We start from the raw sequence: 72,089 nt of genomic DNA on the forward strand, positions 1-72,089 counted from the left end.
CTCACGCAGCCTATAGAACAGAAACATTTTATTCTTGGGTCACCTTTCCAGCAGTGGATGGGAACACAAATACATTTCATAGTTACACACCAGCTAACGCACCACAATTATATAGAGCTTATGCAGCTTTAGGAATATCCTTATTTTATCAAGACCATAATAATTGGCTTGATGGCGCCCTACCCCACACAATTTTACCAGTAAGGTTAGGTCCATTGAGTAACGTTGGCCACATATACACCACATCCTGATGTAGGAGCAATGGCGGTAGCTGAGGTCCGCCGCTTATATACAGAAATTACAACAACATACAGATTGTTAGTACAATTTTTCATGCAAGTATTAAATGCAAACCCAGCACAGGCGCATGAAGCGTTGCAAGGGATTTAACCCTGTCACTTTACATTCGATCATGGGTAAAGTACCCACCAAACGGGAGAATACTCCATTTTGGTTAGCTCAAAAAATAAATGCCTTGGAAGCAGTATTTCCCCAGATGGGACCTCAGGATAAAAATAGAATATTGACAATGTGCTTGCCTTTCGGCATGGTTCCCTCGGTTGACAACTGTAATACATGGGGTATGGTATTTGCCATGCTCTATACAACTGCACACAGTACACCGACACTTGCCAATTTACAGGAAGTGTTGAAACAAATTCAAGATGAATTAGGGGCAGCCCCTGCCCTAGATTTGGGGATGTAATTAATAGGTAATTTTGCCACAGTGCCCTCAATAATATTAAGTAAGATTAAAGGGGAAGCAGTTGCACTAACAGTACGCATGCGGCTCTATGACGTTCCAGCACAAGATCAGGAACAGGAAATGCCAAAAATTATCGCAGAAACTTATTCTAGTATAGGTCGAGATCATTTTTGGGCCAGACCGACTAAACCACAAGTACAAGGTAGATCCAATAAGGATGCTGCCAAAAACACCTGAGGGTTCTAAAAAACACTGGGATAAAAATACAACAGACACCTAGGAAAGAAGGGGGAGAATCTCCTCATCAGGAGACTCCACAAAATAGATATAACTTTAGAAATAGGGATAATATGAAACAGCCTGACAGATATCAGTATACTGATACACACCAATCTCTTTCCTTTCAGGATTCACCGGAAAAACGAAGTGAGAGAGATGGGCGGTCAGATCAACGAACAGAGTACGTGAAACCAAGAAAGGACTCACAACGCTCATCCGAGGTTTCGGTTAAAAAAGAAGAAAAACTTCCACAACAAAAAACACAATTCAAAAAGAAAAAAGTGGCACCAGTGGTTGTTCAACATGCCACTCAGGAAGAGGGTTTTGCTAAAGAACAAGAAGTGGGAGTTAGCTCTGTTAGACAGTGCAGCAGAAGTCACAAAAGTTCACCAGGATCTTCTAGAGCATCTGGAGGTGAAAGCAACTGATGACTATCTACAAGTTAAGACTGCAGGTAGGAGTGTCTTCACACCAGACAGGGTGTATAAAGGCCCTCATTATGACCCTGGTGGTTGGTGAAGAAGTGGCGGTAATACCGCCAACAGGCTGGTGGAAAAAAAATGGAATTATGACCATGGCGGTTACCGCCATGGTCAACCACCACTTCTCCATTCCGACCGCCAGGGTGGTGATGACCGCTGGGCTGGAGACTTCGGTCTCCAGCCCGGTGGCCGTCACCAGACCGCCGACGGTATCAGGACCCTGCATACCGCCATGGATTTCGTGGGGTTTGGAACCGCCATAAAATCCATGGCGGTAGGCACTATCAGTGCCAGGGAATTCCTTCCCAGGCACTGATAGGGTCTCCCCCTCCCTCCTCCCCCTCCCCAGAGTCCTCCCCCCACACCCATGACCACCCTGCCACCCCCAAAGGTGGCAGGAGCCCCCTCCTCAACCCCCCAACTTGACACACACACCCCCAGCCCCTACACGCACACTCACACATCAACTACACATACACGCACACATACACACAGACATACACACAGACATATCCACACACATTCCCCATACACACAACACCCCCCGCATGCATACACACACTCACACACCCCTTCTACACATGCACACGCACACCCCCATGCACGCACACAACAAGCAACACCCTCCCACCCCCCCCAACGGACAATCACCTTACCTGGTCCGGTGACCCTCCGGGAGGCAACGGGATCCATGGGGGCTGCTCCGCCGCCAGCTCCCCGTCACCAGAACACTGCCACACCGAATCCTTGGACGTGATTCAGTGGGCAGTGTTCTGATGATGTGGCGGTGGAGGTGGAGCAGCCTCCACTTCACCTCCGACCGCCGGTATTGCTGCTGGCGGCTTTCCGTCCGGAAAAGGGCGGAGGGCTGCCAGCAGTCATAATACGCTGTGCGGAAAACCGCCTGCACTGGCGGTCTTCAGCACGGCGGTACCTCAGCGGTCTTTTAAAAAGACCGCCGAGGTCAAAATGAGGGCCAAAGTATCTATTCAGTTAGAAGGAGACATTGAACGCATCGTAGACGCCATCTTTTGGGATCGTGTCGTCTCTATTTATGATATATTGCTGGCTGAAAAAGATATTGGGCACCAGTATTTGTCTGAGAACTCCCAGATGGAGTGGACATAATTGAGAAATCCTTCTCGCCCCTTGTTCCGAAAGAGCTCACTGAAAAATATGCCATTGACTGGGCGGTGATGCAGGCACCTACGTTATATCGCAATCACGTAGGATGGGACAGGGATTCCCCCTACCACATAATACTGATAAAGGTACAACTCAGCCCCAACCTCAATATCCAATTAAATGCGAGGCGAAAGCCCCGGTGAAAGAGATTCTCACACAATTAGAGTACAAGGGTGTCATTGAACCCTCAGACTCATCAATGAATAATCCATTGTTTCCAGTCACTAAACCCGACCACTCATATAGAATAGTCTTAGACTACAGACATTTAAACAGTCACACAAAAACATATGCAACACAAAATGCACATAGTACAGCACTAATGAACAACATTGTGCGGAAAAAATACAAAACAACTCTAGATATATCAAACGGGTTTTTCCGCCAAAATATAGCGCCTGAAAGTGGGGACTTAATTAGTTTTAGCACCCTCGGCTCTCAGAAAAATTCTGCTGACTCCCACAAGGCTACAAGAACAGTCCTGGACTGTTCTCGGCTCGTGTGACATCAATATTACACGGCATAGACCCTGAGGCATTTTCCTATGTGGATGATATCTACCTTATGGATGATGACCTCATACAACATTTAAGACGGGTAGCCCACGTTGTTGTAGGATTTGCCGAAATCGGCTACAAGTTCAACTTTAAGAAAACAAAAATAGCCTTTCTCAGTGTCCTGTTTTTGGGATACGAGTTGTCGGATGAAGGCAAGAGCCTGGCGCCCCAATTTTTTGAAAAATGTGTGCAATTACAACCACCAAGCACAATAAAGAAGCTCCAATCAGTATTCGGCTTCCTGAATTTTGGCAGAACACACATTGCAGATTATGCACAACGCATTAAACCATTATATGACCTAATACGTCCTGATTTTACCAGTAGATTCTGGACTGTCGAACACTCACGCATTCTCAAGGCATGACAAAACGACATGCTTGAAGCAGAACATTTACACACAAGGGACAACAAAACACATTTGGTCATCAGAGTAATTGCCTACGTGACATTCAATGAGGGTGAGGCAGTCCCAATTCCATATAAGTCACATCTATATACAACAGCTGAACAACGCTTTACTCCTACTGAAAAAATTCTCACTGCTGTTCAGATGGCCGTCATTAGAGAAAGACCTCTAGCCCAGGGTAAACGCATTGTTGTTGTCTCCCCGGTCCCAGCCCTTGATGCTGTTTCCAAAGCAAGCATTCCCAATGCTAAGGCTTTACATCCACGATAGATCCAATGAGCAACGTCTCTGATGGCCAATGATGTTGATTATGTTTTTGACTCCAAATTACAGACTCAAGAATGTATCCAATCCGAACTTGAATATCCAGTTCCAGCTAACACGCTACTTCTTGAGCAATACAAAAGAATTTTGTATACCGATGGCTCAGCACAACCTGCTATAGGCACCAATACTCGGCTGAGTGTACGGTCGTGAGTGGATACATGAAGGATGGCAAGTTACATCCAGAAAAAACATACACACAGACACTAGGGGACTGCACGGCACAACTCACATAGCTAAAGTCTCTGGTGATGGCACTAGAATATACGGATCCTTAGCAGATGACATTGGTTGTCTGTGATTCGTACTACTGTGTTCAGTCCTTTAACGAATACTTACATTACTGGCAACAGAATGGGTTCAGAGATTCAAAAGGAAATACCATAAAACACAGACTTCTGTGGGGAAAGGTATCAAATCTGAAGGAAAAACTACCAAATGTCCATATTGTACATACACTAGGACATCAGCGTATTGGAATACACGTTGAAGGCAATTCTTTGGCTGATAAAGCAGCAAAGTCGGCAGTAGTTATGGTCTCTGTCGCAGCAGTAACACGCTCTAGATCAAGAGTGGATGATGAAACCCTAGCAGCTATAGGAGCAACGGGCAAGGGCACACCAATGCCCAAAGTCTATCCTACTAAATATTCCTACCGGATGGGAGGCATGTTGGAAGCAGAAGTAAAAATTCCAGGTGTAGGGGTCCCAGTGATTCCCAACTCAAATGTAAGACCAGAGTTAGTGAAAGCAGAGCATGAGGGTGTTGCATCTGCACACGCTGGGGTGATGGATACAATTTTAATATTGCAATCACACTATTGGTGGCCAGGTCTTTACAAACAGGCCAAGCAGTATGTCCTTTGTTGTGACATCTGCCAACAAATAAAAGGCTCTAGTGTTAAACGCCCACCTCAGACACCCCTCTTAATTTCCAACAAACCATTACAATGTGTGTACTTGGACCATTGTGGTACCCTGACACCAGAAAGTCATGCAAATATATCCTAGTCACTGCGGACTCATGCTCCAGATTTCTATGGGTGTGGCCACAACGCTCGGCTGACGCTCAGACTGTTATTAAAGATTTGCAAGTCTTTATCAGTACATATGCTGTTGCGGCTTTCCATTCGGACCGGGGCGCTGCTTTTGCCTCTAGGGCATACAGGGATACCATGGCTTTGTTAGGGGTCCAACTCCATTACTCGTCTCCATTTCATCCTGAGGGAAATAGTGTTGTGGAGTGACAAAACCGCGATCTAAAACAATCCTTAACAGGCAGAGTATTAGGCATGGGTCGTAACTGGCTAACGCACCTGTATGGAGTTCGAAGAGCAGTTAATAACCTGCCTAGAAGGTCCCTGGGGGGGGCGCACTTCATATGAGTGCTTGTTCAGAACACAAATGTATGTTCCAGATCTTATTGGTCCTGGCATGGAGGCGGCAGAAACGCCTTTTGACATAAATGAATGTGTCACTGTCTTGCAGTGGTTAGAGCAATTCCGTGACGACAACGGGACTGACAGTGCTGCCTCCAATGGAATCAGGGATGTACCATTAACATCTACATGCTGGATTCCCAAATGAGGGGATCTAGTACGTGAAAAGATTGGTGTGATAAAATAATTTGGCCCTTCCTATCGAGCACAGGTCCCAGTCTTGGGAGTGCAAGGCCCCAGAACTGTCATACTACCACTGCTGCCTGGTTATAAGGAAAATAGTTTTGTCTCCATTGACAATGTCAAGTTACAACATGTGGCCGATCCTACACAGCAGCCCTAAAGGACTCCTGAGCAGTGCTCGGATCCCTCCCACTACTGATCAGGATGTTCCACTTCAAGTGTTCTACAGTAACGCCGATACCTCTCCGAGCTTGGGGAGGGTGGAAAATGAATTATCATTGGTTCCACTGAGGACTACTACTACAGCTGTTTCTGCTACTATGGAGCGGCCATCTTCAACACAAACAGATGTCGTAACATATTACACACCTCCAAGTGAATCTTCACCAGTTTCTCCTCCTCTGACTACACCTCCAGCATTCATTTGAAGAGATGATGGTTATTTTGTCGATATTGACGACTTTTCTTCAGACTCATCCGCCTCAACTGTGACTGAACTGTCAAAAGCACGTAAGCTGATACATTGGGTAAAAATTAACTATCTTACTTGTCCTTGGAACTATTTTTGGTTATCACTAACAATGGTTGCTTTTATTCTTTGGACTGGGGTTGTCATTATATATTTTTTTTTTATTCATGGCCATTACCTACCTGAAAGCTCTATGGTTAAGTTGGTGGATGAAGTCTTGAAACCACACTTTTCTTCACATAAAATAAGTAGAGACTTGTCCCTGGTGAACATTACTGCAGTGCCAATTCCAGATGGGATTGTATGGGATAAAGTCTTATTCGACATATATGGTCCTACGGAGATCAATCAAATACCTTATGTGTTCAAACTTTCATTAACTGATGTAATTACACCTGGTGTGATTTCTGATGATTGGGATGTCAAAACTGTTGATGCTATGATGTCTGATCTACAGTATTATGCGTTTTTTTAAAATGTTGATGTGTACCAATTTAAAGGAAATTATGGTGATATGTTCTGTTATAATAATTATGGTCATTACTTTCTACATAGAGCAAGTACCCCAAAAACTATTTTTAAATGTGAACAATGGGAACACTGCCCAATCCCACCAATAGGCAGCTCACAAACGTATGCTGAAAAGTTTGCATATTTTTCAGGACATAATGTAAAAAATGCAGAATCATATCATTTCAAATTGCCAGTGATGAAACAGATGCATGTATTATTGACGGATACTAAATTGATATATTCTGATTCCTTTGTTTCCCGATTGGCCATAGAAGGTTATGAATATTGGCTAGGTACAATTGATACAAAAAGTGTGTGGGGATCGAGAAAATGGCAAATTAGAGGTATTGAAACTTTATTTAGAGCTTGCATGATTCCAGTTCAAATGATATTCTTAAATGAAACAGTACAACAAATGAACTGTTTAGGGTTGGCAAGCATTAAAGAATTTAAATGTGCCCAGTATTCCCACCCCCTGCGAAACTTAAAACATGGCAAAAATATACAAATGCATCTATAAATCAGCTCAATGAATGGGTACAGAACAGAACATAGAGCACATCATTATCGCATCCTGGAGGGTGGTTATTGTGGCCTATAGACATCAGTGGGTGCCATACACTTTTTGTGAACTCCTCAGAAGTTTTTAGAACTAATAGGCCGGACCCTTGCTATACATCGACAGAACACTCCAGTATAGTGACAACATATAGTATAGGGAAACTATGCCAGCAATGGATGAAGGTCTCCTCACTAGATGCTGTCAAGGAACATCTTAGTCTCCTGTCCACTAACACTGACTTACAGGATTTCCTGTTAGGCCCCAGAAGACAGCACAGAAACGCTTCATATATGAAACATATAATGAAATTTGGAAACTTTCACAACAAGAAGCGGCTGCCCGGTTAAGGCAAATAGATCAGGACAATTTACAGAAAGCATTAGCCATCGTAGATAATGGAATGAATACTTTGTCCGACCGCATTTACACCCTAAATAACATTGTGTTCCTCTAATTGAAATAGTACAGAGTGATGTTTCGTTTCTGCAACAATGCCAAAATCAGCTACGGTCCATTATGCAGTTGGGTTGAACATTACAAACACTAAAGGCGGGACGCGTCCCCTGGCAACATGTGAGCGCTAGGGAAATTTATTCAATGTTTAATTTAACGCGACAACAATGGATGATGGCTAAAAAGGAAGCAACATATATTATGTTGAGAATAGAGAAGTAATAAAGATTGCCTTTTACTGTGGCTGTTAATACACTGGGTTATTAATCTGCCTAGTTCAACACTGCAATTTACATCGTGCTTGAAACACATTCCAGTAGGCAAGTACGAATGGCTGGGAGATAGTTACATACACGAGGTGTGGGAGCTACCCTTTTCGTATAAATGTTTCAGTGGCATGAAAGAGGTCTTTCTTAGCGAAAGCAAATGCAAGACTTCTGTCGGCCATTCAATGGTTTGTAAACAGCTGTCCTTGCAAGGGGCATGCAATGCCTCTGCGGCAAATTTAGCTTGTTATCTAAAGGAAGTCCCAGTATCCTTGCTTAGACCTGCTTTCCAGGTGCTCTCCAATGGCAGCTTTGTGCTCCTTAACAGTGAAAGCTGTTGTGGGATGCGAGCGGGAATACCTTACATCGTTTCCGTCTCTGAAGCTGTTACTTGTTGCGGGAACATTCTTTTTCTCCCGCACAATTCAAAGAAGTGGTGGATATCTGGCCCCATATTGCTACTTCTGATGTTAATTTTGACAAGTGGAGCAGATTAAAGGCCTTATTGTTCCAAAAACATGTGGCGCTTACATCAGCCCGCCAGACTCACTTTTTTTTTGTGTTTTCGGGGGATTCCCGATCACTTTGGCATTAATTGGTGGCATTCTGCTGTTGCTACTTTTTCTGCGCAATGGCTGCCCCTCTACAGCAAGAAGGACTGAATGCGCTACCACCAGCGCACCTGTGTCATGAACGCATGATGCAGTATTTTGGAGATCCACTCCTGCAACAGCTGGAGAGAGACTGGTCTTTGCCATTCTGACCGGTTTTGGATTGTGTGCAGCCCATGTTTTGATGCCTCTGGTGCCTTTAGGAATGTGCACTGGATCTGTGCCTCTCCACGTGGCGTTTACTTTCAGTGGATGCTGATCTGTTGATGTTCTCGATGAGGGCTCATTGTCAGACATGCGCATTGAGGGTGCGTTTGCTAAGGAAATCGATGTATGAACTGTCCGGGAGGGATTCGGCGAGTCTTGTCTCAACAATGGGCACTACACGGTATGCTGCTGCCTCGACTGAGGCTCCGTCTCAGGAACATATGTGCTCTATGGTCTTCCCTGGACCGGATTTGGATATTTTGTCACCTGCCAAAGTTGACCATCTCCTGGCTTCAATTGTCCTGGATACGATTGCCGATGTCCAAAATAACTTTGACTTTGAGATTGGATTTTTTTAAATTTGTCCTATTTCCTGGCTTGTGGTTCTCCTGAACTTGTCAACTTTGATGCCTAATTTTGATTTTAAAACCACCTTTGACCGGCAAGGGGAGGGTGTTGTGTAGGTATTTTAGCTCTGCTCTGGGCACGTAGTTTAGCTCACTAGGCCCGCGGCGGTGAACTTTCACGCGTCCATATGTTATTCAGCATGGCTTTATTTTTATAGAAAGCGCTTCATTTGTGGTGCTGTTTATTTCTCTCTATCTTGTTATTCCTTCGCCTAGGAAAGCATTGCATTCTTTGCGGAACACACAGCTTGTTCTGTAACTTTCCAAGGCACAGTTAGAAAGGCTTGACAAGTAGGTCCTGTACAGGAACAGAGAGTTGCGGCAAGTCCTTGACATTCACCGGATGTGCCACAATTCAGTGCTTTTGGTGAGAAACCCGTGTACCCCTAGGGCGCCATAATCTCTATTTGGGATGGGTGAAATTTTTTTAAATAGACTGACCAGATGTGCAGTGGACAAGTATATAAGTTACCAGAATACGGCTACTTACCTGTACCCTACTTGGGTCCATAGAATATTTAGAGAAGTGATATTTACTTTATGGTCCTGATGAAGCGTTACTGGATCCTTTTGTGACCATCTAGACGTGAAACATGTTGACCCATGTATAGAGGGGTTAGGATAGTGTCCTCTTCCCCCCAACCACATTCAAGTGAGAGTGCATAGGAGCATTATCCCTTCAAGCACTCCGGTTATTTTTAATCTTAGCCTAAACTTGTTTCAGACACATTAAATTATGATGGTTTGGGTTTAGAGCTATTTTTATTCTCTGTCTTTTTTCTCTCCTCAATACAGTCACTATTTGTGTTTATCTCCGGCACCACTTAACTTGAAGAACTCCGGTTAAGAGCACCCCTTCTTTTGAAGGGGCGCCCGTCAGACATTGCAGCACCGGTCTGACGAGGAGCGAGCCCAGTGATGATGCTTTAGATCCATATGGATGTGTGAGGGCTCTCTTTGCTCCTGATGATAAAGCTCCCCTGTATCTCACTTTTTCTCATTTGTGTCATTTTGGGAACAGTGTACCTTACATTTTCTATAGGTTATGTCGGGAGGCTGAACACTGGACTGCTAATCACCCTGCCCCCTTTTTTTGAATTGGCCCAAATCCAGTAGCCTCATTCACCAAATGAGAACCTACATGACACGTGCATGTGGTGTGAGTGGGTCTGTAAGTGGGTGCATGAGCGTCTGAGCAGGTCTGTGAGTGAATACATAAGAGTTTGTGTAGGTCTGTGAGTGAGTGTAGGAAAGTACCATCTTCCCTGGCATGTTACCCCCATATTTCACTGTATATATGTTGTTTTAGTTGTATGTGTCACTGGGACCCTGCCAGCCAGGGCCCCAGTGCTCATAAGTGTGCCCTGTATGTGTTACCTGTGTGATGACTAACTGTCTCACTGAGGCTCTGCTAACCAGAACCTCAGTGGTTATGCTCTCTCATTTCTTTCCAAATTGTCACTAACAAGCTAGTGACCAATTTCACCAATTTACATTGGCATACTGGAACACCCTTTATATTCCCTAGTATATGGTACTGAGGTACCCAGGGTATTGGGGTTCCAGGAGATCCCTATGGGCTGCAGCATTTCTTTTGCCACCCATAGGGAGCTCTGACAATTCTTACACAGGCCTGCCACTGCAGCCTGAGTGAAATAACGTCCACGTTATTTCACAGCCATTTACCACTGCACTTAAGTAACTTATAAGTCACCTATATGTCTAACCTTTACCTGGTAAAGTTTGGGTGCTAAGTTACTTAGTGTGTGGGCACCCTGGCACTAGCCAAGGTGCTCCCACATTGTTCAGGGCAAATTCCCCGGACTTTGTGAGTGCGGGGACACCATTACACGCGTGCACTATACATATGTCACGACATATGTATAGTGTCACAATGGTAACTCCGAACATGGCAATGTAACATGTCTAAGATCATGGAATTGTCACCCCAATGCCATTCTGGCATTGGGGAGACAATTCCATGATCCCCGAGTCTCTAGCACAGACCCGGGTACTGCCAAACTACCTTTCCCAGGGTTTCAATGCAGCTGCTGATGCTGCCAACCCCTCAGACAGGTTTCTGCCCTCCTGGGGTCCAGCCAGGCCTGGCCCAGGAAGGCAGAACAAAGGACTTCCTCAGAGAGAGGGTGTTACACCCTCTCCCTTTGGAAAAAGGTGTCAGGGCTGGGGAGGAGTATCCTCCCCCAGCCTCTGGAAATGCTTTGATGGGCACAGATGCTGCCCATCTCTGCATAAGCCAGTCTACACCGGTTCAGGATCCCCCAGCCCTGCTCTGGCGCGAAACTGGACAAAGGAAAGGGGAGTGACAACTCCCCTGACCTGCACCTCCCCTGGGAGGTGCCCAGAGCTCCTCCAGTGTGCTCCAGACTTCTGCCATCTTGGAAACAGAGGTGCTGCTGGCACACTGGACTGCTCTGAGTGGCCAGGGCCAGCAGGTGACGTCAGAGACTCCTTCTGATAGGCTCTTACCTGTGTTGCTAGCCTATCCTCCTTCCTAAGTAGCCAAACCTCCTTTACTGGCTATTTAGGGTCTCTGCTTTGGGGAATTTAGATAACGATTGCAAGAGCTCATCAGAGTTCCTCTGCATCTCTCTCTTCACCTTCTGCCAAGGAATCGACCACTGACTGCTCTGGACGCCTGCAAAACTGCAACAAAGTAGCAAAGATGACTACTGCGACCTTGTAACGCTGATCCGGCCGCTTTCTCGACTGGTTTCCTGGTCGTGCATGCTGTGGGGGTAGTCTGCCTCCTCTCTTCACTAGAAGCTCTGAAGAAATCTCCTGTGGGTTGACAGAATCTTCCCCCTGCAACCGCAGGCACCAAAAGACTGCATCACCGGTCCTCTGGGTCCCCTCTCAGCATGACGAGCGTGGTCCCTGAAACTCAGCAACTCTGTCCAAGTGAATCCCACAGTCCAGTGACTCTTCAGTCCAAGTTTGGTGGAGGTAAGTCCTTGCATCCCCACGCTAGACTGCATTGCTGGGTACCGCGTGATTTGCAGCTGCTCCGGCTCCTGTGCACTCTTCCAGGATTTCCTATGTGCACAGCCTGGGTCCCCGACACTCTAACCTGCAGTGCACGACCTCCTGAGTTGTCCTCCGGCGTCGTGGGACCTTCTTTTGTGACTTCGGGTGAGCTCCTGTTCAGTCTTCTTTGTAGTGCCTGCTCTGGCACTTCTGTGGGTGTTGCTTGCTTCTGAGTGGGCTCTTTGTCTTGCTGGATGCCCCCTCTGTCTCCTCACGCAATTGGCGACATCCTGGTCCCTCCTGGGCCACAGCAGCATCCAAAAACCCTAACCACGACCCTTGCAGCTAACAAGGCTTGTTTGCAGTCTTTCTGCACGGAAGCACCTCTGCATGACTCTTCACGACGTGGGACAACCATCCTCCAAAGGGGAAGTTTCTAGCCCTTGTCCTTCTTGCAGAGTCGACAGCTTCTACCATCCAGTGGCAGCTTCTTTGCACCCACAGCTGGCATTTCCTGGGCATCTGCCCACTCCCGACTTGATCGTGACTCTTGGACTTGGTCCCCTTGTTCCACAGGTACTCTCGTCAGGAAATCCATTGTTGTTGCATTGCTGGTGTTGGTCTTCCTTGCAGGATTCCCCTTCATGACTTCTGTGCTCTTTAGGGAACTTAGGTGCACTTTGCACCCACTTTGCAGGGTCTTGGGGTAGGCTATTTTTCTAACCCTCACTGTTTCCTTACAGTCCCAGCGACCCTCTATGAGGTCACATAGGTTTGGGGTCCATTCGTGGTTCGCATTCCACTTCTAGAGTATATGGTTTGTGTTGGCCCATCCCTATGTGCCCCCATTGCATTCTATTGTGACTATACATTGTTTGCACTGTTTTCTATTGCTATTACTGCATGTTTTGGTATTGTGTTCATATATCTTGTGTATATTTGCTATCCTCATACTGAGGGTACTCACTGAGATACTTTGGCATATTGTCATAAAAATAAATTACCTTTATTTTTAGTATATCTGTGTATTGTGTTTTCTTATGATATTGTGCATATGACACCAGTGGTATAGTAGGAGCTTCACACGTCTCCTAGTTCAGCCTAAGCTGCTCTGCTAAGCTACCTTTTCTATTAGCCTAAGCTGCTAGACACCTCTTCTACCCTAATAAGGGATAACTGGACCTGTTGCAGAGTGTAAGTACCCCTTGGTACCACTACAAACCAGCCCAGCCTCCTACAATGGTTGTGCAGCGGTGGGATAAGTACTTGCAACTACTTACCACTTTGTCATTTTGTACTTTTCATAAGAGAAAAATATACAAAACAAGTTCAGTGTATGTACACCTAACGAAAAAGTTTTTTCTCTTACTCCTTTGCTAAGTGCTGAAAAGTACCTCTAAAACTTTCAAAAAGTTCTTAAAAAGTTTAAAAAGTTTATTTTCTGTTCCTTAAAAAATGTTCTGAAACGTTTTCTTTCTTTTTCTGTCCCTTAAATCTTTTCTAACCTGCCCATTAACAGGCCTCCTAGCAGGGCTGGTACTGATGTGAGTTCTCATATTAGTATAGAGGTTACTCCTTTAGGCCAGGTTGTTAGAGTGCCATCTGTTAGGGACAGGTCTCCCTCTGTTCATTCACACCATTCTTCTGTGTCAAGGCATGCCCAACCCACCCACCCTGAAGACAGATTGTTAGAAAGGGAACTCAATAGATTGAGAGTGGAAGAGTCCAGGCTGAAGCTGAAAAAGCAACAGCTGGATCTAGACAGGGAAGCATTTGACTTAGAAAAAGAAAGACAGAAGTTGGGGTTTGGACCCCATGGTGGCAGCAGCAGTATAACAGATAATAATCCTGTAAAAGAGCATGATTCTATGAATCTGCACAAGATAGTTCCCCCTTAGAAGGAGGGGGATGACATTAACAAGTGGTTTGCTGCACTTGAGAGGGCCTGCGTTGTACAGGGGGTCCCTCAAAGGCAGTGGGCTGCTATCCTATGGCTATCTTTCAGTGGAAAGGGTAGGGATAGGCTCCTTACTGTGAAGGAAAGTGATGCCAATGATTTTACAGTTCTTAAGAATGCACTCCTTGATGGTTATGGCTTAACCACTGAACAGTATAGGATCAAGTTCAGAGAAACTAAAAAGGAGTCTTCACAAGACTGGGTAGACGTTGTTGACCATTCAGTGAAGGCCTTGGAGGGGTGGTTACATGGCAGTAAAGTTTCTGACTATTAAAGCCTGTATAACTTAATCCTGAGAGAGCATATTCTTAATAATTGTGTGTCTGATTTGTTGCACCAGTACCTAGTGGACTCAGATCTGACCTCTCCCCAAGAATTGGGAAAGAAGGCAGACAAATGGGTCAGAACAAGGGTGAACAGAAAAGTTCATACAGGGGGTGACAAGGATGGCAAGAAGAAGGATGGTAAGTCTTCAGACAAGGGTGGGGAAAAATCTAAAAATGAGTATTCATCAGGCCCACAAAAACACTCTGGTGGGGGTGGTGGGCCCAAATCCTCTTCAAATCAAGTAAAGAAACCGTGGTTCTATTTATGTAAAATACAAGGCCATTGGACAACTGATCCCAGTTGTCCAAAAAAAAGCACCAAGCCTCCCACTACCACAACCCCTACTGCTACACCTAGTGCCCCTAGTAATAGCAGTGGTGGTGGGAGCAAACCTACTAATAGCCAATCCAAGGGAGTAGCTGGGCTCACTTTTGGTAATTTAGTTGGGGTTGGTCTTGTTAGGGAGGACACAGATGCTGTGTTAGTCTCTGAGGGGGCCATTGATTTGGCCACCTTGGTTGCTTGTCCCCTTAATATGGATAAGTACAAGCAACTTCCCCTAATAAATGGTGTTGAGGTTCAGGCCTACATGGACACAGGTGCCAGTATTACCATGTGTAGGAAAGTACCATCTTGCCTGGCATGTTACCCCCATTTTTCACTGTATATATGTTGTTTTAGTTGTATGTGTCACTGGGACCCTGGTAACCCAGGGCCCCAGTGCTCATAAGTGTGCCTGAATGTGTTACCTGTGTAGTGACTAACTGTCTCACTGAGGCTCTGCTAATCAGAACCTCAGTGGTTATGCTCTCTCATTTCTTTCCAAATTGTCACTGACAGGCTAGTGACCATTTTTACCAATTTACATTGGCTTACTGGAACACCCTTATAATTCCCTAGTATATGGTACTGAGGTACCCAGGGTATTGGGGTTCCAGGAGATCCCTATGGGCTGCAGCATTTCTTTTGCCACCCATAGGGAGCTCTGATAATTCTTGCACAGGCCTGCCACTGCAGCCTGAGTGAAATAACGTCCACGTTATTTCACAGCCATTTTACACTGCACTTAAGTAACTTATAAGTCACCTATATGTCTAACCTTTACCTGGTAAAGGTTAGGTGCAAAGTTACTTAGTGTGAGGGCACCCTGGCACTAGCCAAGGTGCCCCCACATTGTTCAGAGCCAATTCCCTGAACTTTGTGAGTGCGGGGACACCATTACACGCGTGCACTACATATAGGTCACTACCTATATGTAGCTTCACCATGGTAACTCCGAATATGGCCATGTAACATGTCTATGATCATGGAATTGCCCCCTCTATACCATCCTGGCATAGTTGGCACAATCCCATGATCCCAGTGGTCTGTAGCACAGACCTTGGTACTGCCAAACTGCCCTTCCTGGGGTTTCACTGCAGCTGCTGCTGCTGCCAACCCCTCAGACAGGCAGCTGCCCTCCTGGGGTCCAGCCAGGCCTGGCCCAGGATGGCAGAACAAAGAACTTCCTCTGAGAGAGGGTGTGACACCCTCTCCCTTTGGAAAATGGTGTGAAGGCAGGGGAGGAGTAGCCTCCCCCAGCCTCTGGAAATGCTTTGTTGGGCACAGAGGTGCCCAATTCTGCATAAGCCAGTCTACACCAGTTCAGGGACCCCTTAGCCCCTGCTCTGGCGCGAAACTGGACAAAGGAAAGGGGAGTGACCACTCCCCTGACCTGCACCTCCCCTGGGAGGTGTCCAGAGCTCCTCCAGTGTGCTCCAGACCTCTGCCATCTTGGAAACAGAGGTGCTGCTGGCACACTGGACTGCTCTGAGTGGCCAGTGCCACCAGGTGACGTCAGAGACTCCTGCTGATAGGCTCCTTCAGGTGTTAGTAGCCTATCCTCTCTCCTAAGTAGCCAAACTCTCTTTTCTGGCTATTTAGGGTCTCTGTCTCTGGGGAAACTTTAGATAACGAATGCAAGAGCTCATCCGAGTTCCTCTGCATCTCTCTCTTCACCTTCTGATAAGGAATCGACTGCTGACCGCGCTGGAAGCCTGCAAACCTGCAACATAGTAGCAAAGACGACTACTGCAACTCTGTAACGCTGATCCTGCCGCCTTCTCGACTGTTTTCCTGCTTGTGCATGCTGTGGGGGTAGCCTGCCTCCTCTCTGCACCAGAAGCTCCGAAGAAATCTCCCGTGGGTCGACGGAGTCTTCCCCCTGCAACCGCAGGCACCAAAAAGCTGCATTACCGGTCCCTTGGTTCTCCTCTCAGCACGACGAGCGAGGTCCCTTGAATCCAGCGACTCTGTCCAAGTGACCCACACAGTCCAGTGACTCTTCAGTCCAAGTTTGGTGGAGGTAAGTCCTTGTCTCACCTCGCTGGGCTGCATTGCTGGGAACCGCGACTTTGCAAGCTACTCTGGCCCCTGTGCACTTCCGGCGGAAATCCTTTGTGCACAGCCAAGCCTGGGTCCACGGCACTCTAACCTGCATTGCACGACTTTCTAAGTTGGTCTCCGGCGACGTGGGACTCCTTTGTGCAACTTCGGCGAGCACCGTTTCACGCATCCTCGTAGTGCCTGTTTCTGGCACTTCTCCAGGTGCTACCTGCTTCAGTGAGGGCTCTTTGTCTTGCTCGACGTCCCCTCTCTCTACAGGTCTAAATTGCGACCTCCTGGTCCCTCCTGGGCCCCAGCAGCGTCCAAAAAAGCTAACCACACGATTTGCAGCTAGCAAGGCTTGTTGGCATTCTTTCGGCGGAAAAACACTTCTGCACGACTTTCCACGGCGAGAGGGATCCGTCCACCAAAGGGGAAGTCTCTAGCCCCTTTCGTTCCTGCAGAAACCTCAGCTTCTTCTGTCCAGTAGAAGCTTCTTTACACCCGCAGCTGGCATTTCCTGGGCATCTGCCCATCTCCGACTTGCTTGTGACTTTTGGACTTGGTCCCCTTGTTCCACAGGTACCCTAGATTGGAAATCCACAGTTGTTGCATTGCTGGTTTGTGTCTTTCCTGCATTATTCCTCTAACACGACTATTTTGTCCTTAGGGGAACTTTAGTGCACTTTGCACTCACTTTTCAGGGTCTTGGGGAGGGTTATTTTTCTAACTCTCACTATTTTCTAATAGTCCCAGCGACCCTCTACAAGGTCACATAGGTTTGGGGTCCATTCGTGGTTCGCATTCCACTTTTGGAGTATATGGTTTGTGTTGCCCCTATCCCTATGTTTCCCCATTGCATCCTATTGTAACTATACATTGTTTGCACTGTTTTCTAAGACTATACTGCATATTTTTGCTATTGTGTATATATATCTTGTGTATATTTCCTATCCTCTCACTGAGGGTACACTCTAAGATACTTTGGCATATTGTCATAAAAATAAAGTACCTTTATTTTTAGTATAACTGTGTATTGTGTTTTCTTATGATATTGTGCATATGACACTAAGTGGTACTGTAGCAGCTTCACACGTCTCCTAGTTCAGCCTAAGCTGCTCTGCTAAGCTACCATTATCTATCAGCCTAAGCTGCTAGACACCCTATACACTAATAAGGGATAACTGGGCCTGGTGCAAGGTGCAAGTACCCCTTGGTACTCACTACAAGCCAGTCCAGCCTCCTACATTGGTGGCAGCGGTGGGATAAGTGCTTGAGACTACTTACCACTCTTGTCATTGTACTTTTCATAAGAGAAAAATATACAAAACAAGGTCAGTGTATATACACATAGCCAAAAAGTTTTGCATTTCCTCTTTTCACTCTTTTCTAAGTGCTGAAAAGTACTCCTAAACTTTCAAAAAGTTCTTGAAAGTTTAAAAAGTTTTTTTTTCTGTCTTTCCAAAAAAGTTCTGAAAACTTTTTTCTCTTTTTCTATCACTTTAACTCTCTCTAAAAAATGTCTGGCACAGGCCAAAGTGTTGATCTGTCCAAACTTGCATATGACAACCTTAGCTGGAAAAGAGCAAGGAGTCTCTGTATAGAGAGAGGTTTGAGTGTAGGGAAGAATCCTTCCTTGGAACTGTTACTTAACATGCTTAGAGAACAGGATAAGGCCATAGGTGCCCCATCTGTTGAAAAAGTACCTAATAGTTCCCAATCTGATTCAGGGACTCCCCCAGGAAAAGATTCAGGAAAGAAACTTCCTAGCCTGCCCATTACTAGACAATCTAGCATAGATGGTAATGATGATGAGCCACACCAGATAAATAGTGTTGTCTCACATCATAGCAAAAGCATTTATTTTCACTATACTGGTAGTAATGTTTCTGTAAACCAAGCTGTTAGGGTGGCTTCTGTAAGGGACAGGTCTCCTTCTGTTCATTCCCATCATAGCTCTGTTTCTAGAAATGTCCCTCCCACCAACCCTGATGACAGAATGTTAGAGAGGGAACTCAATAAGTTGAGGGTGGAACAAACCAGACTGAAGCTTAAAAAGCAACAGCTGGATTTGGATAGACAGTCTTTTGAATTAGAGAAGGAAAGACAGAAGTTGGGTTTAGATACCCATGGTGGCAGCAGCAGTATTCCCCATAGTCATCCTGCAAAAGAGCACGATTCCAGGAATCTGCACAAGATAGTTCCCCCTTATAAGGAGGCAGATGACATTAACAAGTGGTTTGCTGCACTTGAGAGGGCCTGTGTTGTACAGGATGTCCCTCAAAGGCAGTGGGCTGCTATCCTATGGCTATCATTTAGTGGAAAAGGTAGGGATAGGCTCCTTACTGTGAAAGAAAATGATGCTAATAATTTCCAAGTTCTTAAGAATGCACTCCTGGATGGTTATGGCTCAACCACTGAACAGTACAGGATAAAGTTCAGAGATTCCAAAAAGGAGTCTTCACAAGACTGGGTTGATTTCATTGACCAGGCAGTGAAGGCCTTGGAGGGGTGGTTACATGGCAGTAAAGTTACTGATTATGACAGCCTGTATAACTTGATCCTGAGAGAGCATATTCTTAATAATTGTGTGTCTGATTTGTTGCACCAATACTTGGTGGACTCTGATCTGACCTCTCCCCAAGAATTGGGAAAGAAGGCAGACAAATGGGTCAGAACAAGAGTGAACAGAAAAGTTCATACAGGGGGTGACAAAGATGGCAACAAAAAGAAGGATGGTAAGTCTTCTGACAAGGGTGGGGACAAATCTAAAAATGAGTCTTCATCAGGCCCACAAAAACACTCTGGTGGGGGTGGTGGGTCCAAATCCTCCTTTAATCAGAACAAGGAAAAGAAACCATGGTGCTATTTATGTAAAATAAAAGGCCATTGGACAACAGATCCCATTTGTCCAAAGAAAGGCACCACAGCTCCTACCACTACAACCCCTACTGCTACACCTAGTGTCCCTACTAATAGCAGTGGTGGTGGGAGCAAACCTACTAATAGCCAATCCAAGGGAGTAGCTGGGCTCACTTTTGGTAATTTAGTTGGGGTTGGTCTGATTAGGGAGACCACAGAGGCTACTTTAGTCTCTGAAGGGGCTATTGATTTAGCCACTTTGGTTGCTTGCCCCCATAACTTGGAGAAGTACAAGCAACTAACCCTAATAAATGGTGTTGAGGTCCAGGCCTACAGGGACACAGGTGCCAGTGTCACAATGGTGATTGAGAAACTGGTGCACCCTGAACAACACATACTTGGACACCAGTACCAAGTAACCGATGCTCACAACATAACACAAAGCCACCCCATGGCTGTTGTAAATCTCAACTGGGGGGGGGTAACTGGTCCAAAGAAAGTTGTGGTAGCTTCAGATTTACCTGTAGACTGTCTATTAGGGAATGATTTGGAGACATCAGCTTGGTCAGATGTGGAGTTGGAGGCCCATGCAGCAATGCTGGGCATCCAAGGGCATATTTTTGCTTTGACAAGGGCTCAGGCCAAAAAGCAAAAAGGACAGCGAAGCTTGGATCCTGGAACAATGGACCAAGTGCTCCCTAAAGCTAGGGCTAGTAGAAGCAAACCACTTCCTACTATCCCTCCCTCTACAGTGGATTCAACTTCTGAGGAAGAAGAATTCCCTCCCTGTGCAGAACCTACACCAGAGGAGCTGGAAGCAGACACTGCTGAGCTTTTGGGTGAAGGGGGGCCTGTCAGGGAGGAGCTGAGTGTGGCACAGCAAACCTGTCCCACATTAGAGGGTCTCAGACAGCAAGCTGTCAAACAGGCTAATGGGGATGTCAGTGACTCTCACAGAGTTTACTGGGAGGACAACCTTTTGTACACTGAGCATAGGGATCCTAAACCTGGAGCTGCCAGGAGATTAGTGATTCCTCAGGAGTACAGAAAGTTCCTCCTAACACTGGCACATGACATTCCCTTAGCTGGGCACCTAGGACAAATGAAAACTTGGGACAGGCTTGTTCCACTGTTTCATTGGCCTAGGATGTCTGAGGACACAAAGGAATTTTGTAAGTCCTGTGAAACCTGTCAAGCCAGTGGCAAGACAGGTGGCACTCCAAAGGCACCCCTTATCCCACTGCCTGTGGTTGGGGTTCCCTTTGAAAGGGTAGGGGTTGACATAGTTGGCCCCCTTGACCCTCCTACTGCTTCAGGCAATAGGTTTATCTTAGTGGTAGTGGACCATGCCACAAGATATCCTGAAGCAATTCCTTTAAAGACCACTACAGCTCCTGCAGTGGCAAAGGCCCTCCTGGGAATATTTTCCAGGGTGGGCTTCCCAAAGGAAGTAGTATCAGACAGAGGAAGCAATTTCATGTCTGCATACTTAAAGGCCATGTGGAAGGAGTGTGGTGTAACGTACAAGTTCACAACACCCTATCATCCACAAACAAATGGACTGGTGGAGAGATTTAATAAAACTCTCAAAGGCATGATTATGGGACTCCCTGAAAAACTCCGCAAGAGATGGGATATCCTTCTACCATGCCTCCTTTTTGCCTACAGGGAGGTACCCCAGAAAGGCGTGGGCTTCAGCCCCTTTGAACTTCTTTTTGGACACCCTGTTAGGGGTCCACTCACACTTGTAAAGGAGGGTTGGGAACAACCTTTAAAAGCTCCTAAGCAGGATATTGTGGATTATGTACTTGGCCTCAGATCAAGGATGGCTGAGTACATGAAAAAGGCCAGTAAAAACCTTCAGGCCAGCCAAGAGCTCCAGAAGCAATGGCATGATCAGAAGGCTGTTTTGGTTCAGTACCAACCAAGGCAGAAAGTGTGGGTCTTGGAGCCTGTGGCCCCAAGAGCACTCCAAGATAAATGGAGTGGTCCCCACACAATTGTTGAAAAGAAGGGAGAAGTCACCTATTTAGTTGACTTAGGCACTGCCAGGAGTCCCCTTAGGGTGCTCCATGTCAACCGCCTGAAACCCTACTATGACAGGGCTGATCTTACCCTGCTCATGGCAACAGATGAGGGACAGGATGAAGATAGTGATCCTCTACCTGATCTCTTCTCTTCCACAGATCAAGATGCTCTTGTGGAAGGTGTAGTTTTGGCTGATTGTCTTACTGCTGAGCAGAAAGACAATTGCATAAATCTCCTAGGACAATTTTCAGAACTCTTCTCTACTGTGCCAGGCACCACTTCTTGGTGTGAGCACACTATAGATACTGGAGACAGTTTACCTGTCGAAAGTAAGATCTAAAGGCAGCCTGACCATGTCAGGGACTGCATAAAGCAAGAAGTTCAGAAAATGTTGGAACTAGGAGTGGTTGAGCACTCTGACAGTCCATGGGCTTCTCCTGTGGTACTGGTACCAAAACCCAATTCTAAAGATGGAAAGAAAGAAATGCGGTTTTGTGTAGACTATAGAGGTCTCAACTTGGTAACCAAAACTGATGCTCACCCTATACCCAGGGCAGATGAGCTTATAGATACACTGGCATCTGCCAAGTATCTAAGCACTTTTGATTTGACTGCAGGGTATTGGCAGATCAAATTATCAGAAGATGCTAAACCTAAGACTGCATTTTCTACCATTGGAGGACATTACCAGTTTACTGTAATGCCTTTTGGTTTGAAAAATGCACCTGCCACTTTTCAGAGGTTGGTGAACACAGTCCTGCAAGGGCTGGAAGCTTTCAGTGCAGCATATTTGGACGATATAGCTGTCTTTAGCTCCAGCTGGGATGATCACCTGGTCCACCTATGGAAAGTTTTGGAGGCCCTGCAAAAGGCAGGCCTCACTATCAAGGCTTCAAAGTGCCAGATAGGGCAGGGTAAGGTGGTTTATCTGGGACACCTTGTTGGTGGGGAACAGATTGCATCACTTCAGGGGAAAATCCAAACTATTATTGATTGGGTTCCCCCTACCACTCAGACTCAGGTGAGAGCCTTCCTAGGCCTCACTGGGTATTACAGGAGGTTCATTAAGAACTATGGCTCCATTGCAGCCCCTCTTAATGACCTCACATCCAAGAAAATGCCTAAAAAGGTATTATGGACAGCAAACTGTCAGAAAGCTTTTGAGGAGCTGAAGCAGGCCATGTGCTCTGCACCTGTCCTGAAAAGCCCTTGTTACTCTAAAAAATTCTATGTCCAAACTGATGCATCTGAATTAGGAGTAGGGACAGTCCTATCACAACTTAATTCTGAGGGCCAGGATCAACCTGTTGCTTTTATTAGTAGGAGGTTGACCCCTAGAGAAAAGCGTTGGTCTGCCATTGAGAGGGAGGCCTTTGCTGTGGTCTGGGCTCTGAAGAAGTTGAGGCCATACCTGTTTGGCACTCACTTCATTGTTCAGACAGACCACAAACCTCTACTTTGGCTAAAACAAATGAAAGGTGAAAATCCTAAATTGTTGAGGTGGTCCATATCCCTACAGGGAATGGACTATACAGTGGAACATAGACCTGGGAGTAGCCACTCCAATGCAGATGGACTCTCCAGATATTTCCACTTGGACAATGAAGACTCATCAGGTCATGGCTAGTCTTATTGTCCTTCGTTTGGGGGTGGGTTGTGTAGGAAAGTACCATCTTGCCTGGCATGTTACCCCCATTTTTCACTGTATATATGTTGTTTTAGTTGTATGTGTCACTGGGACCCTGGTAACCCAGGGCCCCAGTGCTCATAAGTGTGCCTGAATGTGTTACCTGTGTAGTGACTAACTGTCTCACTGAGGCTCTGCTAATCAGAACCTCAGTGGTTATGCTCTCTCATTTCTTTCCAAATTGTCACTGACAGGCTAGTGACCATTTTTACCAATTTACATTGGCTTACTGGAACACCCTTATAATTCCCTAGTATATGGTACTGAGGTACCCATGGTATTGGGGTTCCAGGAGATCCCTATGGGCTGCAGCATTTCTTTTGCCACCCATAGGGAGCTCTGACAATTCTTACACAGGCCTGCCACTGCAGCCTGAGTGAAAAAACGTCCACGTTATTTCACAGCCATTTTACACTGCACTTAAGTAACTTATAAGTCACCTATATGTCTAACCTTTACCTGGTAAAGGTTAGGTGCAAAGTTACTTAGTGTGAGGGCACCCTGGCACTAGCCAAGGTGCCCCCAGATTGTTCAGAGCAAACTCCCTGAACTTTGTGAGTGCGGGGACACCATTACACGCGTGCACTACATATAGGTCACTACCTATATGTAGCTTCACCATGGTAACTCCGAATATGGCCATGTAACATGTCTATGATCATGGAATTGCCCCCTCTATACCATCCTGGCATAGTTGGCACAATCCCATGATCCCAGTGGTCTGTAGCACAGACCCTGGTACTGCCAAACTGCCCTTCCTGGGGTTTCACTGCAGCTGCTGCTGCTGCCAACCCCTCAGACAGGCAGCTGCCCTCCTGGGGTCCAGCCAGGCCTGGCCCAGGATGGCAGAACAAATAACTTCCTCTGAGAGAGGGTGTGACACCCTCTCCCTTTGGAAAATGGTGTGAAGGCAGGGGAGGAGTAGCCTCCCCCAGCCTCTGGAAAAGCTTTGTTGGGCACAGAGGTGCCCAATTCTGCATAAGCCAGTCTACACCGGTTCAGGGACCCCTTAGCCCCTGCTCTGGCGCGAAACTGGACAAAGGAAAGGGGAGTGACCACTCCCCTGACCTGCACCTCCCCTGGGAGGTGTCCAGAGCTCCTCCAGTGTGCTCCAGACCTCTGCCATCTTGGAAACAGAGGTGCTGCTGGCACACTGGACTGCTCTGAGTGGCCAGTGCCACCAGGTGACGTCAGAGACTCCTGCTGATAGGCTCCTTCAGGTGTTAGGGCCTATCCTCTCTCCTAAGTAGCCAAACCCTCTTTTCTGGCTATTTAGGGTCTCTGTCTCTGGGGAAACTTTAGATAACGAATGCAAGAGCTCATCCGATTTCCTATGCATCTCTCTCTTCACCTTCTGATAAGGAATCGACTGCTGACCGCGCTGGAAGCCTGCAAACCTGCAACATAGTAGCAAAGACGACTACTGCAACTCTGTAACGCTGATCCTGCCGCCTTCTCGACTGTTTTCCTGCTTGTGCATGCTGTGGGGGTAGCCTGCCTCCTCTCTGCACCAGAAGCTCCGAAGAAATCTCCCGTGGGTCGACGGAATCTTCCCCCTGCAACCGCAGACACCAAAAAGCTGCATTACCAGTCCCTTGGGTCTCCTCTCAGCACGACGAGCGAGGTCCCTCGAATCCAGCGACTCTGTCCAAGTGACCCTCACAGTCCAGTGACTCTTCAGTCCAAGTTTGGTGGAGGTAAGTCCTTGCCTCACCTCGCTGGGCTGCATTGCTGGGAACCGCAACTTTGCAAGCTACTCCGGCCCCTGTGCACTTCCGGCGGAAATCCTTTGTGCACAGCCAAGCCTGGGTCCACGGAACTCTAACCTGCATTGCACGACTTTCTAAGTTGGTCTCCGGCGACGTGGGACTCCTTTGTGCAACTTCAGCGAGCACCGTTTCACGCATCCTTGTAGTGCCTGTTTCTGGCTTTTGTCCGGGTGCTACCTGCTTCAGTGAGCGCTCTTTGTCTTGCACAACATCCCCTCTCTCTACAGGTCCAATTTGCAACCTGCTGGTCCCTCCTGGGCCCCAGCAGCGTCCAAAAACGCCAAACGCACGATTTGCGACTAGCAAGGCTTGTTGGCGTTTTTTCGGCTGGAAAACACTTCTGCACGACTCTCCAAGGCGAAAGGGATCCGTCCACCAAAGGGGAAGTCTCTAGCCCTTTTCGTTCCTGCAGAAACCTCAGCTTCTTCTGTCCAGTCGAAGCTTCTTTGCACCCGCAGCTGGCATTTCCTGGGCATCTGCCCATCTCCGACTTGCTTGTGACTTTTGGACTTGGTCCCCTTGTTCCACAGGTACCCTAGATTGGAAATCCACAGTTGTTGCATTGCTGGTTTGTGTCTTTCCTGCATTATTCCTCTAACACGACTATTTTGTCCTTAGGGGAACTTTAGTGCACTTTGCACTCACTTTTCAGGGTCTTGGGGAGGGTTATTTTTCTAACTCTCACTATTTTCTAATAGTCCCAGCGACCCTCTACAAGGTCACATAGGTTTGGGGTCCATTCGTGGTTCGCATTCCACTTTTGGAGTATATGGTTTGTGTTGCCCCTATCCCTATGTTTCCCCATTGCATCCTATTGTAACTATACATTGTTTGCACTGTTTTCTAAGACTATACTGCATATTTTTGCTATTGTGTATATATATCTTGTGTATATTTCCTATCCTCTCACTGAGGGTACACTCTAAGATACTTTGGCATATTGTCATAAAAATAAAGTACCTTTATTTTTAGTATAACTGTGTATTGTGTTTTCTTATGATATTGTGCATATGACACTAAGTGGTACTGTAGTAGCTTCACACGTCTCCTAGTTCAGCCTAAGCTGCTCTGCTAAGCTACCATTATCTATCAGCCTAAGCTGCTAGACACCCTATACACTAATAAGGGATAACTGGGCCTGGTGCAAGGTGCAAGTACCCCTTGGTACTCACTACAAGCCAGTCCAGCCTCCTACACCATGGTAATAGAGAAACTGGTCCACCCTGAACAACACCTACTTGGTCACCAGTACCAAGTGACTGATGCTCATAACAACACTCTTAGCCACCCCATGGCTGTTGTGAATCTCAACTGGAGGGGGGGGGGGGGTTACTGGTCCAAAGAAAGTTGTGGTTGCCTCGGATTTACCTGTAGACTGTCTACTAGGGAACGATTTAGAGACATCAGCTTGGGCAGAAGGGGAGTTGGAGGCTCATGCAGCAATGCTGGGCATTCCTGGGCATATTTTTGCTTTGACAAGGGCTCAGGCCAAAAAGCAAAAAGGACAGGGTGACTTGGATCCTGGAACAATGGACCAAGTGCTCCCTAAAGCTAGATTTAGTAAAGGTAAAACACTACCTACTATCCCTCCCTCTAAAGTGGATTCAACTTCTGAGGAAGAAGAATTTCCACCCTGTGCACAACCTACACCAGAGGAGCTGGAAGCAGACACTGCTGAGTTTTTGGGTGGAGGGGGGCCTGCCAGGGAGGAGCTGAGTGTGGCACAGCAGACCTGTCCCACACTAGAGGGTCTAAGACAGCAAGCTGTCAAACAGCAAAATGGGGATGTCAGTGACTTTCACAGAGTTTACTAGGAGGACAACCTCTTGTATACTGAGGCAAGGGACCCTAAACCTGGAGCAGCCAGGAGATTGGTCATTCCCTTGCAATACAGAGAGCTCCTCCTAACTGTAGCCCACGACATTCCCTTGGCTGGACATTTGGGACAAATGAAAACTTGGGACAGGTTTGTTCCCTTGTTTCATTGGCCAAGAATGTCAAAGGACACAAAGGAATTTTGTAAGTCCTGTGTCACCTGTCAAGCCAGTGGCAAAACAGGTGGCACCCCAAAGGCACCCCTTATTCCACTACCTGTGGTTGGGGTTCCCTTTGAAAGGGTAGGGGTTGACATAGTTGGCCCCCTTGACCCTCCTACTGCTTCAGGCAAAAGGTTTATCTTGGTGGTAGTGGACCATGCCACCAGATATTCTGAAGCAATTCCTCTAAGGACCACTACAGCTCCTGCAGTGGCAAAGGCCCTCCTGGGAATCTTTTCAAGGGTGGGCTTCCCAAAAGAGGTGGTATCAGACAGAGGTAGCAACTTCATGTCTGCTTACTTAAAGGCCATGTGGAAGGAATGGTGTGACATACAAGTTCACTACACCCTATCATCCACAAGCAAATGGACTGGTTGAGAGGTTTAACAAAACTCTCAAAGGAATGATAATGGGACTCCCTGAAAAACTCCTGAGGAGATGGGATGTCTTGTTACCTTGCCTCCTTTTTGCTTACAGGGAGGTACCCCAAAAAGGAGTGTGCCTCAGCCCCTTTGAACTCTTATTTGGACACCCTGTAAGAGGTCCTCTAACACTTGTGAAGGAGGGTTGGGAACAACCTTTAAAAGCTCCTAAGCAAGACATAGTGGACTATGTACTGGGCCTAAGATCAAGGTTGGCTGAGTACATGAAAAAGGCCAGTAAAAACCTTCAGGCCAGCCAAGAGCTCCAAAAGCAATGGCATGACCAGAAGGCTGTTCTGATTCAGTACCAACCAGGGCAGAAAGTGTGGGTCTTAGAGCCTGTGGCCCCAAGAGCACTTCAAGACAAATGGAGAGGTCCCCACATTATTGTTGAGAAAAAGGGAGAAGTCACCTTCTAAGTTGACTTAGGCACTGCCAGGAGTCCCGTTAGGGTGCTCCATGTCAATCACCTGAAACCCTACTATGACAGGGCTGATCTCACCCTGCTCATGGCAACAGACGAAGGACAGGAAGAAGAGAGTGACCCTCTCTCTGATCTCTTCTCTTCCACAGAACAAGATGCTCTAGTGGAAGGTGTAGTTCTGGCAGATTGTCTTACTGCTGAGCAGAAAGACCACTGCATAAATCTCCTGGGTCAGTTTTCTGAACTCTGTTCTACTGTGCCAGCCACCACTTCTTGGTGTGAGCACACTATAGATACTGGAGACAGCTTGACTGTTAAAAGTAAGGTCTATAGGCAGCCTGACCATGTCAGAGACTGCATAAAACAAGAGGTTCAGAAAATGCTTGAACTGGGAGTGGTTGAGCACTCTGAAAGTCCATGGGCCTCTCCTGTGGTACTTGTACCAAAACCTCATTCCAAAGATGGTAAAAGGGAAATGAGATTTTGTGTTGACTACAGAGGTCTCAACCAAGTAACTAAAACTGATGCTTGTAGGAGGCTGGACTGGCTTGTAGTGAGTACCAAGGGGTACTTGCACCTTGCACCAGGCCCAGTTATCCCTTATTAGTGTATAGGGTGTCTAGCAGCTTAGGCTGATAGATAATGGTAGCTTAGCAGAGCAGCTTAGGCTGAACTAGGAGACGTGTGAAGCTACTACAGTACCACTTAGTGTCATATGCACAATATCATAAGAAAACACAATACACAGTTATACTAAAAATAAAGGTACTTTATTTTTATGACAATATGCCAAAGTATCTTAGAGTGTACCCTCAGTGAGAGGATAGGAAATATACACAAGATATATATACACAATAGCAAACATATGCAGTATAGTCTTAGAAAACAGTGCAAACAATGTATAGTTACAATAGGATGCAATGGGGAAACATAGGGATAGGGGCAACACAAACCATATACTCCAAAAGTGGAATGCGAACCACGAATGGACCCCAAACCTATGTGACCTTGTAGAGGGTCGCTGGAACTATTAGAAAATAGTGAGAGTTAGAAAAATAACCCTCCCCAAGACCCTGAAAAGTGAGTGCAAAGTGCACTAAAGTTCCCCTGAGGACAAAGAAGTCGTGTTAGAGGAATAATGCAGGAAAGACACAAACCAGCAATGCAACAACTGTGGATTTCCAACCTAGGGTACCTGTGGAACAAGGGGAAGAGTCCAAAAGTCACAAGCAAGTCGGAGATGGGCAGATGCCCAGGAAATGCCAGCTGCGGGTGCAAAGAAGCTTCTACTGGACAGAAGAAGCTGAGGTTTCTGCAGGAACGAAAAAGGCTAGAGACTTCCCCTTTGGTGGACGGATCCCTCTCACGGTGGAGAGTCGTGCAAAAGTGTTTTCCCGCCAAAAGGACGCCAACAAGCCTTGCTAGTCGCAAATCATGCGTTTGGCGTTTTTGGACGCTGCTGGGGCCCAGGAGGGACCAGGAGGTTGCAAATTGGACCTGAAGAGAGAAGGGACGTCGAGCAAGACAAAGAGCCCTCACTGAAGCAGGTAGCACCCGGAGAAGTGCCAGAAACAGGCACTACAAGGATGCGTGAAACGGTGCTCGCCGAAGTTGCACAAAGGAGTCCCACGTCGCCGGAGGCCAACTTAGAAAGTCGTGCAATGCAGGTTAGAGTGCCGTGGACCCAGGCTTGGCTGTGCACAAAGGATTTCCGCCGGAAGTGCACAGGGGCCGGAGTAGCTGCAAAGTCGCGGTTCCCAGCAATGCAGACCAGCGAGGTGAGGCAAGGACTTACCTCCACCAAACTTGGACTGAAGAGTCACTGGACTGTGTGGGTCACTAGGACAGAGTCGCTGGATTCGAGGGACCTCGCTCGTTGTGCTGAGAGGAGACCCAAGGGACCGGTAATGCAGCTTTTTGGTGCCTGCGGTTGCAGGGGGAAGATTCCGTCGACCCACGGGAGATTTCTTCGGAGCTTCTGGTGCAGAGAGGAGGCAGACTACCCCCACAGCATGCACAAGCAGGAAAACAGTCGAGAAGGCGGCAGGATCAGCGTTACAGAGTTGCAGTAGTCGTCTTTGCTACTATGTTGCAGGTTTGCAGGCTTCCAGCGCGGTCAGCAGTCGATTACTTATCAGAAGGTGAAGAGGGAGATGCAGAGGAACTCGGATGAGCTCTTGCATTCGTTATCTAAAGTTTCCCCAGAGACAGAGACCCTAAATAGCCAGAAAAGAGAGTTTGGCTACTTAGGAGAGAGGATAGGCTACTAACACCTGAAGGAGCCTATCAGAAGGAGTCTCTGACGTCACCTGGTGGCACTGGCCACTCAGTGCAGTCCAGTGTGCCAGCAGCACCTCTGTTTCCAAGATGGCAGAGGTCTGGAGCACACTGGAGGAGCTCTGGACACCTCCCAGGGGAGGTGCAGGTCAGGGGAGTGGTCACTCCCCTTTCCTTTGTCCAGTTTCACGCCAGAGCAGGGCTAAGGGGTCCCCTGAACCGGTGTAGACTGGCTTATGCAGAATTGGGCACATCTGTGCCCAACAAAGCATTTCCAGAGGCTGGGGGAGGCTACTCCTCCCCTGCCTTCACACCATTTTCCAAAGGGAGAGGGTGTCACACCCTCTCTCAGAGGAAGTTCTTTGTTCTGCCATCCTGGGCCAGACCTGGCTGGACCCCAGGAGGGCAGCTGCCTGTCTGAGGGGTTGGCAGCAGCAGCAGCTGCAGTGAAACCCCAGGAAGGGCAGTTTGGCAGTACCAGGGTCTGTGCTACAGACCACTGGGATCATGGATTGTGCCAACTATGCCAGGATGGCATAGAGGGGGCAATTCCATGATCATAGACATGTTACATGGCCATATTCGGGGTTACCATTGTGAAGCTACATATAGGTAGTGACCAATATGTAGTGCACACGTGTAATGGTGTCCCCGCACTCACAAAGTTCAGGGAATTGGCTCTGAACAATGTGGGGGCACCTTGGCTAGTGCCAGGGTGCCCTCACTAAGTAACTTTGCACCTAACCTTTACCAGGTAAAGGTTAGACATATAGGTGACTTATAAGTTACTTAAGTGCAGTGTAAAATGGCTGTGAAATAACGTGGACGTTATTTCACTCAGGCTGCAGTGGCAGGCCTGTGTAAGAATTGTCAGAGCTCCCTATGGGTGGCAAAAGAAATGCTGCAGCCCATAGGGATCTCCTGGAACCCCAATACCCTGGGTACCTCAGTACCATATACTAGGGAATTATAAGGGTGTTCCAGTAAGCCAATGTAAATTGGTAAAAATGGTCACTAGCCTGTCAGTGACAATTTGGAAAGAAATGAGAGAGCATAACCACTGAGGTTCTGGTTAGCAGAGCCTCAGTGAGACAGTTAGTCACTACACAGGTAACACATTCAGGCACACTTATGAGCACTGGGGCCCTGGGTTACCAGGGTCCCAGTGACACATACAACTAAAACAACATATATACAGTGAAAAATGGGGGTAACATGCCAGGCAAGATGGTACTTTCCTACACAACCCCCCCCCAAACGAAGGACAATAAGACTAGCCATGACCTGATGAGTCTTCATTGTCTAAGTGGAAATATCTGGAGAGTCCATCTGCATTGGAGTGGCTACTCCCAGGTCTATGTTCCACTGTATAGTCCATTCCCTGTAGGGATATGGACCACCTCAACAATTTAGGATTTTCACCTTTCATTTGTTTTAGCCAAAGTAGAGGTTTGTGCACAACCAATGTAGGAGGCTGGACTGGCTTGTAGTGAGTACCAAGGGGTACTTGCACCTTGCACCAGGCCCAGTTATCCCTTATTAGTGTATAGGGTGTCTAGCAGCTTAGGCTGATAGATAATGGTAGCTTAGCAGAGCAGCTTAGGCTGAACTAGGAGACGTGTGAAGCTACTACAGTACCACTTAGTGTCATATGCACAATATCATAAGAAAACACAATACACAGTTATACTAAAAATAAAGGTACTTTATTTTTATGACAATATGCCAAAGTATCTTAGAGTGTACCCTCAGTGAGAGGATAGGAAATATACACAAGATATATATACACAATAGCAAAAATATGCAGTATAGTCTTAGAAAACAGTGCAAACAATGTATAGTTACAATAGGATGCAATGTGGAAACATAGGGATAGGGGCAACACAAACCATATACTCCAAAAGTGGAATGTGAACCACGAATGGACCCCAAACCTATGTGTCCTTGTAGAGGGTCGCTGGGGCTATTAGAAAATAGTGAGAGTTAGAAAAATAACCCTCCCCAAGACCCTGAAAAATGAGTGCAAAGTGCATTAAAGTTCCCCTGAGGACAAAGAAGTCGTGTTAGAGGAATAATGCAGGAAAGACACAAACCAGCAATGCAACAACTGTGGATTTCCAACCTAGGGTACCTGTGGAACAAGGGGACCAAGTCCAAAAGTCACAAGCAAGTCGGAGATGGGCAGATGCCCAGGAAATGCCAGCTGCGGGTGCAAAGAAGCTTCTACTGGACAGAAGAAGCTGAGGTTTCTGCAGGAACAAAAAGGGCTAGAGACTTTTCCTTTGGTGGACGGATCCTGCTCGCCGTGTAGAGTCGTGCAGAAGTGTTTTCCCGCCAAAAGGACGCCAACAAGCCTTGCTAGTTGCAAATCGTGCGTTTGGCGTTTTTGGACGCTGCTGGGGCCCAGGAGGGACCAGGAGGTCGCAAATTGGACCTAAAGAGAGAGGGGACGTCGAGCAAGTCAAAGAGCCCTCACTGAAGCAGGTAGCACCCGGAAAAGTGCCAGAAACAGGCACTACGAGGATGCGTGAAACGGTGCTCGCCGAAGTTGCACAAAGGAGTCCCACGTCGCCGGAGGCCAACTTAGAAAGTTGTGCAATACAGGTTAGAGTGCCGTGGACCCAGGCTTGGCTGTGCACAAAGGATTTCCGCCGGAAGTGCACAGGGGCCGGAGTAGCTGCAAAGTCGCGGTTCCCAGCAATGCAGCCCAGCGAGGTGAGGCAAGGACTTACCTCCACCAAACTTGGACTGAAGAGTCACTGGACTGTGGGGGTGACTTGGATAGAGTCGCTGGATTCGTGGGACCTCGCTCGTCATGCTGAGAGGAGACCCAAGGGACTGGTAATGCAGCTTTTTGGTGCCTGCGGTTGCAGGGGGAAGATTCCGTCGACCCACAGGAGATTTCTTCGGAGCTTCTGGTGCAGAGAGGAGGCAGACTACCCCCACAGCATGCACAAGCAGGAAAACAGTCGAGAAGGCGGCAGGATCAGCGTTACAGAGTTGCAGTAGTCGTCTTTGCTACTATGTTGCAGGTTTGCAGGCTTCCAGCGCGGTCAGCAGTCGATTCCTTATCAGAAGGTGAAGAGGGAGATGCAGAGGAACACGGATGAGCTCTTGCATTCGTTATCTAAAGTTTCCCCAGAGACAGAGACCCTAAATAGCCAGAAAAGAGGGTTTGGCTACTTAGGAGAGAGGATAGGCTACTAACACCTGAAGGAGCCTATCAGCAGGAGTCTCTGACGTCACCTGGTGGCACTGGCCACTCAGAGCAGTCCAGTGTGCCAGCAGCACCTCTGTTTCCAAGATGGCAGGGGTCTGGAGCACACTGGAGGAGCTCTGGACACCTCCCAAGGGAGGTGCAGGTCAGGGGAGTGGTCACTCCCCTTTCCTTTGTCCAGTTTCGCACCAGAGCAGGGCTAAGGGGTCCCCTGAACCGGTGTAGACTGGCTTATGCAGAATTGGGCACATCTGTGCCCACCAAAGCATTTCCAGAGGCTGGGGGAGGCTACTCCTCCCCTGCCTTCACACCATTTTCCAAAGGGAGAGGGTGTCACACCCTCTCTCAGAGGAAGTTCTTTGTTCTGCCATCCTGGGCCAGGCCTGGCTGGACTCCAGGAGGGCAGCTGCCTGTCTGAGGGGTTGGCAGCAGCAGCAGCTGCAGTGAAACCCCAGGAAGGGCAGTTTGGCAGTACCAGGGTCTGTGCTACAGACCACTGGGATCATGGGATTGTGCCAACTATGCCAGGATGGTATAGAGGGGGCAATTCATGATCATAGACATGTTACATGGCCATATTCGGAGTTACCATGGTGAAGCTACATATAGGTAGTGACCTATATGTAGTGCACGCGTGTAATGGTGTCCCCGCACTCACAAAGTTCAGGGAATTGGCTCTGAACAATGTGGGGGCACCTTGGCTAGTGCCAGGGTGCCCTCACACTAAGTAACTTTGCACCTAACCTTTACCAGGTAAAGGTTAGACATATAGGTGACTTATAAGTTACTTAAGTGCAGTGTAAAATGGCTGTGAAATAACGTGGACGTTATTTCACTCAGGCTGCAGTGGCAGGCCTGTGTAAGAATTGTCAGAGCTCCCTATGGGTGGCAAAAGAAATGCTGCAGCCCATAGGGATCTCCTGGAACCCCAATACCCTGGGTACCTCAGTACCATATACTAGGGAATTATAAGGGTGTTCCAGTAAGCCAATGTAAATTGGTAAAAATGGTCACTAGCCTGTCAGTGACAATTTGGAAAGAAATGAGAGAGCATAACCACTGAGGTTCTGGTTAGCAGAGCCTCAGTGAGACAGTTAGTCACTACACAGGTAACACATTCAGGCACACTTATGAGCACTGGGGCCCTGGGTTACCAGGGTCCCAGTGACACATACAACTAAAACAACATATATACAGTGAAAAATGGGGGTAACATGCCAGGCAAGATGGTACTTTCCTACAATGCTCACCCTATACCCAGGGCAGATGAGCTAATAGATACATTGGCATCTGCTAAGTATTTAAGCACCTTTGATTTGACTGCAGGGTATTGGCAAATCAAGTTATCAGAGGATGCTGAAGCAAAAACTGTATTTTCTACCATTGGAGGGCACTACCAATTCACAGTAATGCCCTTTGGTTTGAAAAATGCACCTGCCACTTTTCAGAGGTTGGTGAATACAGTCCTGCAAGGGTTGGAGGCTTTTAGTGCAGCATATCTAGATGATATAGCTGTCTTTAGCTCCAGCTGGGATGATCACCTGGTCCACCTATGGAAAGTTTTGGAGGCCCTGCAAAAGGTAGGCCTCACTATCAAGGCTTCAAAGTGCCAGATAGGGCAGGGGAAAGTGGTTTATCTGGGACACCTGGTAGGTGGAGAACAGATTGCACCACTTCAGGGGAAAATCCAAACTATTATAGATTGGGTTCCCCCTACAACTCAGACTCAGGTGTGAGCCTTTTTAGGACTCACTGGGTACGACTGGAGGTTCATAAAGAACTATGGCTCCATAGGAGCCCCTCTTAATGACCTTGCTTCAAAGAAAATGCCTAAAAAGGTATTGTGGACAGCTAACTGTCAGAAAGCTTTTGGGGAGCTGAAGCAGGCCATGTGCTCTGCACCTGTCCTGAAAAGCCCCTGTTACTCCAAACAATTCATTGTCCAAACTGATGCATCTGAATTAGGGGTAGGGGCAGTCTTATCACAACTTAATTCTGAGGGCCACGATCAACCTGTTGCTTTTATCAGCAGGAGTTTGACCCCTAGAGAAAAGCGTTGGTCTGCCATTGAGAGGGAGGCCTTTGCTGTGGTCTGGGCACTGAAGAAGTTGATGCCATACCTGTTTGGCACTCACTTCATTGTTCAGATAGACCACAAACCTCTACTTTGGCTAAAACAAATGAAAGGTGAAAACCCTAAATTGTTAATGTGGTCCATATCCCTACAGGGAATGGACTATACAGTGGAACATAGACCTGGGAGTACCCACTCCAGTGCAGATGGACTCTCCAGATATTTCCACTTAGACAATGAAGACTCATCAGGTCATGGCTAGTCTTATTGTCCTTCGTTTGGGGGGGGGGGGGGGGTTGTGTAGGAAAGTACCATCTTGCCTGGCATGTTACCCCCATATTTCACTGTATATATGTTGTTTTAGTTGTATGTGTCACTGGGACCCTGCCAGCCAGGGCCCCAGTGCTCATAAGTGTGCCCTGTATTTGTTACCTGTGTGATGACTAACTGTCTCACTGAGGCTCTGCTACCCAGAACCTCAGTGGTTATGCTCTCTCATTTCTTTCCAAATGGTCACTAACAGGCTACTGACCAATTTCACCAATTTACATTGAATATAATTCCCTAGTATATGGTACTGATGTACCCAGGGTATTGGGGTTCCAGGAGATCCCTATGGGCTGCAGCATTTCTTTTGCCACCCATAGGGAGCTCTGACAATTCTTACACAGGCCTGCCACTGCAACCTGAGTGAAATAACGTCCACGTTATTTCACAGCCATTTACCACTGCACTTAAGTAACTTATAAGTCACCTATATGTCTAACCTTTACCTGGTAAAGGTTGGGTGCTAAGTTACTTAGGGGGCCATTACAACACTGGCGGTATAAGGCGCTTACCGCCGTGCAGAAGACCGCCAATACACCGCCGCCGCTGCCGCGGTAGACCGCCACAGCTATTATGACACACATCACGGAATCCGCCGAAATGCAGACACTCACACAATACCGCCACACCAAAGGTCAGCGATAAACATGCGGAAACAAATCATCCACCTCCACGCCAACAGAAACACGCCCATGCTATTACGACCCACGAATCCACGTGGCGGTCTTTCAACCGCGGTATTCCATTGGCGGTACACACCGCCGCGCTCAAAATACGCACACATTTACAATACACCGCCACATTGGAGAAATCGAAATACACACACCTGATACACATACACACACCACTCCCACACACTCAATACAATATAAAACACACACCCACATCACCCACAAACCCCTACAACCAAAAAGTCTGAGAGAAGGCGAGAGAGAGAGCACAAAATAGACAACCCCATCACACAGAGGCACACAACACCATCACCCACACAACATCCAAGCACAAAACACCACATACCACTACACTCACCACACTCATCACCACATACACCACCCCACACATCACACACACCACCCCATGGCACGCCAAAGACACCCCCGCTTCTCCGAGGAGGAGCTCAGGGTCATGGTGGAGGAAATTCTACCGGTAGAGCCACAGCTATTTGGCTCACAGGTACAGCACACATCCATAGCCAGGAAGATGGAGCTATGGCAAAGAATAGTGGACAGGGTGAACGCAGTGGGACAGCACCCAAGAAATAGGGAGGACATCAGGAAGAGGTGGAACGACCTATGGGGGAAGGTGCGTTCCACGATATCTAGGCACCACATCACGGTACAGCGGACTGGCGGCGGACCCCCACCTCCTCCCCCTCAACTAACAACATGGGAGGAACAATTCTTGACCATCTTGCATCCTGAGGGCCTCGGAGGAGTCGTTGGAGGAACGGACACTGGTAAGTCAAATCGTAACTATCATATCCCCCACCCTACCTGCATGCTATCACACACCCACACCCTCACACCCTCCCCTATCACCCAAACTCCTCACTAATGTACTAATAACACCAACTACGCATCCCAACCCCAAGCCCTGCATTACACAACTAAGCATGGACACCCATCACTAAAGCATGCTCACTGCACATACCCAGACCACCCCCCAACCATCAGCACACAAGCCCCCACACAGGAATGCCTGCACTGGGGTTCATGCACACCCAGCCATTGCACACCATGAAACACACACATGCAATAATCACGTACTTATACCCCCGCAGGAACCCGAAGGAACGTCACCACACCAGAGGGTCCAGACAACACCACTCCACCCCCAGAAGAGGCCCACAGTGACGACAGCAGCTCTGCCCCACTGGATCTTGATGACCAGCCCGGACCATCGTGGGCCTCAGGCCACCAGCACCCCATCCCCTGCAGACGGACAACCACCAAGCAAGCGGTCTCTGAGATCCAAGAACAGGACAGAGCAAGATGGCAAGACCCCCGCCAGGAAATAAGACCACCCTGATTGTCCCCCCAGTGTCCCACTTTGTTACCCTGTCCAAATCGGAACTGCCCCAGCTCCACTTCCAATGGGCAGATGTGCAATGTATCTGTGAGACTAATAGACTGGACTCTGCCATGGACATTCCTCCACCATCACCCATCACCATTTTACAACCCCCCTTCATTTTTTGATCACTTAAATAAACACCCTTGAAACACTAAAAAAACTGGAGTCAGTCTATGATTTGTAATTTTGTATTATCAATTACAGTGTCATATTGGGTTACCCATTGGAAGGCTAACATACCAATGTCACACATCACAAGTCCTTCAAGGATGCAAGCAGTTGCCACGTAGGTTACCACATTTGTGACGCTGAAATGGAAGGGGACAACTCAGTTAACAAATAGTGAGTGAAATGTCGGTACAGGATAGAGGTAGACGTGTGAAAGTTAATGTAATGGTAAACCTGAAAATGTACTCACTTGAGTTTCACTGGAAATATTGCTGTATGACTGACTCCCTGTTGTCGTTTTCTTCTTCCTCAGCTTCATCCTCATCACTGTCCACAGGCTCCACAGGCTCCACAGCTGCTACAACACCGTCATCTGGATCATCCTCCTGCAGAAAAGGCACCTGGCGTCGCAATGCCAAATTATGGAGCATGGAGGAGGAGATGATGATGTTGCACACCTTCTTCGGTGAGAAGAATAGGGACCCAACTGTCATATGTATGCACCTGAACCTGGCCTTAAGGAGGCCGAAGGTGAGTTCGATAACCCTCCTAGTCCGCCCATGGGCATCATTGTAGCGTTCCTCTGCCCTGGTCCTGGGATTCCTCACTGGGGTCAATAGCCAGGAAAGGTTGGGGTAACCAGAGTCCCGCAATAGCCATACATGGTGCCTTTAGAGTTGAGCCATCATATCAGGGATGCTGCTATTGCGCAGGATGTAGGCGCCATGCACAGAGCCAGGGAACATAGCATTTATCTGCGAGATGTACTGGTCTGCCAAACAGACCATCTGGACATTCATCGAATGATAACTCTTCCTGTTCCTGTACACCTGTTCACTCCTGCGGGGGGGACCAGAGCTACATGGGTCCCATCAATGCCACCTATGATGTTGGGGATATGTCCAAGGGCATAGAAGTCACCTTTCACTGTAGGCAAATCCTCCACCTGAGGGAAAATGATGTATCTCCTTACGTGTTTCAGCAGGGCAGACAACACTCTGGACAAGACGTTGGAAAACATAGGCTGGGACATCCCTGATGCCATGGCCACTGTTGTCTGAAAAGACCCACTTGCAAGGAAATGGAGCACTGACAGCACCTGCACGTCAGGGGGGATTCCAGTTGGATGGAGGATTGGTGACATCAGGTCTGGCTCCAACTGGGTACATAGTTCCTGGATTGTGGCACGGTCAAACCTGTAGGTGACGATTAAATGTCACTCTTCCATTGTCAACAGGTCCACCAGCGGTCGGTACACCGGAGGATTCCGCCATCTTCTCATATGTCCCAGCTGACGGTGCCTAGGAAGGACAACAGCGAAGAAACAGTCACTATTCCTCCAGGTATGTACCCACAGTCACACACAAGACTACACCAGACAATAAACCCTTCCTGTATGTGTGTTGAGTGTAGGCCTCGGTATGTGTGACGCAGTTGAAAATGAATCCATGTGGGCCCCTGAAATGGCGGCTGCCTGACCTCTAAACTGGGACAATGGGATTGTGGGGTAACAGCGCTGGCGTTGCACACCGTCGCGGTAGGCGGTCGTAGACCGCGGCGCAATGCTGCATTGGTTAACATTGGACCCTATGGGTCCCAGGAGCCAATGAACAGGTGCCCCGGCGGTGATGATGCCCCCCGCCGCGGACGTCACCGCCGCGGACGTCATCGCCATTTTCTATCTGTTGAATCACTAGATACCTGACCTTCGACAGGAGAGGACCTACACTGCTAGTGCTGCTGTGACCTCGGTCTGGAAGCAACGATGGCTGCTGCGTCTGGGGAAAGGGCCCCTGCCTTCACTGCACAGGAGTTGGAGAAACTTGTGGATGGGGTCCTCCCCCAGTACATGCTACTCTACGGTCCTCCAGACCAACAGGTTAGTACACAGGGAGCACGTTGTATGGGCTAGGCCTGGGTGGACAGGGCTGGGTGGAAGAGGGAAGGGAGCAGAGTTCATACTACAGTAAAGCATGGGAATAAATGGGTCACATGGTCAGAGTATAGAGGGGGCCACTCACATTGATGGTGCAGTTGGTAATGACTGTTCCTCTTCCCTTGTGCATGTCATGTAGGTCAGCGCCCACCAGAAGAGGGACATTTGGTGTGTCATCGCCAAGGAGGTCCGGACCCTGGGGGCCCACCAGAGACGGGGCACCCACTGCCGGAAGAGATGGGAGGACATTCGCCGCTGCAGCAAGAAGACGGCGGAGGCTCAGCTGGGGATGGCCTCCCAACGTGGGAGGGGTGCCCGTCGCACCATGACCCCTCTGATGTTCCGGATCCTTGTGGTGGCCTACCCGGAGTTGGATGGGTGCTTAAGGACATCACAGCAGACACAAGGGGGTGAGTACACTCTCATTTTGCGGACTTTGCGTGCAGTGGAGGGGTCTGGGTGGGGGTGGTGGTCTGTGGGTGTCCCTAGGCCAGGGCGAGTTAGGTAGGCAAGGCCCCTCCATAATGTAGGCCATGTGGCACTCTACCCCACCTCAGAAGAGTGGCAAGTTGAGGTATAGTTGCCCCTGTGGCATCCATGTGCGCAGATTTCCAACATTGCCATGTAGGCCATATCCCAGAAATTGCATGTGCAGAGGGCAGGAGCACGGCGTTATGCATGGGGCTGCTGCGTCTGTCTTGTCTGCCAACGGTAGCGGTATGCCATGCACTAAAACTCTGTTTCTTCTGTCTCCCCCCCCTTTTCCTGCTCTCCCTGTCCTTTTGTACATCAGCATCATCAGGCGTAGGTACAGTGGCACCGGAGCACGAGGGAGCTGCATCCAACATGGCCATGGAGGGCCACACCTCAGACTCTGAATGCACCAGTGGGACGGAGGGCGAGGGGAGCTTCACGTCGTCCACCGGATCACCAACCAGCGACACAGACTCGTCCGCCGATGGGAGCTCCCCTGTGGTGGCGGCACCATCTGTGCACCCCTCTTCTACAGGTACAGCCGCCACCTCCCCTACCAGCACCGCCCTCCCAGCAGCCCCTCAGCGTTCGCCCCGTGCCCGCTCACCCAGGAGGGTGGGCATCACCTTCGCCCCAGGCACCTCAGGCCCTGCCCCAGTCACACCTGCTGCCCTCAGTGAGGAGGCCATTGACCTCCTCGGGTCACTCACTGTTGGGCAGTCTACCATTGTGAATGCCATCCATGGTGTAGAACAAGAGTTGCAACACTCTAATGCATTCCTGGAGGGCATTCATTCTGGTCAGGCTGCCCTTCAGCGATCCCTGCAATCTCTGGCCTCAGCACTGATGGCAGACATTGTCCCTGTGTCCAGCCTCCCCCCTCCAACTTCCTCCACCCAGACCCAATCCCCTGTACCCCAGCCCATCCCAAGCACACCTACAGACCAGCATGCACCCAAGTCAACACACACAAGTAGCTCAAGCAAACATAGGCACCACACACACCACAGGCACTCACACAAGCATCACACCCATACAGATACAGCAACATCCACTGTCTCCACTGTGTCCCCCTCCTCCTCTTCTCCCTCCTCCCTCCCAGTCTCGTCTACACACACACCTGCATGTACCACATCTACAGGCACTAGGACTCGCAGCAGTACACCCAGCACCACAAGCCGCTCACCTGCACTCACCACCTCCACTGCCATTTACACGTCCCCTGTGTCCTCTCCCAGTGTGTCTGTGACGCCCCCTCCCAAAGTACCCAAACGCCGGCAATCACTCACCCAACATCCATCCACCTCACGACAGCCTCCAGTACCTGCACCTGCACCCAAAACACCTAAAGTGACACCTCCTACAACCACCTCCTCTTCCTCCACTCCCAGACCCCCTCCATCTACCCATCCCAGTGTCCGTCAGAAACTGTCCCTATGTCAAATTGACCTTTTTGCCCACCCCCCCAATTCATCAGTCCCGTCGTAGCGCCTGAGCCAAAAAGCCTCCAGTACCAGTGGTGCGTGTTCCAGGTTTTTGGAGTGCACCGTCCACCAGGGCAGGCAGTAGGACCCAGAGCCAAGGCACTGGCAGCCAATCCCCTGTAAAGGCTCTGAATTTGGACGGGACCGTGTCAAGACTCCTGGTGGGACAACAAGTGAAATGGGATCGAAGGCGATTGGGGAGTCAGCTGTAACTCCAAAAAAGGTGGGGAAGGTCCAGAGGAAGTCTCCCCAGCCTGTTGTAAGTGTCACGGAGGAGAAGTGCGCCATAATTTCCGGCGGTCCAGACACAACCGCCAGCACTGTCGTTACTGGTCAGGAGACCACCACCGGAGTCAGTGCCCAGGAGGGCCCAAGTATCGTCACTGGTCCAGAAACCACCGCCAGAGTCAGTGCCCAGGAGGGCCCAAGTATCGTTACTGGTCAGGAGAGCACCGCCGGAGTCAGTGCCCAGGAGGGCCCAAGTATCGTCACTGGTCCAGAGACCACCGCCGGAGTCAGTGCCCAGGAGGGCCCAAGTATCGTCACTGGTCCAGAGACCACCGCCGGAGTCAGTGCCCAGGAGGGCCCAAGTATCGTCACTGGTCAGGAGACCACCGCCGAAGTCAGTGCCCAGGAGGGCCAAAGTATTGTTACTGGTCAGGAGACCACCGCCGGAATCAGTGCCCAGGAGGGCCCAAGTATCGTTACTGGTCAGGAGACCACCGCCGGAGTCACAGCCCAGGAGGGGACAGGATGCCACAGACCCGCTGGCCAATGATGGAACGTCATGCCACACACCAATGTCCAGTGTGGAGATCGTCATGCCACACACCAATGTCCAGTGTGGAGATCGTCATGCCACACACCAATGTCCAGTGTGGAGATCGTCATGACACACACCAATGTCCAGTGTGGAGATCGTCATGACACACACCAATGTCCAGTATGGAGATCGTCATGCCACACACCAATGTCAGTATCAGAACCGCCATGTCAAGGCACGGCTGAAAAGGGCAAAGACCACCATGTCAAAGCACCGCTGAACAGTCCTGAACCGCCATGTCAAAGCACCGCTGAACAGGGCAAAGACTGCCATGTCAAAGCACTGCTGAACAGTCCTGAACTGCCATGGCAAAGCACCGATGAACAGGGCAAAGATCGCCATGTCAAAGCACCGCTGAACAGTCCTGAACCGCCTTGTCAAAGCACCGCTGAACAGGGCAAAGACCGCCATGGCAAAGCACCGCTGAACAGTCCTGAACCGCCATGGCAAAGCACCGCTGAACAGGGCAAAGACCGCCATGGCAAAGCACCGCTGAACAGTCCTGAACCGCCATGGCAAAGCACCGCTGAACAGGGCAAAGACCGCCATGGCAAAGCACCGCTGAACAGTCCTGAACCGCCATGGCAAAGCACCGCTGAACAGGGCAAAGACCGCCATGGCAAAGCACCGCTGAACAGTCCTGAACCGCCATGTCAAAGCACCGCTGAACAGGGCAAAGACTGCCATGTCAAAGCACTGCTGAACAGTCCTGAACTGCCATGGCAAAGCACCGCTGAACAGGGCAAAGATCGCCATGTCAAAGCACCGCTGAACAGTCCTGAACCGCCTTGTCAAAGCACCGCTGAACAGGGCAAAGACCGCCATGGCAAAGCACCGCTGAACAGTCCTGAACCGCCATGGTGTAGGAGGCTGGCCTGGCTTGTAGTGGGTACCAAGAGGTACTTACACCTTGCACCAGGTCCAGGTATCCCTTATTAGTGTAGATGGGTGTCTAGCAGCTTAGGCTGATAGAAAAGGTAGCTTAGCAGAGCATCTTAGGCTGAACTAGGAGACAAGTGAAGCTCCTACAGTACCACCAGTGTCATATGCAAAATAACATAAGAAAACACAATACACAGATATACTAAAAATAAAGGTACTTTATTTTTATGACAATATGCCAAAGTATCTCAGTGAGTACCCTCAGTATGAGGATAGCAAATATACACAAGATATATGTACACAATACCAAAAATATGCAGTAATAGCAATAGAAAACAGTGCAAACAATGTATAGTCACAATAGAATGCATTGGGGGCACATAGGGATGGGCCAACACAAACCATATACTCTAGAAGTGGAATGCGAACCACGAATGGACCCCAAACCTATGTGACCTCATAGAGGGTCGCTGGGACAGTAAGGAAACAGTGAGGGTTAGAAAAATAGCCCACCCCAAGACCCTGAAAAGTGGGTGCAAAGTGCACCTAAGTTCCCTAAAGAGCACAGAAGTCATGAAGGGGAATTCTGCAAGGAAGACCAACACCAGCAATGCAACAACAATGGATTTCCTGACGAGAGTACCTGTGGAACAAGGGGACCAAGTCCAAGAGTCACGATCAAGTCGGGAGTGGGCAGATGCCCAGGAAATGCCAGCTGTGGGTGCAAAGAAGCTGCCACTGGATGGTAAAAGCTGTGGACTCTGCAAGAACGACAAGGGCTAGAAACTTCCCCTTTGGAGGATGGATGTCCCACGTAGTGAAGAGTCATGCAGAGGTGTTTCCGTGCAGAAAGACCACAAACAAGCCTTGCTAGCTGCAAGGGTCGTGGTTAGCGTTTTTGGATGCTGCTGTGGCACAGGAGGGACCAGGATGTCGCCAATTGCGTGAGGAGACAGAGGGGGCATCCAGCAAGACAAAGAGCCCACTCAGAAGCAAGTACCACCCGCAGAAGTGCCAGAAAAGGCACCACGAAGTGGAGTGAACCGCAGCTCACCAAAAGTCACAAAGGAGGGTCCCACGACGCCGGAGGACAAATCAGGAGGTCGTGCACTGCAGGTTAGAGTGACGGGGACCCAGGCTTGGCTGTCCACAAAGGAAATCCGGGATGAATGCACAGGAGCCGGATTAGCTGCAAAACACGCGGTTCCCAGCAATGCAGTCTAGCGTGGGGAGGCAAGGACTTACATCCACCAAACTTGGACTGAAGAGTCACTGGACTGTGCGAGTCACTTGGACAGAGTTGCTGAGTCCAAGAGACCTCGCTCGTCATGCTGAGAGGAGACCCAGAGGACCGGTGATGCAGTTCTTTGGTGCCTGCGGTTGCAGGGGGAAGATTCCGTCGACCCACGGGAGATTTCTTCGGAGCTTCTAGTGCAGAGAGGAGGCAGACTACCCCCACAGCATGCACCACCAGGAAAACAGTTGAGAAGGCGGCAGGATCAGCGTTACAAGGTCGCAGTAGTCGTCTTTGCTACTTTGTTGCAGTTTTGCAGGCTTCTAGCGCGGTCAGCAGTCGATTCCTTGGCAGAAGGTGAAGAGAGAGATGCAGAGGAACTCTGATGAGCTCTTGCATTAGTTATCTAAAGAATTCCCCAAAGCAGCGACCCTAAATAGCCAGAAAAGGAGGTTTGGTTACTTAGGAGAGAGGATAGGCTAGCAACACCTGGAAGAGCCTATCAGATGGAGTCTCTGACGTCACCTGGTGGCACTGGCCACTCAGAGCAGTCCAGTGTGCCAGCAGCACCTCTGTTTCCAAGACGGCAGAGGTCTGGAGCACACTGGAGGAGCTCTGGGCACCTCCCAGGGGAGGTGTAGGTCAGGGGAGTGGTCACTGGTCAACCGGTGAAGACTGGCTTATGCAGAGATGGGCACCATCTGTGCCCATCAAAGCATTTCCAGAGGCTGGGGGAGGCTACTCCTCCCAAGCCCTGACACCTTTTTCTAAAGGGAGAGGGTGTAACACCCTCTCTCTGAGGAAGTCCTTTGTTCTGCCTTCCTGGGCCAAGCCTGGCTGGACCCCAGGAGGGCAGAAACCTGTCTGAGCAGCTGCAGTGAAACCCCGGGAAAGGTAGTTTGGCAGTACCCGGGTCTGGGCTAGAGACTCGGGGGATCATGGAATTGTCTCCCCAATGCCAGAATGGCATTGGGGTGACAATTCCATGATCTTAGACATGTTACATGGCCATGTTCGGAGTTACCATTGTGACGCTATACATATGTCGTGATATATGTATAGTGCACGCGTGTAATGGTGTCCCCGCACTCACAAAGTTCGGGGAATTTGCCCTGAACAATGTGGGAGCACCTTGGCTAGTGCCAGGGTGCCCACACACTAAGTAACTTAGCACCCAACCTTTACCAGGTAAAGGTTAGACATATAGGTGACTTATAAGTTACTTAAGTGCAGTGGTAAATGGCTGTGAAATAACGTGGACGTTATTTCACCCAGGCTGCAAGGGCAGGCCTGTGTAAGAATTGTCAGAGCTCCCTATGGGTGGCAAAAGAAAGGCTGCAGCCCACAGGGATCTCCTGGAACCCCAATACCCTGGGTACCTCAGTACCATATACTAGGGAATTATAAGGGTGTTTCAGTATGCCAATGTAAATTGGTGAAATTGGTCACTAGCCTTTTAGTGACAATTTGGAAAGAAATGAGAGAGCATAACCACTGAGGTTCTGAATAGCAGAGCCTCAGTGAGACAGTTAGTAATAACACAGGTAACACATACAGGGCACACTTATGAGCACTGGGGCCCTGGCTGGCAGGGTCCCAGTGACACATACACTAAAACAACATATATACAGTGAAATGTGGGGGTAACATGCCAGGCAAGATGGTACTTTCCTACAGAACCCCCCCCCACAAACGAAGTACAATAAGACTAGCCATGACCTGATGAGTCTTCATTGTCTAAGTGGAAATATCTGGAGAGTCCATCTGCATTGGAGTGGGTACTCCCAGGTCTATGTTCCACTGTATAGTCCATTCCCTGTAGGGATATGGACCACATTAACAATTTAGGGTTTTCACCTTTCATTTGTTTTAGCCAAAGTAGAGGTTTGTGGTCTCTCTGAACAATGAAGTGAGTGCCAAACAGGTATGTTCTCAACTTCTTCAGTGCCCAGACCACAGCAAAGGCCTCCCTCTCTATGGCAGACCAACGCTTTTCTCTAGGGGTCAACCTCCTGCTGATAAAAGCAACAGGTTGATCGTGGCCCTCAGAATTAAGTTGTGATAAGACTGCCCCTACCCCTAATTCAGATGCATCAGTTTGGACAATGAATTTTTTGGAGTAACAGGGGCTTTTCAGGACAGGTGCAGAGCACATGGCCTGCTTCAGCTCCTCAAAAGCTTTCTGACAGTTTGCTGTCCATAATTCCTTTTTAGGCATTTTCTTAGATGTGAGGTCATTAAGAGGGGGTGCAATGGAGCCATAGTTCTTTATGAACCTCCTGTAGTGTGAGAAGGTAGCCTCTTTCTAGCCTTGTTACCCCCACTTTTAGCCTGTTTGTGAGTGTATGTCAGGGTGTTTTCACTGTCTCACTGGGATCCTGCCAGCCAGGGCCCAGTGATCATAGTGAAAACCCTATGTTTTCAGTATGTTTGTTATGTGTCACTGGGACCCTGCTAGTCAGGACCCCAGTGCTCATAAGGTTGTGACCTATATGTATGTGTTCCCTGTGTGATGCCTAACTGTCTCACTGAGGCTCTGCTATCCAGAACCTCAGTGGTTATGCTCTCTCATTTCTTTCCAAATTGTCACTAACAGGCTAGTGACCATTTTCACCAATTCACATTGGCATACTGGAACACCCTTATAATTCCCTAGTATATGGTACTGAGGTACCCAGGGTATTGGGGTTCCAGGAGATCCCTATGGGCTGCAGCTCTGACAATTCTTACACAGGCCTGCCACTGCAGCCTGAGTGAAATAACGTCCACGTTCTTTCACAGCCATTTACCACTGCACTTAAGTAACTTATAAGTCACCTATATGTCTAACCTTTACCTGGTAAAGGTTAGGTGCAAAGTTACTTAGTGTGAGGGCACCCTGGCACTAGCCAAGGTGCCCCCACATTGTTCAGGTTAAATTCCCCGGACTTTGTGAGTGCGGGGACACCATTACACGCGTGCACTACACATAGGTCACTACCTATGTGTAGCTTCACAATGGTAACTCCGAATATGGCCATGTAACATGTCTATGATCATGGAATTGCCCCCTCTATGCCATCCTGGCATAGTTGGCACAATCCCATGATCCCAGTTGTCTGTAGCACAGACCCTGGTACTGCCAAACTGCCTTTTCGGGGGTTTCACTGCAGCTGCTGCCAACCCCTCAGACAGGTTTCTGCCCTCCTGGGGTCCAGCCAGGCCTGGCCCAGGATGGTAGAACAAAGGACTTCCTCTGAGAGAGGGTGTTACACCCTCTCCCTTTGGAAAATGGTGTGAAGGCAGGGGAGGAGTAGCCTTCCCCAGCCTCTGGAAATGCTTTCATGGGCACAGATGGTGCCCATTTCTGCATAAGCCAGTCTGCACCGGTTCAGGGACCCCTTAGACCTGCTCTGGCGTGAAACTGGACAAAGGAAAGGGGAGTGACCACTCCCCTGACCTGCACCTCCCCTAGGAGGTGTCCAGAGCTCCTCCAGTGTGATCCAGACCTCTGCCACCTTGGAAACAGAGGTGCTGCTGGCACACTGGACTGCTCTGAGTGGCCAGGGCCAGCAGGTGACGTCAGAGACTCCTTCTGATAGGCTCCTTCAGGTGTTGCTAGCCTATCCTCTCTCCTAAGTAGCCAAACCCTCTTTTCTGGCTATTTAGGGTTTCTGCTTTGGGGAATTCCTTAGATAACGAATGCAAGAGCTCATCAGAGTTCCTCTGCATCTCTCTCTTCACCTTCTGCCAAGGAATCGACTGCTGACCGCGCTGGAAGCCTGCAAAACTGCAACAAAGTAGCAAAGACGACTACTGCAACTCTGTAACGCTGATCCTGCCGCCTTCTCGACTGTTTTCCTGGTGGTGCATGCTGTGGGGGTAGTCTGCCTCCTCTCTGCACTAGAAGCTCCAAAGAAATCTCCCGTGGGTCGACGGAATCTTCCCCCTGCTACCGCAGGCACCAAAGAACTGCATCACCGGTCCCCTGGGTCTCCTCTCAGCACGACGAGCGAGGTCCCTTGAATCCAGCAACTCTGTGCAAGTGACTACCAAATTCCAGTGACTCTTCAGTCCAAGTTTGGTGGAGGCAAGTCCTTGCCTCCCCACGCCAGACTACATTGCTGGGAACCGCGACTTTTGCAGCTACTCCGGCCTCTGTGCACTTCCGGCGGAAATCCTTTGTGCACAGCCAAGCCTGGGTCCACGGCACTCTAACCTGCATTGCACGACTTTCTAACTTGGTCTACGGCGACGTGGGACTCCTTTGTGCAACTTCGGGTGAGCACCGTTTCACTCTTCTTCGTAGTGCCTGTTCTGGCACTTCTGCGGGTGCTGCCTGCTTATGAGAGGGCTCCTTGTCTTGCTCGATGACCCCTCTGTCCCCAGACACAATTGGCGACATCCTGGTCCTTCCTGGGCCACAGCAGCATCCAAAAATGCTAACCGCATGACTTGCAGCTAGCAAGGCTTGTTGGTGGATTTTCGGTGGGAAAACACTTCTGCACGACTCACCACGGCTTGTGGGATTCATCCTCCAAAGGGGAAGTCTCTAGCCCTTGTCGTTCTTGCAGAATCTTCAGCTTCTACTGTCCAGTAGCAGCTTCTTTGCACCCACAGCTGGCATTTCCTGGGCATCTGCCCATCTCCGACTTGCTTGTGACTTTTGGACTTGGTCCCCTTGTTCCACAGGTACCCTCGACTGGAAATCCATCGTTGTTGCATTGCTGGTTTGTGTCTTTCCTGCAGAATTCCCCTATCACGACTTCTTTGTCCTTTGAGGAACTTGAGTGCACTTTGCACTCACTTTTCAGGAACTTGGGGTGGGCTATTTTTCTAACCCTCACTATTTTCTAATAGTCCCAGCGACCCTCTACAAGGTCACATAGGTTTGGGGTCCATTCGTGGTTCGCATTCCACTTTTGGAGTATATGGTTTTTGTTGCCCCTATCCCTATGTGTCCCCATTGCATCCTATTGTAACTATACATTGTTTGCACTGTTTTCTAAGACTATACTGCATATTTTTTGGTATTGTGTACATATATCTTGTGTATATTTGCTATCCTCATACTGAGGGTACACTCTGAGATACTTTGGCATATTGTCATAAAAATAAAGTACCTTTATTTTTAGTATAACTGTGTATTGTGTTTTCTTATGATATTGTGCAAGTGACACTAGTGGTACTGTAGGAGCTTCACTGGTCTCCTAGTTCAGCCTAAGCTGCTCTGCTAAGCTACCATTATCTATCAGCCTATGCTGCTAGACACCCTATACACTAATAAGGGATAACTGGGCCTGGTGCAAGGTGCAAGTACCCCTTGGTACTCACCACAAGCCAGTCCAGCCTCCTACATGTAATACCCAGTGAGGCCTAAAAAGGCTCTCAACTGAGTCTGAGTTGTAGGGGGAACCCAATCTATAATAGTTTGAATTTTCCCCTGAAGTGGTGCAATCTGTTCTCCACCTACCAGGTGTCCCAGATAAACCACTTTCCCCTGCCCTATCTGGCACTTTGAAGCCTTGATAGTGAGGCCTGCCTTTTGCAGGGCCTCCAAAACTTTCCATAGGTGGACCAGGTGATCATCCCAGCTGGAGCTAAAGACAGCTATATCATCTAGATAAAAGCTTCCAGCCCTTGCAGGACTGTATTCACCAACCTCTGAAAAGTGGCAGGTGCATTTTTCAATCCAAAAGGCATTACTGTGAATTGGTAGTGCCCTCCAATGGTTGAAAATGCAGTTTTTGCTTTTGCATCCTCTGATAACTTGATCTGCCAATACCCTGCAGTCAAATCAAAGTTGCTTTGATACTTGGCAGATGCCAGTGTATCTATTAGCTCATCTGCCCTGGGTATAGGGTGAGCATAAGTTTTAGTTACCTGGTTGAGACCTCTGTAGTCAACACAACATCTCATTTCCCTATTTCCATCTTTGGAATGAGGCTTTGGTACAAGTACCACAGGAAAGGCCCATGGACTTTCAGAGTGCTCAACCACTCCCAGTTCAAGCATTTTCTGCACCTCTTGTTTTATGCAGTCTCTGACATGGTCAGGCTGCCTATAGATCTTACGTTTGACAGGCAAGCTGTCTCCAGTATCTATAGTGTGCTCACACCAAGAACTGGTGCCTGGCACAGTAGAAAAGAGTTCAGAAAACTGACCCAGGATATTTATGCAGTGGTCTTTCTGCTCAGCAGTAAGACAATCTTCCAGTACTACACCTTCCACTAGAGCATCTTGTTCTGTGGAAGAGAAGAGATCAGGGAGAGGGTCACTCTCTTCTTCCTGTCCTTTATCTGTTGCCATGAGCAGGGTGAGATCAGCCCTGTCATAGTAGGGTTTCAGGCGATTGACATGGAGCACCATAAGGGGACTCCTGGCAGTGCCGAAGTCACCCAAGTAAGTGACTTCTCCCTTCTTTTCAACAATTATGTGGGGTCCACTCCATTTGTCTTGGAGTGCTCTTGGGGCCACAGGCTCCAAGACCCACACTTTCTGCCCTGGTTGGTACTGAATCAGAACAGCCTTCTGGTCATGCCATTGCTTTTGGAGCTCTTGGCTGGCCTGAAGGTTTTTACTGGCCTTTTTCATGTACTCAGCCATTCTAGATCTTAGGCCAAGTACATAGTCCACTATGTCTTGCTTTGGAGCTTTTAAAGGTTGTTCCCAACCCTCCTTCACAACTGTTAGAGGACCTCTTACAGGGTGTCCAAATAGGAGTTCAAAGGGGCTGAAGCCCACTCCTTTCTGGGGTACCTCTCTGTAAGCAAAAAGGAGGCAAGGTAACAGGACATCCCATCTCCTGCAGAGTTTTTCAGGGAGTCCCATTATCATTCCTTTGAGATTTTTATTAAACCTCTCAACCAGTCCATTTGTTTCTGGATGATAGGGTGTAGTGAACTTGTATGTCACACCACATTCCTTCCACATAGCCTTTAAGTAAGCAGACATGAAATTGCTTCCACTGTCTGATACCACCTCTTTTGGGAAGCCCACCCTGGAAAAGATTCCCAGGAGGGCCTTTGCCACTGCAGGAGCTGTAGTGGTCCTTAGAAGAATAGCTTCAGGATATCTGGTGGCATGGTCCACTACCACCAAGATAAACCTTTTGCCTGAAGCAGTAGGAGTGTCAAGGGGGCCAACTATGTCAACCCCTACCCTTTCAAAGGGAACCCCAACCACAGGTAGTGGAATAAGGGGTGGCTTTGGAGTGCCACCTGTCTTGCCACTGGCTTGACAGGTTTCACAGGACTTACAAAATTCCTTTGTGTCCTCTGACATTCTAGGCCAATGAAACAAGGGGACAAGCCTGTCCCAAGTTTTCATTTGCCCAAATGTCCAGCTAAGGGAATGTCATGGGCTAGAGTTAGGAGGAACTTTCTGTATTGCTGAGGAATCACCAATCTCCTGGCAGCTCCAGGTTTTGGATCCCTTGCCTCAGTGTACAAGAGGCTGTCCTCCCAGTAAACTCTGTGAGAGTCACTGACATCCCCATTTGCTTGTTTGACAGCTTGCTGCCTTAGACCCTCTAGTGTGGGACAGGTAAGCTGTGCCACACTCAGTTCCTCCCTGGCAGGCCCCCCTTCACCCAAAAGCTCTGCAGTGTCTGCTTCCAGCTCCTCTGGTGTAGGTTCTGCACAGGGTGGAAATTCTTCTTCCTCAGAAGTAGAATCCACTGTAGAGGGAGGGATAGTAGGTAGTGCTTTACCTTTACTAATCCTAGCTTTAGGGAGCACTTGGTCCATTCTTCCAGGATCCAAGTCACCCTGTCCTTTTTGCTTTTTGGCCTGAGCCCTGGTCAAAGCAAAAATATGCCCTGGAATGCCCAGCATTGCTGCATGAGCCTCCAACTCGACTTCTGCCCAAGCTGATGTCTCTAAATCGTTCCCTAGTAGACAGTCTACAGGTAAATCTGAGGCAACCACAACTTTGTTTGGACCAGTAACTCCCCCCCAGTTGAGATTCACAACCAGGTGTGGCTAAGAGTGTTGTTATGAGCATCAGTCACTTGGTACTGGTGACCAAGTAGGTGTTGTTCAGGGTGGACCAGTTTCTCTATTACCATGGTAACACTGGCACCTGTGTCCCTGTAGGCCTGAACCTCAACACCATTTATTAGGGGAAGTTGCTTGTACTTATCCATATTAATGGGACAAGCAACCAAGGTGGCCAAATCAATGGCCCCCTCAGAGACTAACACAGCCTCTGTGGTCTCCCTAACAAGACCAACCCCAACTAAATTACCAAAAGTGAGCCCAGCTACTCCCTTGGATTGGCTATTAGTAGGTTTGCTCCCACCACCGCTGCTATTACTAGGGGCACTAGGTGTAGCAGCAGGGGTTGTAGTGGTAGGAGGCTCGGTGCTTTTTTTTGGGCAACTGGGATCAGTTGTCCAATGGCCTTTTATTTTACATAAATAGCACCATGATTTTTTTTCTTTGTTTTGATTTGAAGAGGATTTGGGCCCACCACCCCCACCAGAGTGAGATTGTGGGCCTGATCAAGACTCATTTTTAGATTTGTCCCCACCCTTGTCAGAAGACTTACCATCCTTCTTCTTGCCATCCTTGTCACCCCCTGTATGAACTTTTCTGTTCACCCTTGTTCTGACCCATTTGTCTGCCTTCTTTCCCAATTCTTGGGGAGAGGTCAGATCAGAGTCTAGCAGGTACTGGTGTAACAAATCAGACACACAATTATTAAGAATATGCTCTCTCAGGATTACGTTATACAGGCTTTCATAGTCAGAAACTTTACTGCCATGTAACCACCCCTCCAAGGCCTTCACTGAATGGTCAACAATGTCTACCCAGTCTTGTGAAGACTCCTTTTTGGTTTCTCTGAACTTCATCTTGTACTGTTCAGTGGTTAAGCCATAACCATCAAGGAGTGCATTCTTAAGAACTGTAAAATTATTGGCATCACTTTCTTTAACAGTAAGGAGCCTATCCCTACCCTTTCCACTGAAAGATAGCCATAGGATAGCAGCCCACTGCCTTTGAGGGACCTCCTGTACAACACAGGCCCTCTCAAGTGCAGCAAACTACTTGTTAATGTCATCCCCCTCCTTGTAAGGGGGAACTAACTTGTGCAGATTCCTAGAATCATGCTCTTTTACAGTATGACTATTTGGAATACTGCTGTTGCCACCATGGGGTCCAAACCCCAACCTCTGTCTTTCTTTTTTCTAAGTCAAATGCTTCCCTGTCTAGATCCAGCTGTTGCTTTTTAAGCTTCAGCCTGGACTCTTCCACTCTCAATCTATTGAGTTCCCTTTCTAACACTCTGTCTTCAGGGTGGGTGGGTTGGTCATGCCTTGACACAGAAGAATGGTGTGAATGAACAGAGGGAGACCTGTCCCTAACAGATGGCACTCTAACAACCTGGCCTACAGAAGTAACACTCCTACTGTGATGAGAAGTAACACTCTTACTGTGATGAAAAGTCACATTAGTACCAGCTATGCTAGGTGGTCTGCTAAGGGGCAGGTTGGGAAGGTTCTCTTCTAAATCCTTAACTGGGGGTGCCCCAGAATCAGAGTGGGAACCATCAGCTAATCTCTCATTAGATGTGCCAACTAAGGTCTTATCTTGTTCACGAGCATGTTAACTAATAGTTCTCTAGAGGGATTCTTCCCTACCCCTAAACCTCTTTCAACACAGAGACTCCTTGCTGCTTTCCAGCTAAGGTGGTCATATGCAGTCTTGGACAGATCCAGAGTTTGACCTGTACCAGACATAATAGAAAAGGTTTAAGGGACAGAAAAAGAAAGAAAAAGTTTTCTGAACTTTTTAAAGGACAGAAAAAAAACTTTTAAAACTTTTAAAGAACTTTTTGAAAGTTTTAGAGGTACTTTTCAGCACTTAGCAAAAGAGTAAGCGAAGAAAAGCAAAACTTTTTGGTTAGGTGTACATACACTGAACTTGTTTTGTATATTATTCTCTTATGAAAAGTACACAATGACAAAGTGGTAAGTAGTTGCAAGTACTTATCCCACCACTGCACAACCAATGTAGGAGGCTGGTCTGGCTTGTAGTGGGTACCAAGGGGTACTTACACCTTGCACCAGGTCCAGGTATCCCTTATTAGTGTAGAGGGGTGTCTAGCAATCACGGCATTCCTGTTTTGCAAGTGCATTCGCTAATTCATCACAATCACAGTGAAACCGGTGCGAAGGATCCATGGCCCATGATATACAAATTTGTTTTCTCATTATTATTATGAAAATTGCTGAACAGATTTACACCAAATAGACAAAAGCAAAATATGCGTAACAAAAGCTACATGTACGCTTAAAATGTGAGACTAACTATAACATCCCTGTAACCTTTGTTTTTTTAAGTGAATTTCTATGTTTAAAAAAAATATATTTTCTAACTATAACTCCGCTGTAACCTTATTTATTTTTGGTGAATTTCTATGTTTTTTTTAACGTATAGTAATTTAAATTACTATACGTTAATACAACCACCACCGGGCATGTCCTTCGGCGGTGGTGGCTGTGAGTGGGTGCAAGAGGCTCTGAGTGGGACTGTGAGTGGGTACAAGAGGCTCTGAGTGGGACTGTGAGTGGGTACAAGAGGCTCTGAGTGGGTCTGTGAGTGGGTACATGTGTGTCTGAGTGGGTCTGTGAGTGGGTGCAAGAGGCTCTGAGTCGGTCTGTGGGTGGGTACATGTGTGTCTGAGTGGGTCTGTGAGTGGGTGCAAGAGGCTCTGAGTGGGTCTGTGAGTGGGGGAAAGAGATTGAAAAAGAGAGAGAGAAAGAAATTGAGAGGTAGAGATATAGCAAGATTTTAGACTCTGATGTATTAACTACTTAGAATGAGATATTTCTGCACAATTTGAAAAAAAAAAAAAATTGTTATTTAAAAACCTTTCAGTATAAGCCTTACATATTTATACATCAAAAACTAAATAGGGAAACAAGTCTGACTGGATTCGAACTCTGAACGATCATTGCGAAGGTCACGGACCTTCACACTGAACTATTGAATATTTTTTTGTTGTTTGTTTTATTTTATAATTAGCGCTTTACAGGCTATCTGGCACCATGTTGCCATTGCTTGAGCAAGCAGGGAGCTGCTGGTAACAGCAGCTCCCTGCTTGCTGAAGCATTTCATCCCTATTCCCTGCCTGCATTCAGGGCACAGAGATGAAAGTTCCTCCTTCTGACAGTGAGACCTGCTTTACAGGTCTCCTGACAAACAGCTAACAGCTATGTCCTGGGGTTCGGCACCCCGGGACATAGCCGGAGCTAACCCTGAGTGGTGGTGGTCCCTAGGGCCGCCAGTGGCTCCTCAAGGGGTGTGCATGGCCCCCCAGCAATGGAGCCATAGCCCCGGGGAGGTTGTGGTCTCCAGGGCTAATTGGGGTCTGAAACAGAACCCCATCACTTTTTGACCCCAGGGAGGCCACCCCCACACATAATATAATCAATGTCATGGGGAGGTGGTGAACCCCCCCGGCTGTGGGGCTGTGATCCCCACCCACACAGAATATAAGGAATGCCCTGGGGAGGTTGTAATCATCCCTGGGGCTGCAGGTGGGCCACATGGCCTGGCGCGAGGTATAGTTACCTTAGGGCACGAATTATTGTTACTTGAGGTAACTTTAACTAGAGCTGGTGAATTTCTATGGTTTTTACATTTAAAATAATAGGCTAACTATCACGTCACTGTAATCTTTGTTTTTTTCAGCAAATTTCTATTGTTTTTTTTTCATTCTATCTCCTAACTATAATGTCCCTGTAACCTTTGTTTTTTTCAGTGAATTTCTATGTTTTTTTTAATGTATAGTAATTTTAATTATTATACCTTAATCCAACCACCGCCGCGTGTGGCCGAAGGCCAGGCACTGAGGCCAACCTCCTATAAGCACCCAACCTTGCACTGTGGACGGCCTTCACCCGTGCGCAGGGGAGGTTGCCGGCAAGACCTGGCCTGCAGCCAGACTCTGCAGCCAACACCCCCTAATTACCCAACCCCATGCTGTGCACAGGCCTTTGGTGCCATTGCTTCAGCAAGCATATATCTGCTTTGACAGCAGCTCTGTGCTTGCTGAAGGATTTCATCTCTGTTCCCTGCATGCATGCATGGGACAAACATGAAAGCTCTGCCGTTTGACAGAGGGACCTGCTTTAGAGGTCCCGTTATCAAATAACAGAGGGTTTGCTGTGGTTTGGCCACAGCTGCAGAGCTGCAGCCAAGCAACAGCAAACAGCTATGCCCCGGGGTGGGCTTCCTGGGACATAGCAGGAGCCGGCCCTAGGGAGGTGCTGGTCCCCAGGGCTAATGGGGGCCAAAACACACACCTTTTACATTATTAAGTAAGTGCCCTGGGAGTGGTGGTCCTCAGAGCACGGGTTCCCAAAGGGACCCCCTTTTCTTTTTTGAAATATTTACCCCAGGGGTTGGAGGTCCCTGGGGCAGAGGGGAGGCCACACAGCCTCCCTCAAATAAATTACATTTTGCCCCGGGGTGGTGGTCCCCAGGGCCTATGGGTGGCACAGGCCCCCCTGCATATTATTTCTTAAACACCCTAGGGACGTGGTGGTCCCTGGGGCATCGAGAGTGGGCCACGTGCCCCCCACATATTATAACACAGACCTGGGGAGGTAGATGGCAGTCCCCAGGGCAACAAGGGGGTACACCCCCGACATATACATTATAAGCCCCAGGGAGGTGGCGGTCCCCTGGCCTCTTTTGTATTGTTTATTATTTTTTTCTGTAAATCTGCTTTAGGCAAGTCCCAAGATGGCTGACAACACTTCTGAGCACGAGATCAGGAGGGGTTGCGAATCCTTCACATCCCTATATACAAATTTGGATTTTCTTAAATTTCTCAAAAACTACTGAACGGATTTACATCAAATAACAAAAAGAGCTCTTTCTGGACCCAGAGCCATATGTATCAATGCATCTTCCCATAGACACAGAATGGATAAAACCCTTTGATACATCTGGCCCCAAGAGCCCTAAGGTAACTATAACTCGCGCCTTCGCCATGCACAGTTGTCTCATCAATAAGTTTATTGCAAATGTTGCATTGAGAGTATGAAAGATGGCATAGACTGTCATCAATGATATAATGTGTGGAATAATTAGCTGTGCATGGTGAAGGTGTGAGTTATAGTTACCTTAGGGCATGAGTCTTAGTTACTTGAAAGAACTATAATTATAACTGCTGAATTTCTTTGGTTTTGTACGAGTAAATTCAGAACCTAACTATAACGCCCCTGTAACCTTTATTTTTTTCAGTGTATTTCGATGTTTTTTTTAACGTAGAGTAATTTTAATTGCTATACGTGAATCCAACCCGTGCGAGGGGGCGGTTGGCCACAGGACCTGGCCTGCGGCCTGGCCCTGAGGCCAACCCCCTATAAGCACCCAACCTTGCACCATGCACGGCCTTCTCTCGTGTGCAGTAGAGCTGGCCCGCAAGGGCTGGCACGCAGTCAGTCCCTTAGGCCAACCCCAGTAACCACAAAACCCGATTTTTTGCACGGCCCTCTGCACATGCATGGCAGAAGTTAGTTGTGGCCTCTCTGGGGGTGAAAATAGGTGTGAAAGGCTTTATCTGGGGGTATGAGTGGCTGTCAGAGTGTCTGTCTGGATGTGAGAGTGCGTACATAGCATTACCCATTAAATCAAACTTCTACAGGAGCAGATGCCTTTTACCCAACTCCCTCCAACAGATGCATGCTCAGACTTTAACTGATTATCTGAACCCTGCATCCGCTAAGGGGAAAGGGGAATGGGAATATAAAAAGAGAGACCGCCTCCAGCTCCAGTTCCAGCCTGTGTTTCCCACCTGAAGATAGGATATTCAGTGAGTGCCTCTGTAACCTGCACCTTTCTTCCTATTGGGATTTCTTTAAAGGAAGGACCTGCAGTCGGGTGATAAGAGCGTAGATAAATACATTCCTACTGGGCATTCAACTGTTCAGCCATTCACTTTCACCCAATTCTATTGTTCTCCTAACCTCGATCTTTTGAGAGACTAGCCTCTCTCTAAGAGAACTATGTTAACTTAATATCTTCTTTTCTCCAGGAGTCAGAGGTATCCAAGGTTCTCTGGAGAACAGTTCAAGAGTTCACAAATATTCAATCTACTATTGTCTTTTATAGGAAACGAAAACTCCTTCCCAAGGTTCAGTTTTCTCAATCACAGTCTCTAGGAATTAGTCTGAACACTGAGGTTTGTCTCTAAGACTGACAAGTCTGCAAGGCGAAGAGTTCTTTGAATATATATGTACATATATATATTGGCAAGTCTGGAAATCATACAAAAGAATTCCTTACTGCAGTTGATTGAAGTTGTGTTAAGCCAAAGCAAATTCTCCTCAGAAGCCATTAGTTGTTGGAAGAAGGAAGAAATTCAGCTTCTCCAGAAGGGAAAAAGTAGCTGGTGTGCACACCGTAACAAGAAAAAGAATTAATTTACTCAAAACTGGAAGAATTCTCTATGAAACGAAGCGCCTCAGGAACACTGCTCATTCTCCTCAGGATGACAGTTGAAGTGTGCGGCTTCCAGAGAGAAACAGCTGGAGGGAGGCTACAGCACGAGACTAGAAACACTAGAGCGCTGACCTCACAAACATTTGCGGCCACCATCTTGAGTGGTAGTTAGACCTGAAGAAGCTAGTTCTAAGAACAGCCTCCGCAAGAGCCACTGGGAGTGAGGACGCCTCTGCAACCAACGTGGGAAAAGGGGAATAGTTTTTGCTGAGGGAAGAACTTAACAGCACTGGCAATAGTTTTCCTGGCACTGAGTTTGGATGGAGGGGGGGTGTCAGGTGCGTGTTGGGGGGGTGGGGGAAGGAATTCCCTGTCACCGGAAGGGCCTACCGCCATGATTTTCATGGCGGTGCTAAAGCCACCGAAAATATGGAGGTAGACTGGCTTAGAATCGCAATGGGCGGTACTCTGTCGCCGGGCTGGGGATTCACATCCCCGGCCATGGCGGTATGAATGGTAAATTGGCGGGTTGGCTGCAGCCAACCCGGCAATCTCAGAATTTGGCGGTATACACCGCCAGCTTGGCGGCGGTGATATCGCCACAATCACCCTGGAGGTAAAATACCGCCAGGGTCAAAATGAGGGCCATTATTATTTTTTTTTTTAACTAACAAAAAAAAGTGGAAATGAGTCCAGCTGGACTTAATCCCCCGTAGCTCAGTGTGAAGGTCTGCAGCCTTCACACTGAGCTATGTTTTTTTTTTGCCCTTTAGGGCTTTCAGGGACGATGAGGGAGCCCACATGAGCCCCCTTTTACTCAGCCCCAGCTTGACGGATCACCCTGAAACTTTCCATGTGCACTAAAAATGACTGGGATACTTTTTAAAAAAAAAAAATCCTGAAGATTCATCAAACGGTGCTAAAGCTATAGGCAAGTCAAAAAAATGCTTTTTCTATGGCAATATGAAAGCATGGTTCTGTCCACCGCAGCTAGGTTTTATATATATATATATATATATATATATATATATATACCACTAGATAGTTATAGTTAGGACCTAGAGGTATATTTAAGAGCCCCTAGTGCCACCGGAGCATTACTTTTAGTGATGCTCCGGTGGGACTATGCAATGCACCGTATTTACAAGGTGGCGTTAAGTGACTTTTTGTGCCTGAACGACACCTTGTAAATATGGCCCCTTTATGCGCAGAACTTTGCATGGAAGGGGCGTGCAATGGGTGTTGCTGTGGGCTTGCCACAGCAACACCCATTTCATTTTGACACTGTCCCAGATTTACGAGTTTTCGTAAACCTGAGGCAGCACCAAAATATAACGCCACCCCAGGAGGCTTTCTTTCTCCTCGTTTTTTGCTCTTTGTTTGTGTGCTGCATTATGCAGCACACATAGAAAGAGCAAGGGGCAATTGAAGATTGTTTTTGTGGAGGAAGGTGTCCCTTCCTGCACAAAAACAATCTCCCCCTCAACGCAGTCATCCTTGCTCTATGGTGCAAGGTTGGCTGTGTTGGCGCACAGCAGAAAATTTTGCACCGGCAGAGGGGGAAACACAGGGGTGGGCCATACTCTAGTGAATACGGCGCATCCCTGCGTTTTGAAAATGACAGTGTGCGAGGCTTCCAAATTTCATTTTCACTGGCCACTAGTTTCCTAGTTTCTAAATGAAAAGTGTTTTTTTACTTGCCCATATAATCTTCATGAAACTTTCCAAAAGAAAGTTGCCAGTCCCGTCAGCTGCTGCCTGTAAAGGTTTAGGGTGATCCATCCAGGGAGGACTGAGAAGAAAGGGGGATACTAAAACAAGTTTTCCCCATTCATTTTTCAATAGGGATTCCATAGGGACTACTAGACAGAATTATACCAAATTTGGCAGGATGGTACGTCCTGGTCCACAAAGCATGCTTTTTTTTGTTTTGGTGTAAATCAGTTCAGTAGTTTTTGAGCTATCGAGGGGAAAACTAAGGGGCATATTTAAGAGCCCCTACCGCTACCAGAGCATCACGTTTAGTGACGCTTCGGTGGTGCAATTCCCTGTGCTATGTTTACAAGGTGGTGGTAAGGCACTTTTTGTGGCTTAACGCCCCCTTGTAAATACAGCCCCTTCACACGCAGTCCAGCAATGGGTGTTGCCGTGGGCGTGCCACAGCAACACCCATTGCATTTTGATGCTGCCTCAGATTTACAAGGTTTTGTAAACCTGAGGCAGCGCCAAAATCTAACGCCACACCAGGGGTGGCATTAGCAAGGCGCAACAAGAAGGAATACTTTCATTCCTCCTTGTTTTTTGCTTTTTAGAGCAAAATGCCAGACGTGATTGTTTATGTGCGGGAAGGTGTCTCTCCCTTCACATAAACAATCATTTCAAAATGACTCTTTGGCACGTCTGTGCGTGCTGCATTCTACAGAAGTGCCAAATCACCATTAGTGATTGTTAATGTGTGTAATTGTTAAGGGACACCTTCCCACACATAAACAATCAAACCTCTCAATGTAAACATCCTTGCACGATGGTGCAAGGATGCCTGCATTGGCGCAGGCAGCTAAATTTAGTGCCAGCACTGGGGACAACACAGGGGTGCACCATATTCAATTAAATACGGCGCATCCCTGCGTTGTGAAAATGACGGAGCGTGGCACTGCCAATTTTTGCGCAGCATCGCGCTCCCTTATTTCCTTTTAAATATGGGCCTAATTTGTTTATCTAGGGACACAAAAGATTGGCGACCCATAATGATCTTGTGCTGAGATCTGATTGGCTGATAATATTTCAACCACAGAAGTCAGCCAAAAAAAGTAACAAAAGACAAAATGGGCGAGGGTAAGAACACCCTGACCCCTTAGCTCTGGTGGTGGGGTCCCAAAGGGACCCCGCCAGGGCTAAAAAGTATTGTATTTTTATTTTACGAGATGTGGTGGATCCACGACTCCTGTTGTAAAGTAAAAAAAAAACAAAGCACGGTCTCCCACGCTTCATTAGCATAATGCCACGGGGTGGGCCAAGTCTTTGGGGCTTTTAAAAAAAAAAAAAGCAGGGGGCCCTCCTAGCCCACTCCCGATGCCCTGTGGACCTCCACCTCCCTGGGGTGATCATGTAATTAATGCAGGGGCCCTGTGGCCCCCTGCTGCCCTGGGGACCTCCACCCTCCAGGGCAACACTATAATTGAATTGGGGGACCGTGTGGCCCCCAGCTGCCTCCGGAACCATCACCCCATTGGGGCAAATGTTAACAAAAAGCAAGGGGATCCCTATAGGACCTGCATGCTCTGGGGACCACCACCCCCCTGGGCTATCTTCACATTGGAGGGGGGCTGCACAGACCCCTCTTGGGGCTTCTGATGGCCCTGGAGACTGCCATTCCCAAGGGCTGGCTCCTGCTATGTCCCAGAGTGCCCACTCCCAGGACAAAGCTGTTTGCTGTGGCTTGGCTGTAGTGCTGATGCCAAGCCACAGTAAACACTTCGGGTTTTGACAGCGGGACTTTTAAAGCAGGTCCAGCTGTCAAAATCCAAAGGTTTCATCTCTGTCACTTTCACTTGTGCAGAGAACATAGATGAAATGCTTCAGCAAGCACGGAGCTGCTATCAAAGCTGCTCCCTGCTTGCTGAAGCAATGGCACTTCGAGGGAATCCTTAAGGCTCCCCCCATAGTGCCAGGTGTAGGAAAGTAGCCTCTTTCTAGCCTGGTTACCCCCATTTTAGCCTGTTTGCCAGTGTGTTTGACTATGTCTACTGGGATCCTGCTACACAGGACCCCAGTACTTATGCTCTTTCCCTTAAATTTGGTTGTTGGTTACTGCTATCAAAGTATTTCACCCACAATTCCCACACTGGTGCCCCCTTTTAAGTCCCTAGTATATGGTACCTAGGTACCCAGTGTGAGAAAGGACCTCTTTCTAGCATGGTTACCCCCATTTTTGGCCTGTTTGTCAGTATGCTTTATTGTGTCACTGGGATCCTGATAGCCAGGATCCCAGTGCTTATGCTCTCGCTTCCCAAATGTGTCACTACATACTGGTAACCCAGTATTTCATTCCAAATTGGCATACTGGTGCCCCCTTATAAGTCCCTAGTATATGGTACCTAGGTACCCAGGGCATTGGAGTTCCAGGGGATCCCTATGGGCTGCAGCATTACTTTTGCCGCCCATAGGGAGCCCATCCAAAGGCTTCTGCAAGACTATCATTGCAGCCTGCGTAAAATGGTGCATGCACCCTTTCACAGCCATTTTCACTGCACCAGGTCACTTACAAGTCACCTATATGTCAGGCTGTAGGAGGCTGGACTGGCTTGTAGTGAGTACCAAGGGGTACTTGCACCTTGCACCAGGCCCAGTTATCCCTTATTAGTGTATAGGGTGTCTAGCAGCTTAGGCTGATAGATAATGGTAGCTTAGCAGAGCAGCTTAGGCTGAACTAGGAGACGTGTGAAGCTACTACAGTACCACTTAGTGTCATATGCACAATATCATAAGAAAACACAATACACAGTTATACTAAAAATAAAGGTACTTTATTTTTATGACAATATGCCAAAGTATCTTAGAGTGTACCCTCAGAGAGAGGATAGGAAATATACACAAGATATATATACACAATAGCAAAAATATGCAGTATAGTCTTAGAAAACAGTGCAAACAATGTATAGTTACAATAGGATGCAATGGGGAAACATAGGGATAGGGGCAACACAAACCATATACTCCAGAAGTGGAATGCGAACCACGAATGGACCCCAAACCTATGTGACCTTGTAGAGGGTCGCTGGGACTATTAGAAAATAGTGAGAGTTAGAAAAATAACCCTCCCCAAGACCCTGAAAAGTGAGTGCAAAGTGCACTAAAGTTCCCCTAAGGACAAAATAGTCGTGTTAGAGGGAAAATGCAAGGAAAACACAAATCAGCAATGCAACAACGATGGATTCCTGACTGAGGGTACCTGTGGAACAAGGGGACCAAGTCCAAAAGTCACAAGCAGCTCGGAGATGGGCAGATGCCCAAGAAATGCCAGCGGTTGGTGCAAAGAAGCTCTTACTAGGCTGAAGAACTGTGAATACTGCAGGAACGACAAGGGCTAGAGACTTCCCCTTTGGAGGATGGATCCCCCAAGCCTTGGAGAGTCGTGCAGAATTGTTTTCCCGCCGGATGGACGCCAACAAGCCTTGCTACACGCAAATCGTGCGTTTGGCGTTTTTGGACGCTGCTGGGGCCCAGGAGGGACCAGGAGGTCGTAAATTGGACCTGCAGAGAGAGGGGACGTCGAGCAAGACAAGGAGCCCTCACTGAAGCAGGTAGCACCCGGAGAAGTGCCAGAAACAGGCACTACGAGAATGCGTGAAACGGTGCTCGCCGAAGTTGCACAAAGGAGTCCCACGTCGCCGGAGACCAACTTAGAAAGTCGTGCAATGCAGGTTAGAGTGCCGTGGACCCAGGCTTGGCTGTGCACGAAGGATTTCCGCCGGAAGTGCACAGGGGCCGGAGTAGCTTGCAAAGTTGCGGTTCCCAGCAATGCAGCCCAGCGAGGTGAGGCAAGGACTTACCGCCACCAAACTTGGGCTGAAGAGTCACTGGACTGTGGGGGTCACTTGGACGGTGTCGCTGGATTCGAGGGACCTCGCTCGTCGTGCTGAGAGGAGACCCAAGGGACCGGTAATGCAGCTTTTTGGTGCCTGCGGTTGCAGGGGGAAGATTCCGTCGACCCACGGGAGATTTCTTCGGAGCTTCTGGTGCAGAGAGGAGGCAGACTACCCCCACAGCATGCACAAGCAGGAAAACAGTCGAGAAGGCGGCAGGATCAGCGTTACAGAGTTGCAGTAGTCGTCTTTGCTACTATGTTGCAGGTTTGCAGGCTTCCAGCGCGGTCAGCGGTCGATTCCTTATCAGAAGGTGAAGAGGGAGATGCAGAGGAACTCGGCTGAGCTCATGCATTCGTTATCTAAAGTTTCCCCAGAGACAGAGACCCTAAATAGCCAGAAAAGAGGGTTTGGCTACCTAGGAGAGAGGAAAGGCTACTAACACCTGAAGGAGCCTATCAGCAGGAGTCTCTGACGTCACCTGGTGGCACTGGCCACTCAGAGCAGTCCAGTGTGCCAGCAGCACCTCTGTTTCCAAGATGGCAGAGGTCTGGAGCACACTGGAGGAGCTCTGGACACCTCCCAGGGGAGGTGCAGGTCAGGGGAGTGGTCACTCCCCTTTCCTTTGTCCAGTTTCGCGCCAGAGCAGGGGCTAAGGGGTCCCTGAACCGGTGTAGACTGGCTTATGCAGAATTGGGCACATCTGTGCCCAACAAAGCATTTCCAGAGGCTGGGGGAGGCTACTCCTCCCCTGCCTTCACACCATTTTCCAAAGGGAGAGGGTGTCACACCCTCTCTCAGAGGAAGTTCTTTGTTCTGCCATCCTGGGCCAGGCCTGGCTGGACCCCAGGAGGGCAGCTGCCTGTCTGAGGGGTTGGCAGCAGCAGCAGCTGCAGTGAAACCCCAGGAAGGGTAGTCTGGCAGTACCAGGGTCTGTGCTACAGACCACTGTGATCATGGAATTGTACCAACAATGCCAGGATGGCATAGAGGGGGCAATTCCATGATCATAGACATGTTACATGGCCATATTCGGAGTTACCATGGTGAAGCTACATATAGGTAGTGACCTATATGTAGTGCACGCGTGTAATGGTGTCCCCGCACTCACAAAGTTCAGTGAATTGGCTCTGAACAATGTGGGGGCACCTTGGCTAGTGCCAGGGTGCCCTCACACTAAGTAACTTTGCACCTAACCTTTACCAGGTAAAGGTTAGACATATAGGTGACTTATAAGTTACTTAAGTGCAGTGTAAAATGGCTGTGAAATAACGTGGACGTTATTTCACTCAGGCTGCAGTGGCAGGCCTGTGTAAGAATTGTCAGAGCTCCCTATGGGTGGCAAAAGAAATGCTGCAGCCCATAGGGATCTCCTGGAACCCCAATACCCTGGGTACCTCAGTACCATATACTAGGGAATTATAAGGGTGTTCCAGTAAGCCAATGTAAATTGGTAAAAATGGTCACTAGCCTGTCAGTGACAATTTGGAAAGAAATGAGAGAGCATAACCACTGAGGTTCTGGTTAGCAGAGCCTCAGTGAGACAGTTAGGCACCACACAGGGAACATATACATGCACACCTATGAGCACTGGGGCCCTGTGTGACAGGGTCCCAGTGACACATACATATAGGCCACAAACCTATGAGCACTGGGGTCCTGACCAGCAGGATCCCAGTGACACATAACAACCATACTGAAAACATAGTGTTTTCACTATGAGCACTGAGGCATGGCTATCAGGATCCCAGTGAGACAGTGAAAACAGTGACAAACACCCTGACATACACTCACAAACAGGCCAAAAGTGGGGGTAACAAGGCTAGAAAGAGGCTACCTTCTCACACAACCCCCCCCCAAACGAAGGACAATAAGGCTAACCTTGGCCAGTTGAGACTTTATTGTCTAAGTGGTGATAAGTAGAGAGTAGCTCTGCAATAGACTGGTTACTCCCTTTATCATCCACTATATGGTTACTTCCCTGTGGGGATGTAAACCACCCTGTTTGAAGTTTTTTAGCTAACCAACAATGTGAAGATGTATTTTCAGAGTTTCTATCAGTAAGTTTTAGTTTAGAGCAGTGGGAATTATCCACTGAACCTATTTGTAATGATGGAAATGCCAGACAGGGATGCTGTCTCAGTAAAGCCATAGCTGGACAAAAACGTTGTCCATTTGGCTGGAAGAGAGAACAGGGATGCTGTTTCTCTTGAGTTGGAGCAGGGCAGGGATGCTGTCCTATCAGCTCCACACTAGGGCAGGGATGCTGTCCTAAGTGTTGTGAGGCAGTGCAGAGTTTCTGTACTAAAGTTTCTCTGGGAGGGTTGGAGGGATGCTCCATGTTAACTAAAATGGTGCTCTTTTTCTCACCAATGTTAGTTATCCCACAGAGAGGTACTTCCACCTCAGGGAGTACAGTTTTGCCAACTGATGATTCCCTTGGAACAGGTGCCACCCCAGGAGAGGTTTCTCCCACCACAGGAATGGTATCCTGAATGGTAGGGTGGTTAGGGGATACTGTGATACCCTTTTTACCTGTTGATGGAGAGGGATCCTGAGTTTTCAGGCCTTCTCTCCTTTGCTTTTTCATTTCACTTGAAATGAGAGGGAACAATTCCTCAGGGATGCCCAGCATGGCTGCATGGGCATAAAACTCTACATCAGCCCAACCTGAGGCCTCTAGGTCATTACCTAAGAGACAGTCTACAGGTAAGCTAGGTGATACCACCACCTGCTTAGGGCCAGTAACTCCACCCCAACTAAACTGAATTATAGCTAAGGGAAGAAACTTAGTGGAGTTATGGACATCAATAATCTTATACTGTTGTCCAATGATGTGTTGTTCAGGAGGCACTAGGTTTTCAGTCACCAAAGTGAAACTGGCACCTGTGTCCCTGTAGGCCAAGGCCTCAACACCATTTATTGAAACTGTCTGCCTGTACTTATCCATTGTAAGGGGACAAGCAGCCAGTGTGGCAAGGCCAATGCCACTAGGTGTGACAGAAACTGTCTTGGGACTGATTACATCAGTTTCCACTATGGACCCATAAGTGAACCCAACTACACCCTTTGCTTGACTGTTGCCAGCAGTCCCACCACTAGTACCACTACTGGTAGGGGCACTAGAGCTTGATGTATTAGTGGTGGTAGGCTCAGGGGGTTTACCTGGACAGGACTTATCCCCTGGCCTATGGCCTCTGTTTTTACACACAAAGCACCAAGGCTTTTTAATGTGTGCAGGTTGGGAAGAAGAGGAAGAATTTGTTTTATCCCCACCCTCTGAAGAGTGTTTAAGATTTGAAGTGGGATCTTTGGTTTTACCCTTATCCCCATGCTTATCTTGAGATTTTTCACCATCTTTCTTCTTATTGCCATCTTTGTCACCCCCTGTATGAACTTTTCTGTTCACCCTTGTTCTGACCCATTTGTCTGCCTTCTTTCCCAATTCTTGGGGAGAGGTCAGATCAGAGTCTACCAGGTACTGGTGCAACAAATCAGACACACAATTATTAAGTATATGCTCTCTCAGGATTGTGTTATACAGGCTTTCATAATCAGTAACTTTACTGCCATGTAACCACCCCTCCAAGGCCTTCACTGAATGGTCAATGAAATCAACCCAGTCTTGTGAAGACTCCTTTTTGGTATCTCTGAACTTTATCCTGTACTGTTCAGTGGTTAAGCCATAACCATCCAGGAGTGCATTCTTAAGAACTTGGAAATTGTTAGCATCATTTTCTTTTACAGTAAGGAGCCTATCCCTACCTTTTCCAGTAAATGATAGCCATAGGATAGCAGCCCACTGCTTTTGAGGGACATCCTGTACAGCACAGGCCCTCTCAAGTGCAGCAAACCACTTGTTAATGTCATCCCCCTCCTTGTAAGGGGGAACTATCTTATGCAGATTCCTGGAATCATGCTCTTTTGCAGGATGACTATGGGGAATACTGCTGCTGCCACCATGGGTTTCTAAACCCAACTTCTGTCTTTCCCTCTCTACTTCTAAAGACTGTCTATCCAAATCCAGCTGTTGCTTCTTGAGCTTCAGTCTGGTTTGCTCCACTCTCAATCTATTGAGCTCCCTTTCTAACAATCTGTCATCAGGGTGGGTGGGAGGGACATTTCTAGATACAGAGGTATGATGGGAATGAACAGAAGGAGACCTGTCCCTTACCAAGGGCACCCTAACAGCTTGGCTACCAGCATAATGTGAGAGCACATCATCAGTATGATGTGATTCAACCTCTGTACCAACTATGCTAGACTGTCTAGTAATGGGCAGGCTGAGAAGTTTCTTTCCTGAACCTTTTCCTGGGGGAGTCCCTGGATCAGATTGAGAACCATTAGCTACTTTTTCTACAGATTGGGCACTTATGGCCTTATCCTGTACTCTAAGCATATTAATTAACAGTTCTAAGGAAGGATTCTTCCCTACACTCAAACCTCTCTCTATGCAGAGACTCCTTGCTCCTTTCCAGCTAAGGTGATCATATGCAAGTTTGGACAGTTCAACTTTTTGGCCTGTGCCAGACATTTTTTAGAGAGAGTTAAAGTGATAGACAAAGAGAAAAAAGTTTTCAGAACTTTTTGGAAAGACAGAAAAAACTTTTTAAACTTTTAAGAACTTTTTGAAAGTTTAGAAGTACTTTTCAGCACTTAGAAAAGAGTGAAAAGAGGAAATGCAAAACTTTTTGGCTATGTGTATATACACTGACCTTGTTTTGCATATTTTTCTCTTATGAAAAGTACAATGACAAGAGTGGTAAGTAGTCTCAAAGCACTTATCCCACCGCTGCACAACCAATGTAGGAGGCTGGACTGGCTTGTAGTGAGTACCAAGGGGTACTTGCACCTTGCACCAGGCCCAGTTATCCCTTATTAGTGTATAGGGTGTCTAGCAGCTTAGGCTGATAGATAATGGTAGCTTAGCAGAGCAGCTTAGGCTGAACTAGGAGACGTGTGAAGCTACTACAGTACCACTTAGTGTCATATGCACAATATCATAAGAAAACACAATACACAGTTATACTAAAAATAAAGGTACTTTATTTTTATGACAATATGCCAAAGTATCTTAGAGTGTACCCTCAGAGAGAGGATAGGAAATATACACAAGATATATATACACAATAGCAAAAATATGCAGTATAGTCTTAGAAAACAGTGCAAACAATGTATAGTTACAATAGGATGCAATGGGGAAACATAGGGATAGGGGCAACACAAACCATATACTCCAGAAGTGGAATGCGAACCACGAATGGACCCCAAACCTATGTGACCTTGTAGAGGGTCGCTGGGACTATTAGAAAATAGTGAGAGTTAGAAAAATAACCCTCCCCAAGACCCTGAAAAGTGAGTGCAAAGTGCACTAAAGTTCCCCTAAGGACAAAATAGTCGTGTTAGAGGGAAAATGCAAGGAAAACACAAATCAGCAATGCAACAACGATGGATTCCTGACTGAGGGTACCTGTGGAACAAGGGGACCAAGTCCAAAAGTCACAAGCAGCTCGGAGATGGGCAGATGCCCAAGAAATGCCAGCGGTTGGTGCAAAGAAGCTCTTTCTAGGCTGAAGAACTGTGAATACTGCAGGAACGACAAGGGCTAGAGACTTCCCCTTTGGAGGATGGATCCCCCAAGCCTTGGAGAGTCGTGCAGAATTGTTTTCCCGCCGGATGGACGCCAACAAGCCTTGCTACACGCAAATCGTGCGTTTGGCGTTTTTGGACGCTGCTGGGGCCCAGGAGGGACCAGGAGGTCGTAAATTGGACCTGCAGAGAGAGGGGACGTCGAGCAAGACAAGGAGCCCTCACTGAAGCAGATAGCACCCGGAGAAGTGCCAGAAACAGGCACTACAAGAATGCGTGAAACGGTGCTCGCCGAAGTTGCACAAAGGAGTCCCACGTCGCCGGAGACCAACTTAGAAAGTCGTGCAATGCAGGTTAGAGTGCCGTGGACCCAGGCTTGGCTGTGCACGAAGGATTTCCGCCGGAAGTGCACAGGGGCCGGAGTAGCTTGCAAAGTTGCGGTTCCCAGCAATGCAGCCCAGCGAGGTGAGGCAAGGACTTACCGCCACCAAACTTGGGCTGAAGAGTCACTGGACTGTGGGGGTCACTTGGACGGTGTCGCTGGATTCGAGGGACCTCGCTCGTCGTGCTGAGAGGAGACCCAAGGGACCGGTAATGCAGCTTTTTGGTGCCTGCGGTTGCAGGGGGAAGATTCCGTCGACCCACGGGAGATTTCTTCGGAGCTTCTGGTGCAGAGAGGAGGCAGACTACCCCCACAGCATGCACAAGCAGGAAAACAGTCGAGAAGGCGGCAGGATCAGCGTTACAGAGTTGCAGTAGTCGTCTTTGCTACTATGTTGCAGGTTTGCAGGCTTCCAGCGCGGTCAGCGGTCGATTCCTTATCAGAAGGTGAAGAGGGAGATGCAGAGGAACTCGGCTGAGCTCATGCATTCGTTATCTAAAGTTTCCCCAGAGACAGAGACCCTAAATAGCCAGAAAAGAGGGTTTGGCTACCTAGGAGAGAGGAAAGGCTACTAACACCTGAAGGAGCCTATCAGCAGGAGTCTCTGACGTCACCTGGTGGCACTGGCCACTCAGAGCAGTCCAGTGTGCCAGCAGCACCTCTGTTTCCAAGATGGCAGAGGTCTGGAGCACACTGGAGGAGCTCTGGACACCTCCCAGGGGAGGTGCAGGTCAGGGGAGTGGTCACTCCCCTTTCCTTTGTCCAGTTTCGCGCCAGAGCAGGGGCTAAGGGGTCCCTGAACCGGTGTAGACTGGCTTATGCAGAATTGGGCACATCTGTGCCCAACAAAGCATTTCCAGAGGCTGGGGGAGGCTACTCCTCCCCTGCCTTCACACCATTTTCCAAAGGGAGAGGGTGTCACACCCTCTCTCAGAGGAAGTTCTTTGTTCTGCCATCCTGGGCCAGGCCTGGCTGGACCCCAGGAGGGCAGCTGCCTGTCTGAGGGGTTGGCAGCAGCAGCAGCTGCAGTGAAACCCCAGGAAGGGTAGTCTGGCAGTACCAGGGTCTGTGCTACAGACCACTGTGATCATGGAATTGTACCAACAATGCCAGGATGGCATAGAGGGGGCAATTCCATGATCATAGACATGTTACATGGCCATATTCGGAGTTACCATGGTGAAGCTACATATAGGTAGTGACCTATATGT

This window comes from Pleurodeles waltl, chromosome 3_2 (assembly GCF_031143425.1).
Source record: "Pleurodeles waltl isolate 20211129_DDA chromosome 3_2, aPleWal1.hap1.20221129, whole genome shotgun sequence".
NCBI classification, from domain to species: domain Eukaryota; kingdom Metazoa; phylum Chordata; class Amphibia; order Caudata; family Salamandridae; genus Pleurodeles; species Pleurodeles waltl.